Source organism: Tamandua tetradactyla, chromosome 8 (genome assembly GCF_023851605.1).
Source record: "Tamandua tetradactyla isolate mTamTet1 chromosome 8, mTamTet1.pri, whole genome shotgun sequence".
NCBI lineage: Eukaryota > Metazoa > Chordata > Mammalia > Pilosa > Myrmecophagidae > Tamandua > Tamandua tetradactyla.
The window spans coordinates 16,785,198-16,857,286 of record NC_135334.1 but is presented as its reverse complement, the minus strand read 5'-3'; the positions used below and the strand labels follow the sequence as shown (position 1 = coordinate 16,857,286).

The 72,089-nt window shown below is 36.8% G+C and overlaps 2 protein-coding genes and 1 pseudogene across 2 annotated transcripts; 2 read left to right on the top strand and 1 right to left on the bottom strand.

Moving 5' to 3' along the window:
* Window positions 1–16,135: 16,135 nt before the first annotated feature.
* LOC143643267 (olfactory receptor 8D4-like) lies at window positions 16,136–17,065 on the top strand. Its single transcript, XM_077112013.1, has one exon. It carries the CDS (start codon window positions 16,136–16,138, stop codon window positions 17,063–17,065), a length of 930 nt encoding a protein of 309 aa, XP_076968128.1.
* Window positions 17,066–32,648: 15,583 nt separating this feature from the next.
* LOC143645032 (selenide, water dikinase 2-like) lies at window positions 32,649–49,398 on the bottom strand (annotated as a pseudogene).
* Window positions 49,399–56,070: 6,672 nt separating this feature from the next.
* On the top strand, window positions 56,071–57,009 carry LOC143645031 (olfactory receptor 8D4-like). The gene has a single exon (XM_077114690.1). It carries the CDS (start codon window positions 56,071–56,073, stop codon window positions 57,007–57,009), a length of 939 nt encoding a protein of 312 aa, XP_076970805.1.
* The last annotated feature ends 15,080 nt before the right edge of the window (window positions 57,010–72,089 follow it).

Below are 72,089 nucleotides of genomic sequence, written 5' to 3'. Positions count from 1 at the left end.
CCTTTGGGATCAATTTGCTACTCTTTCTCTAGTTCTTCCAAGGGAACAATTAATTCCCCAATTTCTGCTCTTTCTTCTTTTTTTTTGATATAGGCATTTAAGGCTATAATTTTCCCTCTTAGCACTGCCTTTGATACATCCCATAAGTTTTGATATGTTGTGTTTTCATTTTCATTTGCCTTGAGATATTTACTAATTTTTCTTGCAATTTCTTCTTTAACCCACTGGCCGTTTAAGACTGTGTTGTTTAGCCCACATATATTTGTGAATTTTCTGGCCCTCTGCCTGTTATTGAGTTCCAAATTCATTCCTTTATGAGCTGAGAAAGTATTTTGTATGAGTTTGTTCTAGTTTGCTAGCTGCCGGAATGTAACACACCAGAGACAGATTGGCAGATAATAAAAGGGGATTTATTTTGTTGGTTCTTCAGAGGAAAGGCAGCTAACTATCCACTGAGGTTCTTTCTTATGTGGAAGGCACAAGATGGTCTCTGCTGGTCTTCTCTCCAGGCCCCTGGGTTCCAACAACTTTCCCCGGGGTGACTTCTTTCTGCATCTCCAAAGGCCTGGGCTGAGCTGCAAGTGCTGAGATGAGGAATGCCAAGCTGCTAGGCTGTGCTACATTGCGTTCTCTCATTTAAGCACCAGCCAATTAAGTCAAACGTCACTCATTGCAGCAGACACACCTCTTAGCCAACTGCAGATGTAATTAGCAACAGATGAGGTTCATGTACCATTGGTTTGTGTCCGCAATAACAGAACTAGGTATGCTCACCTGGCCAAGTTTACCACTGAATCTAACTAACACAGAGTTCAATCTTTTTAAATTTATTGAGACTTGTTTTGCGACCCAGCATATGGTCTATCCTTGAGAATGATCCATGAGTACTTGAGAAAAAGGTGTACACTGCTGTTGTGGGGTGTAATGTTTTATAAATGTCTGTTAAGTCCAGTTCATTTATTGTATATTTCTAATTCTCTGTTTCTTTACTGATCCTCTGTCTAAATGTTTTATCCATTGATGAGTGCAGTGAATTGAAGTCTCCAACTACTATGGTAGAGGTGTCTATTTCTCTTTTCAGTGTTTGCCTCATATATTTTGAAGCACTCTTGCGCAATGCATAAATATTTATGATTGTTATGTCTTCTTGTTCACTTGTTACTTTTAATAATACATAGTGTCCTTCTTTGTCTCCTTTAACGGTTTTACTTTTAAAGTCTTATTTTTCAGATATTTGTATAGCTACTCCTGGTCTTTCCTGACTGTTGTTTGCATGAAATATTTTTTCCCAACCTTTCACTTTCAAACTATGTTTGTCCTTGGGTTGAAAATGAGTCTCCTGTGGACAGCATATAGATGGGTCCTGCTTTACAATCCATTCTGCCAGTCTGTGTCTTTTGATTGGGGAGTTTAATCTATTAACATTTAGTGTCATTACTGTAAGGGCAGTACTTTTTTCTACCATTTTGCCTTTTGGATTTTATGTCATATCTATTTTTTCTTCTTTTTATCTTTACTGATAATCTTCGTTTCTACACTCTTCTCCACACCTCTCTTTCCTGTCTTTTCCTATCTGTCTCTATTGCTCCCTTTAGTATTTCTTGTAGAGGCTGTCTCTTGGTCATAAATTCTCAGTGATTTTTTTTGTCTGAAAATGTTTTAATTTCGCCCTCATTTTTGAAGGAAAATTTTGCCGTATATAGAATACTTGGTTGGCAGTTTTTCTCTTTTAGAATCTTAAATATATCATACCACTATCTTCTTGCCTCCATGGTTTCTGCTGAGAAATCTATGCATAGACTTATTGGATGTCCCTTGTATGTGATGGATTGCTTTGCTCTTGCTGCTTTCAAAATTCTCTCTTTCTCTTTGACATCTGACCTTCTGACTAGTAAATATCTTAGAGTATGTCTATTTGGATCTATTCTGTTTTGGGTATGCTGCACTTCTTGAATCTGTGATTTTAAGTCTTTCATAAGAGTTGGAAATTTTTCAGTGATAATTTCTTGCATTAGTTTTTCTCCTCTTTTTCACTTCTATTCTCCTTCTGCGACCCCCACAGAATGTATATTTGTATACTTCATGCTGTCATTCAATTCCTTGAGTTTTCCTGAATAGCAGGAAAACTATTCCTGCTCATAGTTTTCCATTCCTTTCCCTATATTTTATTATGTGTGTAGGATTTCAGATTTCCAGTCCTTTAGTTCACTAATCCATTCTTCTGCCTCTTCAAATCTAACATTTTAGGTTTCCATTGCTTTTTTTTTTCATCTCTTCTACTGTGCCTTTCATTCCTGTAAATTCTGTGATCTGTTTTTTCAGACTTTCAATTTTTTCTTTTTGTTCTCCCATTGCCTTCTTTATATATTCCCTAAGCTCATTGATTTGATTTTTCATCAAATTTCCCATGCCTATTCAGACATCCTGAATTAGTGTTTCAACTTCTGAATCTCATTTAAATTGTTGGTTTGTTCCTTTGACTGGCCATATCTTCTATTTTCCTAGTATGATTTGTTTTTTTTTGCTGGCATCTAGGCATTTGATTTCCTTAATTAGTTTATTCTGGAGATTGTTTTTACCTTTCCTAGGATTTTCTTGGTGGGTGGCTTTGTTCTCTATGTGTTCTTTAACATTCAGTTTATCTTATTGTAGATCTCTAGCATAGGTTTTGTTTAAGGAATCAGAATTTTTCAGCTTGTATTTTTCTGTTCCTTGTCCTGCCCACATGGAGCTTTTTTTTTTCTTTAGGAGTGTCTACTTATGTATTAGAGACCCCAGTGAGATTTTCCCAGATCAGACTGGCCTCCTCTCAGGAGTAAAGAGCAATCTGCATCATTTTTCCCTGAGGGTGAGACCCAGAAGTTTGAAAGACTTTCCTTTGAAGCCTTTAGACTCCTTTTTTCGTATCCTGCTCAGTCTGTGGTTCTTGTCTGCCCTTGGTTTCCTACCAGTCTAAAGTGATGTGTTGTATTTAACTTCAGGAGATTCTCCCTGCTGGGGGCGTGGTTGAGACAGAGGAGAAGTTGTAGGCTGACTTTAATGCCTCCAGTTTTCCAGTCCCTGGAGTCTGACTTCCTTGAGGGAGGGGTTCCATCTGAGCTGGGCCCCACTCTTCTCCTGGGGAAGGCATAGCCTCCAGGGAATTAACTCTTTTCACCTGACCAGCTTTTTTTTCTCACTGACAAGCTTAATTCCACCCTTGCCTGGGGCAAGTGAAGCCTGAGAAGGCTTGCAGTTCTATCTGATGAATTGTTAAGTAGTAGAAACAAAGCAAAAAAGCCCCATCCTTTTCAGAATAAGACCCCTGTTCCTCAGGTTGTTAATCAAGAGCTTAAGTTGGTAAATTGTCCTATGTGTCTTCAGGTTCTATGTGCCCCCTCATTTTTTTAGGGTCCATCCCTTTTCAAGTAGTTTGTACTTGTACGCACATGCACATGCCCTGATACCTATTTTCTTGAGTTAAAAAAATCAGATTAGGTGTTGAATTGTTTCAAATGACTTTTCAAATCACTATGGAGATGCACATATAATTTTTCACCTTAGACCTATTAATATGATGAGTTATACTAGTGAGTTTCCTAATATCTTTTAATTCTTGCCTTTCTGGAATAATGCTCCCATGAATATAACCTCTTATTCTTGAATATACTTGGATTTTGGTTTATTAGAATTTTTGCATTTGAAACAAAAGCATGATAGGTTTTTTTGGGGTCAACCATAGAAGATTTAAAATCAATGTAAAATTAATTTCAATGGAGGGATGGAAGTTTTCAGTTTCTATGCTCATTTTCTTGACAAAATCCTTTGGGTCTGTTGCTTTTGTGAGTGGTAACTCACTGGCAGCTTTTCATATTTATTTAAAGGAAATTGTTTAAATGATCTCTATGGTGTCAGGAACAATAATATTTCCCTTTAAAAGCATCTATTTCCTGTAGATTTTCAGAATTTTCTGCCCGAAGTTGTACAAAGTATTCTCTTGTGATAGAAAAAAATTTCCATTGCATTCATGGTTATTTTCCCATGGTTATATTTTTTATCTTTCCTACTTTCTCCTTTTTTCTTGATTAGGATAGCCAGTAATTTTTCCATTTCTGGATATTTTTCCCAAATCATTAGTTGAAAAAATTACTCATAAGCCTGTTTGTTTTTCATTCCTCTTGCTCTTTCAATTTACATTGTAGTTAATTCTTTAGGTGGGTCTTTAAACTCATGTATTTTATTCCTTTATTTATTGATATAAGTACATTTTTTACTATATATCTTTATATATGTGATGGATTCTAATATATTTTTTCAATATTTTCATTTTCCAGAAGTCCTGCAATTTTAGTTTGTTTCATCTTTGACCAAATAAATATTTAAATGTATTTTTTTTTAAGTTTCCAGTTTTTTAAGGGCCTTTGCTATTAATTTTTGGTTTTCTTTCATTTTTTTAACTGTTTGAATTGTATCTACCTTTGATTGTTAATTTCACCCTTTGACTTGGTAGCTTATGGTTCCAGTTTTTGGTCAAGCCAGCGCTGGCCTGATTATTACTGTGAGGGTATTTCATTGATGAAGTTGTATCATACAACCTGTTGATTGTATCTATGGCTGACTGCATCTACAATCAATAAAGGAGATTGCCGTTATTAATGAGGGGGGTCTCCTTATCCAATCAGTTGGCATCTTAATGCCAGAACTGAGGATTTCAGAAGTCAGAAGGAAGAATTTCCTTCTTTGCTTTAGCCAGCCACCTACTCCTGGGGGATTAAATTTCACCTTCATCAGGGTTTCCAATTTGTGGCCTGATGTACAAAATTTGGATTTTGCCAATCCTTGCAGTTGCTTGAGTCATTTCCTGTAGTAAGTTTCTTATTATTTATACACATACGCACACACACATATATTCTGTTGGTTCTTTTTCTTTTTTTTATTAATTAAAAAAAAATTACAAGAAAGAAACACAAACATTCCCAACACATACACTCAGCAATTCACAATATCATCACATAGTTGCATATTCATCATCATGATCATTTCCCAGAACATTTGCATCAAGTCAGAAAAAGAAATAAAAAGACAACAGAAAAATAAAACAAAAACAGAAAAAAAGAGTTTACATACCATACCCCTTACCCCTCCCTTTCATTGATCACTAGCATTTCAAACTAAATTTATTTTAACATTTGTTCTAGAGAATCGTGACTAATACATTATCCTTTGGATTTTTCTGAGATTTTCTTTTGGTTTGATAAACTGTCATTCCATACATGCTTGAAAAGGTAGTATTCTTTGTCACTGGGATTCAAGTTCTATATTATCCTATGATATATATCTTATTTGATTAGGTTGTTTCAGTATTCTGTATCTTAAATTTTTTCTATCCACTTATCTCATAAACAGAAAATTGTTAATATCAGTACATGGTTCTCTTTTTCTTTGTATGTCCTGTAATGTCTGTTATATGAAAATTACTACTATGCTGATTAGTATACAGATATTTGTAAAGGTTTCATATATTTTTTGAATTATTAGAGTACTTCATTTATATGTATATTTTTGCTAGACTCCTTGATGCTCCTGCTAAGCTTCTTGATGGTATATGTTTACATATTCAATTGTGTTCTCAGTGCCTGAAATACTTTTCACACATTAGATATGATTTGTTGAGTAGATGAACTTCTACTGCTGTAAAACAGATACCTTACCATCCATTCTTTCCCTGTCCCCAAAATGCAATAAGTGGGTACACTTGTGAGTTCATTGAAGCACTTCATCAAACATCTGACATATGGTGTTAGAAACGTGGAAAGGAGGGCTTACTTGCTTATATTCCTCATTCGCCCTTCCCCAGAAATATGGTCTAGTATTTAAATAGTAGTTAGAGCTATTTTTGTTTTTCCAAGTCTGATTTCTCCTCTCTTCAGTTATTTCCACAAATGCATTCTTTATTTTAGCTGCTTCATCTTCTTCCCTCCCTCTTAGTCCCATTTCCTGCCCTGTGTTTTAGTTCTCATGAAGATTGAGAAACTTGGCTCTTCTTCACAGGCTTTTGCTCTAGAAGGAAGCCATTTCACCCATTGATGAAAAAATCACCTCTAACCACAGGCTTGCTTATAATGAGCTTAAAGTGAGCAGAGATCTTAAAAAATGTAAATATTTTTAGACTCTACTGGCTTAGAAACTGATAAAAATAATAAAATTTCTCTATTGAGGAAAGACAAAGGGAGATACAAATTGTGAGAAAATGAAAGGAGTAAAACTATTACTAAAAGGAAAAGAACAAACAAAAATCCCAAGGAGAAGAACAGAAAACATCAAAGAAAAATTAGAAAAATAATATGCAAATTATACTCTCCTACTATAGCATATTACCTTCCAGGTTCTCTTTGCATACAACCATTTTCTATATAGTTGCAATCAAAATGTTGGTTCTATATATAGTTCTGTTTTTGTACTAATAGCAAAAACATTTTGAAACAGAATTTAAATTTTAATAATTTTATGAACACATAATAGTCCATTGTATTGCTATACAGAATTGTGTGATAACAATTCCCTATAATATTTAGGTTGTTTCCATTGGTCATGCTGCCACCATCTTTAGAAATGGAATGAGTCAGAGGAGTTGAATTGTTCCCACGCCGATTCCTTCATGCCCTCCAAACACCCAATAAACACTATTAATGGCAGCAAACATATAGGAAGACTTTGTTTTAAAAGCATACGTCTCTGTATATTTTCTTATTTGACCTTCAAAAAAATCCTTGAAGTTTATATAAAATGTCTGTTAGTATTATCTCTTTTTTCATAAGGAAACATTGGTTTAGAGAAGTGAGATAAGTTGCCCAAACACCACACAGCCAGTATTTAGCAGAAATGGATCTTGCCCGCTCTCCCTCAGAATGTCTGCTCTGGATATTTACCATTAGTAGGATCTACAAGAGAATGGACAACATGAATCCTGAATCATGTCAGCCCCATGATATATAATCAACAGATCCAGGGATAATTTTCAAAACTGGAACTCACTTGGGACTGTGTACATATGCACAAATATTTTCTAACCTAAGAGTATCTTGGAAAGCAAAACAGTGATATTGTAGCACTAATCACTACAGGATTCATTACAAATAATTATACATAATCCCATCTGGGGAAAATAAAACTTTTTCTAAACTCTGGAGATCATAAGTGAGAATGAAATACTCATTACCAAATCAGTATCTATGTCACTTAAAAACATGATTAAGTACCTCTGTGATTCAAACAATAATTTCAACAATAAGAAAGCCTAAGAAATTGCAATAAACATCTATGACTCTCTCTCTCAGGGTGGGAATTTCATGGGCAAGTTGGACAGGTTTCGGGACACTTGCTACCTTTTACTTTGAAGTGAAAGAATGGAGTCTAACTTCCTCTACTCCTCGAGAAGTGTTCTCCAGCGTGGGGTTCAGAGGTCCTGTTCTGGAAGTCCTCAGTATCCCAGGCTTGGGTGGGCTGATTCCTGCCTGCGGGACATGTACCCAGGACATGTATTCCTGTAGGTAAAGCAGCTATTCCTGATGCTGACTGAAGGGAAAGTCACAAAGGGGCAATATGGATCTTGGGGTTACATATATAAATGCTGGAAGTCCCCCTTCTGCATGCTGGGACTTAGTGAAAGTGCTGACTGCGTGGAGTTTATGGGCAGACAGTATTGATAGTGTATGTTTATTATGGTATGTTTATGTTTCCACTCAGTGTTTTTTCATGCCGCTTGTCTTCCCTATTCCTCAAGCTGCTTCTCTGAGGTGTGGGCGGGGCCTTCAGGACAGGATTCCCTGGTGGACACATTGGAGTGATGGTATTTTGCTCTCCTGTAGCCTACTGTTTCTCCGCCGTGTAAGAAACCCTGGAATGCTTGTTGATATTATGAATTCCTGTCTCCAACTCCAGATCTATAGTTTCAGAATTTGTAGGCAGGGTGGGGGGTGGGAGGGGGCGGGAAGGAGTGTATTTTTATCATGTGCTGTGAATGCTTTTTTAAGCAAACTAACATTTAAGAATCTATTCCAGTGATAGCGCTGTTAGTTTGGCACTTAAGGATGTTGGGACATGTTAATCTTTGGAGATGTTTCTTAACCTCTTAGGTTCTTTTCGTAGTTCTCAGATTCTTTAAGACGGAGTACACAAAACTATCTAGGGAATCTCTCTTCTGAGACTTGTCTTCATGAACCACCTGTATATCTGCAAAATTTTGAGTTCATTGCATTATTTTTAGTAAAAGTCAGTGATAAAAAGATGAGCAGTATCTTTAGTTACCTGCACTAGCTTTGTTATTGGTTAGAGTCTTTATCCCCCATCTATTTTTGCTGTCAAAATTTAGTGATGTGTGCTAAGTCACCTAAAGGGCACAAAATTTTTCTTTACCTCTGTAAAGACAAGCAGCCATTTTCTGCCTATGCTGCTTTTGGGGAATAGGGTGTGGGTTATGGTGTGATTCATTCTTGACTTTGAGTCTTGGATCTGTCACTTATTGTGTGTTTTTTAGCAAATAATTTAATCAGTCTGAGCCCCGATGTTCTCACTACTAAAATCGAATGAAATATTTTCCTCAGTTGAATTTACTGTTACCGAAATAATGTTTATAAAATTACTAATCAGTATCCAACAAATACGGATTCATGTTACCTTTTCTTTCCCTCTGCGTTCCATATTCTTGACCACTGGAGGGTACGCTTGCGGGTGCCCGTATGTGTGTGTGCCTGGGTGTGGCCGTGGGGATGTGGGCAGGTCAGATCTACCTGGATATGCCAGACCATCGATGGGGGCCATTTTCAAGATTCTATTTTCTTCAAGACCAAGGATGTCTGACAGATTCAAATAGAGAGAAAGCAGGGTCTTGGCTTGATGAGCTTGACCCAGTAAGACGAAACTAGTACCAATTCTAAACGAGGTATGATTTGCATCCCTTTTAAATCCTCATGGCACCTGGGAAACCGAAAACAAAAAGTTAATTTTGGTAGAAATCTCTGTATGACATCGAGCACCTTAGCGTTTCTTGGGTAAACATCCAGCAACGTAGGAGACGGAAGAATGCATGTAAGCGAGGTGTCTTCACTCCACTGAGCTCAGCGTTAGTAGGGCTGTGCAGCACCGTGCGGCAGTGTCTGGTGCAGCCAAAGCTGACAGTCGTGGAGGTCCGTGTGGGAAAGACACTGTGTGTGGAGTAATACCCCCTACTGAGTGCGAGGCTGTTTTCCCACTGATGATGATGATGGTGGTGCTTTTGGTGATAGAGGGATTGGAGGTGGCGCGTGGGTGCTGAGATCATTCCCAAACCTAAATGCCATAGCTGAAAGCCTTAGAAGCCCCTCGCTGAAGAATTAAATCATAAAAATAATAATAATAACCACCTTTCTTCCACTCCTGACTTAATACTAGCTTACCTGATTTTATAATTTTCTTATTCCTGACCAAAGAATTCTCTCTACTCTGTGGTAGCACCAAGAAGTTGGTGTCTGGGTGGTGAAAAGGGGAAGAGGAAGAAGAGAAGTTGCACCTTGCCCAAATCATTGTTTCTTCTCTGAATACATATATCTCTGTATGCTGAATGACTTCTTGATCTTATTCCTTGAGAAAAATTTTCCTAGAGGAAGCAAGGGAGAAAACAAAATATGGTGTCAGTAAAATTTTGTGTAATTTTATCCATGAAGCCAGATCAGAGCTGCTTTTCATATCACTGATCTCACTTGATCCCAAACTTCAAATCCTGTGTCTTTCTTTTTCAAGATACAGAGAACTCTTAGGGTTCATAGACCTTGCTGTAGGATGCATGTGCCCAATTGCATTTTTTTTAGTTGATTATACCATGCCAGGGGTGATAAATAAATAATATAATTATTGTATGGGGATGAGGATCAGGGACTTGCTAAGACCCTCATAGAAAGGATTTGTTATTTTTAGAAGGATTACTCAAAGCCAGATGCCATGTTAAGAGTTACGTACAGGGCCTCAGCCCACCTTTAATTCAACAATAATGATAGACCACAGTAAGTTACCTAGTTATCACATTCCACATGAGGGGAACTCCTGGCATAAGTATAAAGACAGTGCTTTAGCTAAATCAACTTTGACTTATCCACATTAACAATGAAGAGTAATACAGATACTCTAACATTTCTCTTTGCCTTCAAAATGCATTTGTTTTTGGAATCAGATGCCCCTTGTATGATATTGGTGTAGTAGCATATGACAAATAACTTTTAGTTCCAAAAAAAGCTACTTTCTTGGTAAGGCAGTGATACACACACGTATCATATGTATACATATATGTAAAATACATACATATGTATGTGTATGATCATATTGTGATCATATATGATCATAATAAAATGGCCTGAGATTTATTTTACTAAACAATATCACAATAATAATTCATAGACTGGTAATGGGTATGCTGCTTATAAAATTTTTGTGTTTAAAATATTTGACTCCAATATACCTCAAAGCAGAACTTGTTAGGACAAGTATAAGTAGCATTGTTGATATTCATCTAACAATTCATTTAAATTTAAGGATAAACAAGAATATTGTACCATAAACTCTTGAAATATCATAATCTTCATCATTCATGATGGGTTTGTTTTTGTAAAGGATTGATCTTTTTGTGATTTCGTAGTTATAAAAATATCCCTCCTCCTTAAGTTTGCCTAGTTTCATCTGTTTGTCAGTTCATGAGTTTCTAGACGAGAAAGAACAATGTATTCTGATTGAAATGGATATCTGATGGGAATGAGGGATACTGAAAGGAATAAGTTGGATTCTTTGCCAGGCATTGTCCCAAGGCCCCAGGAGCACACTGATAAATGATAAATGCCCCCTTCCCTCCACAAACTCCAAATAGCCAGGAAGACCAGCACATTGGCACGTATGGTAGAGAAGTGCTAAAGTGGAGGTCAGTACAAAAGGAAAAAAGGAAGTGTGCATAAAGAGCTAAAGGAGTATGGATGATGCTAAAATCACTTTTATCCAAGAAAATAAATGCTTAATTAGCCTTTGCTCTACCTTCGGACGTTCAGGGTCCTTAACATAGTAGACACTTACTAACTGATTCCAAAATAATATGAACTGATATCATAATTTTCCCTGAACTGAGATTTGAACTCATCTGTCCATTCCTGGAAACTGGGAGAATTCAAGTGCAAGTCTTGTCTTAAGGGTGTCTCAAATAGCTCATCCAAAGTCATAGACGCCTTCTACGGGATATCCCAGAGAGCCTTTACTACGAATGCAGGGCTGCGCTCAGAGTCATCTGTGATGTAGTTTGCTTCCATAGTGATTGGAAACTAGAAAAATTGATCTACTGCCTTTACCAAGAAATTCTTGTCATGCCTAAATCTCTACACACATTCCTTATGTTATCTACTTCTTAATTCCTTCATTTATGCCCTTATCTATATCTTAAATATCCCTGCATATATCCTCTCTGCTTAAGTGAATTTTCCCCACCTTTGAGGGCACAATTTAAGTCTATTCTCCCATAAAAATTGCCTGAATCACGGTAGACATTAGCCACCTGTCCATCTCTGAGCTCAGTCAGTACCAACTGCTGATTCCATGAAGCACTGTCTGTGCTATTTTACTCAGCCAGTACTTTACCAGGGTGGACAGTACATCTGTCCGCTAGACTGTGAGATTCTCAAGGGACTAATTTTATATCCCTTTTGTCTCATCTATGGTGATGCCCAAAATATATTTATTAAATAAATAAAAAGATTCTATCATTTATCACTTACACTATATAACTGGAAATCTGGCTACGTATATATTTTAAAATAGTTTCTGTGATAAGACAGTATTCTTTTCCTCATCCATTCCAAACTAGTAACTCTGTAGTTCTGAATATATTCCCAGTGTGGAACTATTCCAAATTCATTTTTCTGGAAACATGACCTCATTACATGACTAGGTTTCCTTATGTGCAGAAGATTATGACAGGCCAGGGACAGTTCTTTCAAAATCTATAGGCTGTTAAGCCTCAGAGGTGGGAAACCCTTGGGGACTACTGGTCTTTATAATACTATATTCCTAAGTAAGTGAACTGATTCATTCAAGCCTGGTTCCTGTTAGCTATGGTTGTTTAGACACTTAAAGAAGAAGGTGTAACTAATACATCTTACTCCCAAACTGAAGACGATAGGAAAAAGAAGAAGAGAGTCTCACCTAGAGACTTTAGGAGGGAGGGAGGTGAGTTGCAGAGCTATGACGTTCCTATTGTATGGTTACTAAAACATGTTCTAAAATCAACTCCTGACCATCCACAGGACCTCTAGAGTTCCTGTGTATTTGCAGGGCTGCCAAGTCACAGGAATAGAGGTACAGAGGGCATGGCCATGCATCATAGACCCTCACCTTATCTAAGCCCCCGGGGCAATCTGGCAATTAACAATCAACAGCTTTCTAAATAGGAATTATGTATTTATGAAATATATTTCTATAGACCTGTAACTGTGCAAAGTGTGTTCACCCATGCTAACTAAATTATTTTCATTTAATTTGCACAAAAGTCTCTTTTAGTGTTTATAATTATTATTCTACAAATGAAAACATGATCTCTGTGGTAGGTCAAATGTTGCACTAAAATGTTAGAGCTGGGGTTGAAGCTAAATCTTATGATTGACAGTCCACTTTCTGCCATCACATCTGCTATTGATATATAAAAACTAAGTGAGAATTAGGAAATTCTAGAATATATATATGTTCTAGAGTTGTGCTGTCAACTTCCATAGCCACTAGCCACCTATGACTTCTGAGCATTTGAAAGGTAACTAGTCTGATTTGGCATGTTAGTATAAAATGTATTTTTGATTTCAAAAATTTGCATTAAAAAGCATGAAAAATATCTTCTTACATTTTTTTTATGTCCATTACCTTTTGAAATGATATTTTGGCTTTTTAAGAATACTCTATGGTCTGTTGAAATATTTCAAACATTTTCTTATACTTTTGAATTGTGAAAAATGCAATTGAGCTTTCAGGTCTGTCAGAGTAGTTAACTATTTTGGATATTGCTCAGATATACAATACAAAATTTTATCTTTAACTGAGTGGAACTTTGCCCCTGAAAACTTGGAAGTAGTGCAACTAATTTATAGATGGTTAAAAAAAATAAAACCTGGCTATCATTGTTCATTTTTCTGTGGATAAACACTAAATTTGTAGAGCATTTCTTTATACAAACACAAACCCTTAATGCAATGTACTGTAATAAGTTACTTGAGATGCACTTCCCTGAGTTCACACAAAGGTGACAAGATACTGATATATAAAATTGTGCGGTTCTTGACCTTCATCTGAGGGGTCTTTCTTGAAGAGATGTTTTCAGGGATTGACTCTGTGTGATCATGAATGTGTCCTGACCCAAGAAGCAGAGGAGGGGTCAGAGGAGAAAACAAGAAAGAAAAAAATCATTAGTTTTAGGAGAGAATATTGTAAATTATTAGGTTATTAACCTAGAACTCAAATTTCGAATACCATGCACCGAAATCACATGGGGATCGTGTTGAAATGCTGATTCTGACCCAGTAGATCTGGAAAAGGACCTGAGATTGTGCATTTCAACACGCTCCCAGGTGATGCTGCTGCTGTTCCATGGTCCACGCTTTGAGTTGCCAAGACCTAAAGTACAGAGATGGTTTGGGACTAGGAAATGCAGGAAAGAGCAACCTAACTGGCTTGACTAGAGGGTATAAGGATGAAGGACACTGGGATAAAACAAGGAACATGTGCAGGATGGAAGGCATTTTATTTTGGTAGGAATTAAGGGAAACATGGAAGCATGCTGAAAGTGGTCAGAGTATTTGTGACACTCAGGCTAGAAAACAGCCCATGCAGAGCCCAGGACTCTGTATAATCTCTAAATAAATGTGAGATTAAAGGCAAAACAAAACCAAACCCAGTATATAGATGTTCTTAATCATTCCTTTAATATTTCTGTCTATGTGGTCGCTATGGCTAGAGCATACATGATATCAGGTGATGGATGAAAGAAGACTCCATGGTATTACAGGAACAGGCAAAGGGCCTTTGGATATTTTCTCTTTTGTACATGATTCCCATTTCCATCCCTCAGAGTAGGAGAAAACAGCAGATGTGAGGCATGTGTGTATATTATGTCTTTGGTGACCTGCTCTGCAGCATGAAGCTCCTTTGTTTTGAATTGAAAGAGGAACCTGGGGCATTAGGAAGAAGTACCTGCATCTTTGGGAACTCACATGGCCAAGGGAAGTGTGCTTGGCCTACGATAGCAATGACAGATGGGAACCAAGAAGTCACAACAGCTTCCTGAATAGCCTGGGAGAAACGGAGATCCTGGATTGAGATGGAAAAAATGCTCAGATGTCTGAGCAGGGCTCTGTATAATCTGTGGGCAAATGTAAGATTCTAGAGAGGGCTCTGTGCCCAGCCCAACACTAAAAGGGAAATGGTTGGATACTTCAGAGATAAGTCCTTAGTTGAACTCGGGACAGACAACCCCAAGACCTGTGTCATCTTTGCCTCTGAACTGAGGTGACGAGTGACTGGAAGCAGGAAGGGCTGTGTGGGTTGCCGACACTGTCAAAAGTGGCCTTACTAGTGTTAGGCTGCCTTGAGTTCCCCTATGAAGGACCCTGAGTACCTCAGGCTAGTGATGCAGGTTTAGAGGAGAGCAAGAGACCCAGAAGACAGAGCCAGTGTGGGAGGTCTGCTATTCTGCCATTAGCCAACTTCACTGAAGTGTAAGAACAGGCTTCCCACATGGAAATCAACTGCTGGTTAGATTAAAAATAGAACAAACACAAAAACAAACACTAATTTCGTAAATTGTGCTCTGAGCCACATGCTACTACAATGTAATTGAAAAAAAAAAAAAAAAGAAAGGAAAGAGAGAAAAGAAAGAACGATGATTACTGTCATCAAATAAATTTGGGAAATATTTGTAGGAGCCAAGTGTTAAAACAAGACCTGCAGAATTTGTTGGAAGCAGCTGGCCTCAGGATGGCGGCAGTAAACTGTGGAGATTGTTATGTAGAGCAGTCTGGGAGGAAGAGAATGTTTGTTTACCCCAAATGGTTATTTTAAGTACGAAGGAAGAACACTGAAAGATAAGAACTTTGCTCCCTCAGGAAATGCATGCATGCCTATTGTCATCCTGTGGTATATAACCAGGATCTGGTTAAGAATAAAATTGTCTGAAGTCTGTCTGAAGTAAACTCAAGCTTCAGACCCCCCGAGCCTGTCTGTGTCTTTCTTTCTCTCCTTCTTCCTTTCTTTCTTTCTCATCATTCCTTAATATCCTTTGAGCTCTGTTTCAATAGGAAGCAACAAATATTGTATGTTATACAATATTCTGGGAGATACTGAGATATCCTTCTGTTAAGAAAGATGTTTGTCTTTATGTAACTTAGTATTTCTGTAAGTCCTAGGGTCTAAGCTACTTAATACCTATAAACATCTATAAATATCCCCCTGGAATTAATTCTTTTCTCATCACCCTTGGAAAACTTGACACAGGAAATTGTAATTTACCTTGCCAACAAACAACTTTTCTGTAGAAAATCCTGGAGGCAGAATTATTCCTAGGAAAGTCTGTCATTAGCAGAGTATTTTTAGGACTCCTGCCCATTCTTTTTTTTTTTTTTTAAAGGAAAGACAGAGAGAAGGAAGGAAGGAAGGAAGAAAGGGAAACATTTTTAAACATTTTCTTGTTTTTATTGTATTCTGTTTCTCCGTTTTTGTTACATGGGCTGGGGCCGGGAATCGAACCGAGGTCCTCCGGCATAGCAGGCAAGCACTTTGCCCGCTGAGCCACCGCGGCCCGCCTCCTGCCCATTCTTTATGCATCTCTTCAACCAATTTACTTTAGCAAAACCTCCTGATGGTCTTTAGCATTGGTAGTATAGGTAGATGCCTACAAAGTTTTGTCTGGATTTTTACTTTTTGTAGGAGTCAAAGTTCCTGTACATCAAAGGAGGTGCAGCCTTAGTACCAAGGGGTTAAATGATGCCTGGTTCAGTGTTTCCAGAGCTGGAAAAACTTGAGCCAGGGACTTTCACACAAGCTGGAAATCTGCCTATCTAATTTGCTTCTTTCCTTCTCATCTCCACAGATTTCTTACAGGAGAACAGGTATGAGAAATCATTCCACAGTGACCGAGTTTGTTCTCTCAGGATTAACTGACCAAGCAGAGCTTCAGCTGCCTCTTTTCTGCCTCTTCTTGGGGATATACATGGTCACAATGGTGGGAAACCTTGGCATGATCTCAATAATTGGGTTGAATGCTCAACTTCACACCCCCATGTACTTTTTCCTCAGTTGTTTGTCTTTTATAGATGTTTGTTATTCTTCGGTCATCACCCCCAAATTGCTGGCAGGGCTTTTATACAGAGGTAAAATGATCTCCTATTCTGGATGCATGACTCAGCTGTTTTTTTTCTCTATTTTTATCATTTCTGAATTCTACACATTGGCAGTAATGGCCTATGATCGCTACGTTGCCATCTGCAACCCTCTCCTCTACAACGTCATCATGTCCCCTCGGGTCTGCTCTCTGCTGGTGGCTGCAGTCTTCTCAGTTGGTTTTATTGATGCCATGATTCATGGAGGTTGTATCTTAAGGCTGTCCTTCTGTGGAACAAACATCATTAGACACTATTTCTGTGACATCATTCCCCTTATTAAACTCTCCTGTTCTAGCACTTACATTGATGAGCTTTTGATTTTAGTCATTGGTGGATTTAACATGGTAACTACCAGCCTGACCATCGTCATCTCGTATGCTTTTATCCTTTCCAGCATCTTCCGCGTCAACTCTAAAGAGGGCAGGTCCAAGGCATTTAGCACCTGCAGCTCCCACCTGACAGCTGTTCTTATATTTTATGGCTCTCTCATGTTCATGTATCTCAAACCCACTTCCAGCAGTTCAGTCACCCAGGAGAAGGTGTCCTCAGTTATTTACACCACCGTGATTCCCATGCTGAATCCCCTGATATATAGTCTGCGGAACAGGGAAGTACAAAATGCACTGAGGAAACTCTTAAGAAGAAGAATATCTTCATAATGAAGATACTCTTTATTAAAATTATGTACTCATAATCATCCTTCATGTATTCTTAGTCATTTATTTGCATGTATTTTTTTTATACCTGGCCTCTTTAATCTGATGTGAATTGTGCATGTTTATTCAGATTTTTAATATAGTCAAACATAATAAGATTAATAAAATGTAAAACAAAAATGAAAGTGAAAAGTAGGCAAATGTGAATTTTATGCTTAATATCATTACTGAAATTGAACATCATTACCTATAATTATCATGAGCATTCAAATAATTACTTTTGTATTTTCTACCACCATCCAAAAATTGGGTGTTACTATTAATTTCCTGAATCCAGGCCAAAAGGAAAGATACACTGTTTTGGCATATGAGATAAAAAATCTTACCAAATTTTCTTGGACAGTCTTTTCTTTTTTATTTATCTCCCTCAAAAATCATTTCTCACATGGAAACTTGCATAGAAAATATTGAGCTGTATGATGGAGATCATAACAACAGTTTTGCAATATGAGGAAGAATTCTTTCTCATTATTTTTTGTAAAGGTCTTATTAATGGCCAGTGTTATATTACAAATGGAATTCAACAAAGGAGATTCAGCAATGGCCTAAGCTAATATGGTCCCAGAGTTTGGCTATGGGAGATCTGAGAATAAGACTTAAATTATCTAGATGAGGAGATGACGTTTAAGCCATGTTATTTAAATATCACTTTTTTTAAAGCTGGGCCAGTAGATATGCAGTATTATACAGCTTTCTATTTGCTTCATGAATTGGCATTTTTTTCTCTGTGCTGTAAACTAAATGTCTCTTTTCCTTCATATTATATATTTTGAACTAAAATAATGAAAAATTTTATGGTTTTCAAGAGTGAATTTTCATATGAACAAGAAAGAAATGCATGGGAGTGTGATATGTTAATTAATTCATATATTTATCATGCATATTATGTTCTTGGTATTGGAATATTAAGGTGAATATGATAGATAAGGTCTCTGCTTTTTGGGTGGTGGTACAAAATATAAAAGTAATTATTTGAATGCACATGATAATTGTAGGTAAAGATGAGTGCTTTGAAGAAACACAAATGAGGTAAATGATTGTCAGTTAAGGACTAGTCTCAATCAAGAGTAGGGACATTTGAGATGAGATGTGAGGGAAGATAACAATTACTGAAAATCAAAAGGGCAAAGCCTAGTACAGAGATAGTAAGGCTGGAACAAACTTGGTAGTTTTCAGGAAATGGAGAAGGCAATATGGCTGAAGAATGGTGAAAGAAAGGAAAAGTGTACCAAAGAAAGTTAGACAGACAGACAAATGTTACTTCATGTGAAGAGTTATGAATTTTATCCTAAGTACACAGAGAAGCCATTGATGTGACTCAAGATGCAGAATGACATAATCTGTTTTGCATTTAAAAAATCTCTGGCAATTGATGAATATAAATGGATAAGGTACATGCATTTGTGGGGAATTAGATGGGGAAAAGAGGGAGAAATGGCCAAAGTGGAAGCAGGAAGAAAAATTGGGAGACTATGGAAATTATCTTGGCAAAAAATGGTAGTGACATTACTAGAGTAATGGCCATGGAGACGGAAGAAATTTTTTTATTAAAGATGCATTTTAGGTTTCAAATCAACAGGACTTGCTGTTGAATTGTATGTATGATGGCTGAGGTTGGATATAATTTTAATAACATTAAAATAAAAATAAAGATCAAGAAATAAGGAAAATATAAATAATAAAAATGAGTTAAGATTGGTTAAAAGAAAAAAAAAACAGAAATAAATAGCTTCAAAAGCCTAAAGAGGGTGGGCAATGGTGGTTCAGTGGTAGAGTTCTCACCTGCTGTGCTGGAGACCCGGGTTCAATTCCCAGTGCCTGCCCATGTAAAAAAAAAAATGCCTAAATAGTTGCCAGGTTTGAGGTTCATATTTGTCTGTTTCCAAGCAGCCCAAATAAAACAAATGAAAATATGATAATAAAGTGAGGTATATAATTTTCATTTTTAGAAAAAAGGAACCCAACCAATTATTTATAAGAAGAAAGCTTTTATTATTAAATTCTGAAATACAAACAAGCACCCTTACCATCTTTTGAGATTAAAATGAATTTATATAGAAATTTAAACAGGGTTATAAAAGATACTAGTAGGAAGAATTTTTGTAAAAAGGAGGAAAGGGGTTCATTTTTCCTATAAATCTTCATCTTTGGTTTGTTCTGCCTCATAACACGCCTCACTCAGGTAATTGATGAGATCAGTATGAGAAGTAGTAAGAAAACCCATGGACCTCACCACCATGACTTTAAGTCCCACTGTCCCTAGGCAGTCTACATTTTATAACTACATTTCAGTCTTTCATATACTTATTTTTTTTATTATAGCCACAGCTTTTTAGTTATAGTAGGAGAACTTGGGAGGAATGGGGCTACATTAGCTTGATTAAGCTGGAATTCTCAATTATATTTCAAAGAAATTACTTGTACATTTTCTTTGAGATAGGTTTATGGAAAAGTTTCCAACTATGACTCAACATTTAGATACAATATTAAAAAAGATCGTAAATTTCCCCATAAAAAATTAAAAAAATCTTGCATTGCAAGAATATCATGAACATATTCAAAAGACTGACAAACTGGGAGAAAATACATGGTATTTATATTCCAGATGAAGGAGTAATGACACACATATATATTTAACTGTGCTGGTTTGAAATTGTTCTGTACCCTAGTAAAGCCACATTCCTTTAATCCTGATTCAATATTGTAGGGTAGAAACTTTGTATTATTTCCATGCAGACATGACACATCTAATTATAGGTGTGGCCTTTTGATTAGATGGAATGTGACTCCGCCCATTTAAGGTGGGCTTGATGAGTTTACTCAAGTCCTTTAAAAGGGGAGATATTTTGAAGAAAACACATTTGCTCCAGAAGTGACAGGGACATAGATGCAGGCATTTTGAGATGTTTGGAGTGCTGACAGAGAGAGCAGATGACTAAACGTGGACATCTGGAGATACAGAGCCCATCAGACATTGCCAAGTGCCTTCCCATGAGATGCTGAGCAAGTCAGAACCCAGACTTGGACATTATTATGACCTTAGAACTGTAACCCGTAATTTAATAAATTCCGTTTTTAAAAGCCACTCTATTTTTGGTATATTGCATTCTGGCAGCATTTAACAAACTAAAACAATAGTGAACTCTTAAAATTTGAGGAACAGTTTAAAACCTGATAGAAAAATGAGAAATATATGAACAACCAATTAATAAAGAAAAGATGTGGAAAATGTTTATTGATATTCAATCTCACTCATAGTAAGAGAAATGCAAAATGATACTACACTGAAATAATATTACATATCAGATTGGAACAAGTTAAAATGTGTAACCACACAGTCCATTAGTGAGGTGGTGAGGAAATTGCTCTTCAGAATGCAGATTGGTGTAATTATTATGGAGTGAAGTTTGGTAACATCTATCAAAAGTATGTATGAATTTATATTTTGATTCAGCATTCCCAGCACAAGGCATTTACACTGAAGATGCATCTTGAACAATATGAAATTATACAATGTTATTCATTGCAGGATTATTTGCAACTGAAATATTTAAAGTAACCTACATGCCTCTACATGGGAGAGTGGTATGAATAAACTACAGTACAGGTACATGATGGAGTGACAGATAGATGTGAAAAAGGACAAAGAAAATTTCTGTGATGTGATTTCTCAGATGGAGTGATTTCTAGGATATATTGTTAAGTGAAAAAAGCAACATGTAAGAGAGTATCTACAATATTCTTCCTTTGATATGAAAAGGAAGGGGAAATAAAATATGTATGTGATCTGTTTATCTGAACAAAAGGAAACTTAGGAAGAGAGTATAAGATTGGTTATGTTCTGGATGTGAATATGAATCGGATAGAAGAGATATAAGAAATGGATTGAGGGAGTGACAATAATCTGCATATACATATTTACACAGTTCTGATTTTGAAAACATCCTAAGAGTTCACAGATCCAGAAAAGGAAAATAAGTTCAGTCAATAAAATTGGGGGAAAGGCTAAATTCAATACAATTACAAATGAAAGAAGAAAACCATATTTCGTGGACAATGAAAAGAAAACAACATTAAATCAAGGAAACTTTGAAGATAGCACTTGGATCCTATGCTCTCAAGTTAAAGACAAAAATATCTCTACGCAAATATTAACTCTAAATATTAACTCTAATAAGCAAAGGAAACACAGCAATCGGCTTTGAAATACAAAGACTGGGTCAATGTTAGCAGTTGCTTCCAAGCTGTTTTCAGCGTCTATTAAAGTTAGCTTGCAAGGATTGCTATGGGAAATTAACAGTGTTCTCATCAATGAGTCTTTTGATAAAAAAGAAGATGGGTCCAGGAGCAAATGCTTTAAAAGTAAAACCAGTTCAGAGTTGCTCAGGACACAAGTTTTCAGTGTATGAGTTAAATGATTCCCAGTTAGCAGTCTATGTCCATGCTACAAAAGAAGCATTGTACTACACATTTTTTCCTTCCTCAGGCCAAGCTGGTTAAGTATTAGATCATGAGGATATCTTTGTGACACCAAGTTTCCAAATGCTCAGTAAAGGCTGAGGAAGATGATTTTCAAATGAAGATCTTCATACCCATCTTAACGGTGAGAGATGTAATGCTTTCCCCACCAAGACTGGGAACAAGTCATAATTGTTCACTCTAACCACTTGTATTCAACATTAGATAGAACTCCCTCGGTAGTACAATAGCACAAGGAAAAGAAGCAAGAAGTGTAGATCATAAATGAAGAAATGAAACCGCCTTTATTCACAGATCAAATATTTGTTTATATAAAAGATCCTAAGGAATCTATACAAAGTCCTTTAAAAAGCTAGTAGAACTAATTAAATTAAGCAAGGTCATTAAAAATTTTAATGAAAAAATCAATTGTACTTCTATATTCTATTAATGGACACTTTGAAAATACAATTTTTAAAGATCTCCAATTACTAGGGTAGCAAAAACATGAAATATTTAGGGATATGTTTAATAAAATATGTATAAAACCTATACTACAAAATTTCAAAACTACAAAAATTACTGAGATAAATTAAAGAATAATTAAATGTATGGAGATTTATATCCTGTTCAATGATTGGGAAGGTCAATATTATATTGTTGGTGGTCCAATCCAATTCAAGGCAATGCCAATGAAATGTCCAGTAGACATGGGTATTACAGAAATACATAAGATTTAGAATTGTTAAAACAATTTGAAAAAGAAAAACAAAGGTGCAAGAATTTCATAATCTACTTTCATGATTTACTAGACAGCTATGAAAATGTGGTATTGGCAAAAGATATAAATACATCTCAAGGATTAATAGCAAGTTCAGAAATAGATCCATGCAAAAGGAAAAAAGAAAAAAACAACCAAACTAGTGATTTACAACAAAGCTGCCGAAGAATTTCGTGGGAAACTATAGTCTTGTCCAAAATTGTGCTGGAGAAACTGAATATCTCTATGAAACAGAAAAGAGCACTGGCTATTATCTCAAATGCTTCACACAATTTAACTCTCATAGATCTTAGACCTAAAATAAAACTGTAGAAGTAAACATTGGAGAAAATCTTCAAACTTGGGACAGTAGAAGATTTTTTAGGCAGGCCACAAACTGCAAATAACTAAATTTAAAAAATTGTAAATTGGGCTTCCTCAAAAAATTACCTTTGTTTTGTGAAAGGCACTAAGAAAATAAAAAGGCAATACCTCAAAAAGGAAAGATTACTCATAATGCATATATCTGAGAAAGAACTGTAATATAGAATATATAAAGAAATGAGACAAGTAAAAATAAAACAAAGTCTAATTAAAAATAGATAAAGGATTTGAATAGACACTGCACAAAAATGATAAAGCAATGGCCAATAAGCACATGAAAAGTTACAGGATATCACTAGTCATCATTTTAAACTTAAAACGTAAGTTTAAACCACAATGTGGTCCCAATGCACATCCATTGTAAACACTGATAACAACAAGGCGAGTCAGAATGTGGAGCAACTGGAAATCATCATTACTGAAGGGAATGTAAAATGGCACTGCCAATTTGTAAAACATTTTTGCAGTTTCATATTATAGGACACAACATTTGATCCTGCTATTTCATTCCTAGGAATTTACCCAAGTGAAGTAAAAGTATGTCCATATAACTTTTAGTCAACATGTTCATAATAGCCCCAAAGTGTAAACAATTCAAATGGGCCTCAATGTGTAAAAAGTAAACAAATTATGATATATTCACATAAGGGAATACAGATAGATCTACTGAAGTACATGTTTGCTACATGGACAAAGCTCAAAATCATTATACTAGACAAAAGAAGCTATATATATATGTAATATTTAATATATGACTCAATTTATATGAAACTAAAAAAAACAAATCTTATCTGTAGTAACAGAAAGCAGGAGAGTGGCTTCATAGAGTCACAAGTGGAAATAATTTGGGAAGAGGCACAAAGGAACCTTTTGGGATGATGAAAATATCCTCCCTCTTGATTGTGGTGGTAGTTACGTGAGTATACACAGTTTTAAACAAGTAAACAGACAAACCCATTGATTGGTACACATCAAGTTGATGTACCTTTTGGTGTGAATTAATTTCAGTAAACTAATGAGAAAAAGACAAGTGTCTGACTTCAGGGAGGATGTAAAATGTGACAAGTCAACATTCTTGCTGTAACAATAAAAAAGGATAAATGACAAATTCCATATTATTAACAACATTACAGACTGTAATATAATAAAAATCTCATTGTTTTAGTTTGCAATTCCTTAATGACTTATGATGTTGAAGATCTTTCATATGCTTATTTTCCATTTGTATATCTTCTTTGGAGAAATGTCTGTTCAGATCTTTTGTCCATCGTGTAATTGAGTTTTGGTTTTCTTATTGTTGAGTTTTAAATATTCTTTGTATGTTTTGGGTACAAGTCCTAAATCAGATGTGTGGTTTGCAATAAGATACCACTAAACACAGTATAAAGTGGCTAAAATCTAAAATATCAACAACACTGAATGCTGGCAAGGATGTGGGGCAACAGGATCTTCCACTCATTGTTGATGAGAATGCAAAACAGTACAGCTGCTGTGGAAGACAGTTTGGCAGTTTCTTACAAAGCTATAGGCTTACCATAGGATCCAGGAACCCCAATCCTACTGTTCTAGTTTGCTAGCTGCTGGAATGCAACACACCAGAGACGGACTGGCTTTCAATACAAGAGGATTTATTAAGTTGACGTATAGTTCTTCAGAGGAAAGGCAGCTAACTTTCAACTAAGCTTCTTTCCTATGTGGGAAGGCACAGGACGATATCTGCTGGCCCTCTCTCCAGGCCTCTGGGTTCCAACAACTTTCCCTGGGGTGATTCCTTTTGGCATCTCCAAAGGCCTGAGCTGAGCTGCAAGTGCTGAGATGAGGTATGCCAAGCTGCTTGGGCTGTGCTACATTGAGTCTCTCATTTAAGCACCAGCCAATTAAATCAAACATCATTCATTGCAGCAGGCACGCCTCCTAGCCGACTGCAGATGTAGTCAACAACAGATGATGTTCACATGCTATTGGCTCATGTCCACAGCAATAGTACTAAGTACCTTCACCTATCCAAGTTGATATCCTTTGATTCTTATCTTTTGGAGTGTTTTTATCAGAAAAGGATGCTGAATTTTGTCAAATGCTTTACAGCATCAATTGAGATGATCATGTGATTTTCCCTTTTGATTTGTTAATGTGCTGTATTAATTGATTTTCTTGTGTTGAACCATTCTTGCATTTCTGCTATAAACCCCATTTGGTCATGTTGTATAATTCTTTTAACATGTTGTTGGATTCAATTTGCTAATATTTTATTGAGAATCTTTGCATTTATGTTCATTAGGGAGATTGGTCTGTAGTTTTCCTTTCTTATAGCATCTTTAACCAGTTTTTGGTATTAAAATGATATTAGCTTCATAAAATGAGTTAGGTAGAGTTCTTTTTTCTTCAATTTTTTGGAAAAGTTTGAGCAGGGTTGGTGTGTGTTCTTTCTGGAATGTTTGATAAAATTCCACTGTGAAGCCATTTGGCCCTGGGCTTTTTTTTGTAGGAAGATTTTTGATGACTGATTGAATCTCTTTACTTGTGATTGGCTTGTTGAGATCTTTTATTTCTTCCTCAGTCAGTGTAGCTTGTTTGTGTGTCTCCAGGAATTTGTCTGTTTCATCTACACTGTCTAATTTCTTGGTGTATAGTTGTTCATAGCATCCTCTTATGGTTTCTTTTATTTCTTCAGGGTCTGTTGTAACATGCCTATTTTCATTTCTGATTTTGTTTATTTGCATTCTCTCTCTTTTTTTCTTTCCCAGTCTTGCCAATGGCCCATCAATTTTATTGATTTTCTCAAAGAACTAGTTTTTGGTTTTATTGATTCTTTCTACTGTTCTTTTGTTCTCCCTTCATTTACCTTTGCTTTAGTCTTTGTTATTTCTCTTCTCCTGTTTGCTTTGGGGTTAGTTTGCTTTCTTTCTCAAGTTCATCCAGGTATGCTGTTAAGTCCTCATTTTCTACTCTTTTTTGTTTTTTAATATAGGCATTTAGGGCAATAAATTTCTCTCTCAGCACAACTTTTGCCACATCCCATCAGTTCTGACAAGTCATATGCTCATTTTCATTCATCTCCAGACAGCTACTGACTTCTCTTTCAATTTTTTTCTTCAATCCACTGGTTGTTTAAGAGTGTGTCTTTTAATCTCCATATATTTGTGAATGTACACATTCTTTGGTGGTTATTGAGATCCAGCTTCATCCCATTATGATCAGAGAAAGTGCTTTGAATAATTTCAGTGTTTTTAAATTTAGAAAGACCTGTTTTGTGCTCCAGCATATGATCTATCCTGGAGAATTTTTCCATGACCACTAGAGAAGAATGTATAACCTTGTTCTTTGGGGTGCAATGACTTATATATGTCTTTTAGGTTTAATTCATTTATCAAGTTATTTAATATCTCTATTTCTTTGTTGATCTTCTGTCTAGTTGTTCTATTTATAGAGGAGAGTGGTGTACTGAAGTCTCCTACTATCATTGTTGAAAGATCTATCATTCCCTTCAGTTTTGCAATGTCTGTCTCATGTACTTTGGAGCTCCTTGATTGGGATCATAAATATTTTTGATTGTTATACATTCTTAGTGAATTGACCCTGTGATTAGTATATAGTGTCCTTCTTTGTCTCTTATGATGTCTTTACATTTAAAGTGTATTTTCTCTGATGTTAGCTAGCTACTCCTGCTTTCTTTTGGTTACAACTTACATGGAAAATGGTTTTCCATTCTTTCACTTTCAATCTATTTGTATCCTTGTATCTAAGATGAGTCTCTCATAAGCAGCATATAGCTGGGTTATGTTTCTTAATCCCTTCTGCCTATCTGCATCTCTTATTTGGTAAGTTTAATACATTAACATTCAAAATTATCACTGAAAAGGCGTTTCTTGATTCCATCATCTCATCTTTTTATTTTTTTTTTGTCAGATCTATATATTCTTTTCCTTCTTTCTCTTTGTATTATTTAAATTACCCTTAGTGGTACTCTTCAATTCTGTGCCCTTCTCCAGACCTCCCTCTCCTATCTTCTTTTTCAGCTGGCATAACCCCTTTTAGTATTTCTTGTAGGTGTGGTCTCTTGTTGACAAATTCTTTCAGGACTCCTTTGTCTGTGAAAATTTTAATCTCCCCTTCAATTTTGAAGGACAATTTGGCTGGGTATAGAATTCTTGGCTGGAAGTTCTTCTCCTTCAGGATCTTGAATATATTATACCAATGCCTTCTAGCCTACAGGGTGCTAGTTGAATAGTTTGAACTCACTGTTATTTGGTTTCCCTTGTATGTAGTAGATTGTTTTTCTCTTGCTGCTTTCAGGATTTTCTGCTTCTGTTCAACATTTGACAGACTTCTCTTCAACATGTGCCTTGGGAAAGGCCTTTTTGGATTTATTCTGTTTGGAGTTCATTGGGCTTCTTTGACTTGTATATTTATGTCTTTTATGAGGGTTGGGAAGTTTTCCCCCATTATATCCTCAACTACTATTCCTAGCCCTTTCTCCACTCTTCTCCTTCCAGGACACCAATGATTCTTATATTTGCACACTTTGTTTTGTCTACCATTTCCATGAAATCCAATTCGATTGTTTTTTAATCTTTTCTGCCATTTGCTGTTTTGAGTCTTCAAAGTCATTTGTTGTTATCTATATCCATTTTTTCTTCTGTCTCTTCCAATCTGGTGTTGTGTACCTCTAGAATATTTTTTATTTGGTCAACTTAATCTTTAATCTCTGTGATTTCCACTATTTTTCTATTTATTCTTTCAAATTCCTCTTTATGCTCTTCTACTGTTTTCTTCATCTCCTTTATGTCATTTGCTATCTCACTTATTTTATTATCTAGAGTTGTATGAACATTTTGATCAGTTGTTCCAATGTCTGTGTCTCCTCTGGAATTTTAATTTAGTCATTAGGCAGGGCTATATCTGTCTGCATTGTGATATGCTTAGTGATCTTTTACTGTCTTTGTGGCATGTAAATATTTTTATTAATTTGCTTTGGGAGTTGATTTCTTTCAGTAGTTTAAGGCCTTGTCTTTGTGAGATGGTTGTATAGCAGGGAGCAGGGCACAGGGTGGAGCATTTAGTATGGTGATTTGTTTCAGGGCAGGTATGGGCACGGTTTGGGGATGTTATGCTGATGCTTGTGAATGTGGGTGGCCAGTGGCCAGGGGGGATGTAACTGTGTGGGTACTCTGGTCTGGGGGGCATAACTCTGGTGTGCACTGGTCTTAGGCATGGGGCCCTTTGTATGCATACATAGAGCTGTGGCAGCAGGTCAGCATTATGCCTTGATGGGTTGGAGGCATATGTTACCTGGTTGGTCAGGTTGGCACTTTCTCAGAGCTGGGAAGTGAGGCTGAGAGCTTTGTGCACATGCGGTTCTAGGACTGCTGTAAAGGGCATTTCCCCAAGCTGATGATGTGACTGGGGGCCTGTGCACATGCGTGGGTGTGGGAATGCCATAAACAGATGCGCTATGCTCAGGGAGGGCTGGGTGAGGCTGTGTGACACTATGGGTGGGGGGGTGGGGCCCGGGGGACGGGGGTTGCCTAGGTATGGAGGTTAGGGCCTGCAGCTTTTATGTGCTGGCAACAGCCTGGAGGGAGAAGTCCTTCCATTCTCTTAAGCAATGAAGGCTCCCAATTTAATGAGCCAAAGACTTACCCCCTCAGGGATGTTAGTGCTAAAAGCAAAACTAATAGCCCTCACCTAAGCTCTAAAACTAGGAAAGGGAAAAAAGCTGTGCCTTTTTACATGTGTCCTGCATGCTCACATGGCAGTGTAGAAAAAGTGAAGCTTTCTCCCAATTAAACATCAAGAAATACTCAATTTCTTAAATATCGTGCTCTTACCAACAATAAACAACATTAATTCATTGCATTGGCCATGAACATAATACTAACATTTCTCAAGGGAATAACTGGACCAACATGCAGCCAAAGATGCAGCCCAATCAATCAAACCCCTTCTAAGCCTCATTTCTGCACCCCTTAACTTAGCATATGGGTCCTCTAATCCTCCAGGTAAGCAGGAACAAGCTGCCCAGCTAAGATACACTCTTGGGCCAGAAAAACAGTCATTCCCTACCCCCTTCCCTAATCTCTCTAGGCTAACACCTCTCCTAGGCCCACTCATTTCTATTCTCCCCTTGCTAGTAATTGGCCCTTGCATTTTTAAACTTCTCACCACATTTATTTTATCCAGACTAAACATCTTTCACACCAAACCAATGCTGATGTGAAAATTTTCTGCTGTTCCAACAGCCCCTCTGGACTTCTCCCCTCTCAACCTAAATGAGATTGCTAGAGAGTTTTACACCCCATCAGGCAGGGCCTACACCCCTGACATGCCAGAAGCAACTACAGAAGACAGATCTTTATCCCTCAGTGCCCCTTATTAAGGGGTGAGAACTCTCTCAGGGGGAATTTGAGGCAGGCCAAAAAGGGAGAGGGGGAAGGAAAAAAAACCATGAAGGAGCCTTTGACCCAGGATGGTTAATCAAGATCACCAGGTCCTGTGTCTGGCACAGACACCCTGTCCAGGGGCTACTCACTTATGGGAAACACCCAGTGGCTGGCGACCCTTCTAAAATTAAATTACCTCCACCTGAGTGGTCGTCTATGAAGAAGGGTAAAACCAATGAACCCACCCAAATGCACTATCTACCACCAGGCACCACCCTGGGGAGAGGGGAGAGTAAAAGAAAGAGCCCTGAACAAGGAAGGGGGATGGGAAATAAATAAAGCTAATATATAAAAGCAAATGACCCCACATTGCCTATTGTCTCCCGCCTCCTCACCTGTCTTTGAGAGAGTGTCTGCATGTCCTTTTACATGTGTATCTAACAAATTTTCTGCCTATGTACTCTAAAAAAAATGAAGGAGAGTTTAAAATATTACAGATAAACAGACACTGTAAGAGTTTGTGAATAAGACCTACTTGTTCTACAAGAATTACTAATGGGTGTGCTACAGGCAGATGGGAAAAGACTGGAGAGGGAGGTTTGGAGATAAGAATAGATTGGGCAATGTTGCAGTAAAATCAAATTCACAGAAGGTTGACAATGGCCACTGATTTTGGCAGATAGAATGCCATTGGTATTTTGGCCACAACATTTTCAGTAGACTGATGGGAAAAGTGGAAGTGGAAATAGACATTTTTGTTTGTTTTAGAATGGGTAATCAGACCGAATAAATAACAAGGAAAAAATAAAAGAACAATTGTAGATTCAATGAAAGTGTGCAATTTTGAAAAGTAGACAGTAATATAAATGACCCTGCAAGTATCCATCACCAGCTTCAATGATCATCCCCTGAATCCTGAAGCAAATTTCAGGCATCACTTCATCATTAAATATACGTTTGTGTTATTAGAAGATGAGAATGGATTTTTTGCTATAGATTTATTCTCTAGATTATGAGACAGCTATAGTTTTCTTTTGGCCTTCTCAAGATTTTTATCCATTAGAAAATATTATCATAAATATTTTATTTGAATACTTTCAGATTTTATCTTTTTGTTTTATTTTCCTATTTTATTTCATTATTGATTTTGTTCCCAAATATCTTAAGATAGTTTTAAATTTTTATTTGATAGGCTAGGATTTAATTTAATGCTAGGATACATTTTTACTGCACACTGAGTATTCTATGGCTTGTAAATTTTGGTATGACATTTCCCTTCATTTTATTTCTTGTCAGAGAGTTTTTTTTTCTTTATCATCACATAGTTATATATTCATCACCACAATCACCTCTCAGAACATTTGCATTAATCCAGAAAAAAAATAAAAAGAAAAAAGAAAAAAATTCTTACATACCATACCCTTCCCCCCTGCCCCTCACCGATCACCAGCATTTCAATCTACTAAATTTATTTTAACATTTGTTTCCACCTATTATTTATTTATTTTTAATCCATATGTTTTACTCCTCTGCTGATAAGATAGATAAAAGGAGCATCAGACACAAGGTTTTCACAATCACACAGTCACACTGCAAAAGCTATATCATTATACAATCATCTTCAAGAAACATGGCTACTGGAACACAGCTCTACATTTTCAGGCAGTTCTCTCCAGCCTCTCCATTACACCTTAACTAAAAAGGTTATATCTATATAATGTGTAAGAATAACCTCCAGGATAACCTCTCAAGTCTTTTTGGAATCTCTCAGCCATTGACATTTTATTTTGTCTCATTTCACCCTTCCCCCTTTTGGTCGAGAAGATTTTCTTCATCCCTTGATGCTGAGTCCCAGTTCATTCTAGGATTTCTGCCCCACGATGCCAAGAAGGTCTACACCCCTGGGAGTCGTGTCCTACATAGAGAGGGGGGAGGACAGCGAGTTTGATTCTCATGTTGGCTGAGAGAGAGAGAGGCCACATTTGAGCAACAAAAGAGGTTCTCTGAGGTGACTCTTAAGCCTAATTTTAAGTAGGCTTAGTCTATCTTTGCAGGGTTAAGTTTCATAGGAACAAACCCCAAGATTGAGGTCTCAGCCTAATGCTCTGGTTATCCTCACTGTTTGTGAGAATATCAGGAATTCTCCACTTGGGGAAGTTGAATTTTTCTCCCTTTATTTCTTGCTAGAGAATTTTAATGTTAATTTTAATGTCACCATTGATTCAAGTATTACTTAAGATGGATTTTCTTAACTCCAAACAGCCAAGGATTTTAGGTCACCATTTTTTTTCCTTTGTTAAAAAATAAATTATCATATGGGCAGGCCATGGTGGCTCAGCAGGCAGAGTTCTCGCCTGCCATGCTGGAGACCTGGATTAGATTTCTGGTGCATGCCCATGCAAAAAAAAAAAAATAATAATAATAATAATAAAACTGAATTATCATAGAAATATAACCCCAAACAATTTACTTTTTGGATTTCCCAAGGTTTTCTTTGTGTCAACTGCATGATTAATATTTTTAATATTTCATGGACAAATTACATTTCTTGTGCAAATAATGTAATTATTCAAAATAGAGCTAAACAAGGTAGTTTGTTCATTGATTTGCTCAGTTCCTCTATGTTGTTACTTGTGCTAGAATATATCTGGTTTGGGGGAAAGTGTGTTGACATCACTCTCTCATGGGTGTAGTTTAAATAGGTGTTCTCTTTCTTTTCTTCTTATAGGTTATATAATGTGTATATGTAAATATCTTAATTTTGGATGTCCATTGTATATACTGATCTCCTACTGAATTGTTCTATTGCTTATTCTCTTATTGCAAATTATTTGGCCATTCTCCTGAGGTTTCAAGTTATGTTAATTTTTTTCTTGCTAGAAATGAGTGTTTATTGAATAAATCACCAGGAATTAGCACAAGATTCAACATCTTAATGACCACCAAAGTCTGGATTCTGGAGCTCACTCTGCCTCTTCTGATCCTTAATGGAGTTTAGAGGGGGAAACATCATTAACAGAGATCAGGACAGATGGCTGCAGGTCCTTCTTTCCCAGTTATTAGACAAGCTCAATTCTTACCCAAAGTAGGAAAGAGCCAATACTTGAGAAAAATCTAATAAAGAATTTGACATTGCATTATAAGATCTCTCTTAACAATCGGTTCAAATGCTTTTGGTTTTGCAATTTTCTTAATGCCTATGTATAATTTACTTTTAATAATCTCATTCCCTATGCAGAAATTAACCCAGTGCAAAGAAAAGCCCTTCATCTTGCTCTTGGAAAGAGAAAACAAGGAGGTCACTCTGCTCCACCCAAAAGATGAACAAACCTCCACCCAAAGTAAGAACATTACTTCTTATCTCTGAATGTGCACAAAGGCAGCTTTTGATAGGCTGATTCAAATCACCTAGAAATGGCAGCTAGAACACTAGGCAGGTGGCCTTTTTTTTTGGGAAATTCTTTCTTTTTAAACACAACTCTTGAAATCCATCCATGATTGTGTATGAACGCTCTGAAGTCCAAACAACTTCTGCCATTCTATCTCATGAACTGGGCTCAGAGGAGGCATTGGAATCATCAGCAGCAGGAGCAGCAGCATTGGCCCCTCGAGGTAAGATTTCAATAACTCGAATCTTGTCAATGATTCAGGTGTCTGGTTTCCCTCTTCCATAATGCCCTCGATCCATGCTTGGTGAACCTCTCCATACTTGGAAGATTTGATTTCAGGACAAAAATGAACTGCCTGTCCTCGGCACACAATTTAGTAATCCCCTAGAGGTTTCTGCTGAGGATCCTTGCAGGAGCCTAAAGCAACCATTGGCCTGGCTGATGGCCACCCTCTTGGCAATAAATCCCGATTATGAACCACAAAGGACACCTCCTTTCTTTGTTGTTGCGTGAGGTTCTGTGAGTGTTCTAGAATCTCTAAATCTGTAATCCCTGAGGCAGCATGGGCATTAAACGTGTGCATTAACCAGGCAGCAGTTCTGTTTAGGGAAGCTTCTTCCTCTTCTGTGGAGACCATTTTGAGCTTATTCCATCTGTGAGGGTCATGAGGCCACTGGTGGGCATTAACAGTAGCTTGGTTCCTATGGGTTTGGTCAACACCATCACATCCCCAACCACAGCACCATCAGGCATGATGAGCTCATTTGGCTGATGATCTGTTACCGGTTAGAAAACATGGTCCTAAATAGTTAGGCCCGCCTGATCCTGCAATGAACAGAGAACCAACCTTTATTTTAGTGAGATGTGAGTTTATTGAAGATGCATCATCTAGGAACTGGTGGAAAAACTTTCCAAGACCAGTTCATAATGGGAAAGGGTGATTTGGGCTATTATAACCCCAAACAGATAAAGAAATGGCAAAGGTCCAGAAGAAAGTAGAAAAAAAATTTTAAAAAACAGTAAAACTAAGTAAAAGTCACAGAATTCATTAAAATTGAATAATGGTTCCTTGCTTCACTTTGTTTGGCTAGCATATCTGGTTATCTGGTAGACCCTTCTTTCTTGTTGACTATTCAGGCCTTCGAAATTGTCCTTTAAGGGGAAGAAGGTGCTGATACTAGTTTTATCTTGCAAGCAGAATAAGGGAGGACAGAGATTATTGAAACAGACTAACAGCAAACTATTTTAACAAGGGCATTTTATGCTGAAAATAATTCAAGGCTGCTTAAGTGAAATGATTATACCAACTTTTTTTAGCTACTGAAGACAATACTAAGTATTTTTTCAGTTAAAGGATTATATTGAGTATTTTTCATCTATTTATTAAAGTTATCCTGACAATCTCCCCAACAATAATCCAAGGGTTCTCTGCCATCTGTCCACTGGTCAGTACAGTGGCCCCTTCCTCAGCAGCACTTGGAAAGCCTCTGATCACGAGGTATGTCGTGTTTTCCCTTGCCTCCTCACTCACACTGTGGCTGACACTGAGTAATGTCAACATGTTATAACATTCAGTCATGCCCATGGGTAGAGGTCACTCAGCACATTGGCACAAGCTATGAGACCCATCATGTAGGGATTTTCCACCAAGGAGTAAACGAAATCTATGGTCTGCATCAACGACAGACCCCCATGCCTCAGACGTATGATGCCAATGCCCAGGCCTGGGAAGTGGGGCTGATCCCGCCCTTGGGTACCCCCAGCCGCCTTCTCAAGGCCTCCCACTAGGCCCCCAGCCAGCGGGCACCGCCCCTTGGGCCGCATCAGTCCTGCCAAGAGTTTGAGCAGCGTCTTTCGGGCACCTTGCAGCCTCAGCCCTCCATGCAGAGAAGCCCGTCAGCAGCGAGCTGGGGCTCGAACGCCCGGTAGTTCGAGAAGCCCAGTTCGGAGGACCCTTCCGTGGCCGCTGCCTTCGTGCCAGATCAACTCCCACAGTCCGAGGAGCCCCTGGCCCTTCTCTCATATGTTCCTAATATAGATGTAGTTTTACTTCTTTCTAATTCTTATGCATCTAATCGGTTCTATTTGATTCTTTGATTTGGCAGAAGTCTGCATTACAAAATTAAATGGTAGTGCCAGTAAGTTTCTTTGCTCTGTTCCTCACTTTATTGGAGTTTTCCCTTATAAAAATCTTGTCAAGTACTTGTTGATGCCTATTTTCTTGAATTTAAATAAAATCAGATTATGGGTTGAGTTCTTCCAGATGACTTTTTCTGATCACTATTTATGCAAATGAACATTTAAGTTTTCTCTTTAGATCTATTAATATGAGGAATCATATTACTGGGTTTCCTATTATCTTGTAATTTTTGCATTTGGGGGAATAAAGCTCCTGTGCATATAACATATTATTCTTGAATGTACAATTGGATTTTGGTTTAGTAGAATTTTTGCATTGATAGGTATAAGTGAGATAGTTTTTTAGGGGGCACTCAGTAGATTTAAAATCGATGTTAAATTCATTTCAATGAGGGGAAGTGGAAGTTCTCTTTCAGTTTCTATGCTTATTTTCTTGGCAAAATCCTCTGGTCTGTTGCTTTTGTGAGTGGTAATTCACTGTCAGCTTTTCATATTTTTTTTTATGGGAAATTGCTTATTATATGATCACAATTGGTATCAGGTATAATAATATTTTTGTTTAAAAGTACTTTTTTACTCTAGATTTACAGAATTCTGCCCAAAGTTGTGCAAAGTATTCTCTTGTGATGGAGAAAATTTCCAGTGCATTACTGGTTATTTTCCTTTGGTTATATATTTTGTATATCTTTTCTACTTTGTCCTTTATTTTTTCTTGATTAAGTTTGGCTATTTTGTGGATATTCTTCCCAAAGCATTAGTTAAAAAAAACACAAAAAAACTCAAACTTATTCATAAGCCTGTTTGCTATTTAATTCCTTTGCTCTTAAATTTATATTTCAGTTAATTTTTTGGGTTGGATCTTTAGGCTAATATATTTTATTCCTTTATGTATTCATAGAAGTATTATTTTTCTGTTTCTATGAACTTTTTTATTCTGTATATAGGTCATTTGTACAAAATATGAAGTCTACATTTTTATTACTTTTTACCATGAAACATAGATAGAAGGTATGAACAATATTAAAAGGAAGCCATACTAAAGCCATGCTAAGAAGACACTTGGAATAGTGACATTTCTGATGTACAGATACAGTTTGGAAAATATGAAGATGCCAACAGAGAACTTTATGAAGAAAAATAGTCACCAACTTACTAGTATATTTTCAATGTAATACTTTTGAAATCAGTTTGGTACAGAATAAACAGTGTATTTATATAACATCTATATAAATCGAACAATTAGCACAGGGAATTCAAGTACTAACTAGGGAAACTTTAATAGGCCAAAATATTAAGTAAAAATTCCTTGCCAGAATTCTTGTCTGCCATGCTGGAGATCTGGGTTCCCCCCGTGCCTGCCCATGGGAAAAAAAAATACCTTGCCAAAGAAAATTAGTTTCTCTCAACTTTTGTGTGTGTGTGTGTGAATGTTATTTTCAATAAAGAGCAGAATTAAAACCTAGACAAAAAGATGTTCTTACACAGTTGAACTTCACACAATCAACCAAACATTGGTATTTTGCTTTCTTCCCTAGGGCAAAAAGAGATTCTTTCTAGAAACTTCTCTCATAAACATACTGAACATCCAAAATCAAAGTTATTTGAGAATCTATCAGCTAAAGATGGAAATTCAAGCAATGGTGTATCAAAATACAGAAGATGCTGCTTTATACAATAAAAAACACCCTTTTTCTCTCAAAAGGAGAAGGCATCTGAAATTATATGACATCTTAAATTACAGATGTCATAACGGAAAAAGGGATAATACTTGTCAAGTTTCTCAGAAAGTGTTTCTTCTCACAGAATGGACTCTTCCATTTGAAGATGGGGCAATCTTTTAATTTAGTACTTGCTCTAAACACAATAAATCCCCCCCCCCCCAAAGTGATTTTCCTCGGAGGCACAAGGAAATAAGATTAGTCGGTGGATTTGAATGAAACCAACTGGCGGCACACAGTAGCTCAGTACAGTTATGTCTGCTTCTTACAGTTATTAATGGACACAGGAGACCTAGATAAAAAGAAAGATCTTAAAAGAAACTGCATCTTATCTTTTACCCACGGAGACATTTAACATTATATAATCTCACACCCGAGACAAAAGAAACTAGAATCACTTGTTCTGAATAGCAGTGCGCATTTCAAACAGCTTTCAAGCAGGATAAGTCAAAATACTGGCCACCCTGAGAGAAAAAAAACAGACAAAGCACTAAATGTAAATATTTTCTCCTCGTGCATTTCCATCTAAAACAAAAAAGCTCAATACATACATGCAAATAAGTTTGTGAAATAGCAGCATTTGAAGACTGATGGAAACTCTGAAGAGGGTGAAGGGTCGTAGGCACCGGCCCACCACACACCACTGTCGGGTCTCGGGATCTGGGGCGTGGAAGGGCGTGGTTCCTACAGAACAGAACCGGGCGTACGCAGTGTATATCCAGCAAATACCATGAGCGTTCCCGTTGCAATGTATGTCCTATAGTGTCTGTTATATGAAAATTACTACTGCTTTGATTGGTACATGGATCTTTGTAAATGTTACACATTTTCTTTTTGAATTAGTGCCTTGTTGTCTCATTTATTTCTTGGCCTCATTCCACTCTGTTTGACACTAAGATTGTCACTGCTGCTTTCCTTTCATTTGCATTTAAATATATTGTTCATCGTTTTTACCTTTTCTGAAACTATATATTTTGAGTTGTGTTTTGCTTTGGAAACTAATCTGGATTTTTTAAATATGTGATTTAAGCACATGTACACAATTTGTTTAGATACAATATGTAATTTTATATTCATTTTACAAGGTATATGAATTTGTGTGATATTTTGATGTGTGTGCATAATAATTATTCCTTATTGCTCTTGTTTCCTGATTTTCTCTTGATTAAGTTTTGGTATTTAGGGAAATTTGTATTTTAAATTTAGGATTACCATTACACTATTTTATTTAATACTCTTAGTCTCCTTTTTCACTTCAGTGTTTATTAATTTTAAACTGCCAGCTTTGATAAACTTAGCTTGTAATTTCTTCTTCCCTTCTCCCCTACTTCTTCTATAGGTCTTTTTCATTAAATGTATTGTATTTTTAAATGCTTCTCTTTGTATTCTTAATTATTCATTAACTTTACTATTTTGTTAAAAAGGTTTTAAAGTTTCCTTTGTTTCCTATTACCTTTTTAGTAATCAATGAGCTTCAGTTTTGACTCTTTTTTTCTTATATTTAAATATTTTTTCTGATGTGAGAAAGTATACTGTACTTCTACTTTTCCATTCTAATTTTTTTTAGTTGTTGGCCCATGCTTAAATATATTAATTTTTTACAGTCTCTGTTTTTGCTGAAGCCCCTATCCCCATTCTGCAAAACACACAAGAAATATTTCATTGCATGAAATTTATCCTCTAGTGGATATTTTAGGAAGCAAGGAAAAGTACAGTACCCTGAGAGCTCACATACTTAATATAGTTTTGTAAATCCTGATGCTTAAACAATTGCTTAGCTAAATATAAAATCCTTAACACAACTTTTTCTTGAGTATCATTTCTATGTTCTCCTAGTCGATTGTTTTAAATGCAATTTCCATGAAGTTTGATGCCAACCTGTTTTTCTTTCCTTTGTAAGAGACTTGGTTTTTTGCCTGGAGGTGTAGGTGATTTTTTCCCTTTAGGCTTACATTCTAATAACTTAAAAAACAGGTCTTGGTGTTGAATGTTCTGTTTTAATTTAGACAGACGTATGATGCACCGTTTCATTATGTTGGATCAGGTGTTTTATTTTCCGATAGCTTCCAGTTTGAATATTTGTGTATTCCATTTACTTTGGTTTTCCTTTTCAGGGACTCAGTTATATTTATTAAATATTTTCTACCCTTCCTCTAGACCTATCATTTCCTCTCTAAACTGTTATCCCTTTTTCATAGGTTTTATTTCTTGGTCTTTATTACTTGTATCCTATTTTCCCTTTAAGGCATTTTTAATCTATATATTCCCTTTTTTGAATTTTATAATTTGGTTGTTATCCCTAGATGATTTTTATTTGATTTTTAACTTGACTTCTGTCAAAGGGGTAAAATTGTTAAAAAGAAATGAAAACAAAAAAATCCACAAGAGAAGAAAAGAAAACATCAGAGAAAAATAAGAAAAAATAATGTGCAAATTATACTCTGCTATCATAGCATATTTGAATATTACCTTCCAGGTCCTCTTTATTTGCAATCAAAATGTTTGTTCTACATGTAATCCTGTTTTTGTGCTAATAGCAAAGGCATTTAGAAAAGATTTAAAATGATACTTTTAATGAATGCATAATAGTCCATTGTATTGCTATACTGAAGTGTGTGACAACAGTTTTCTGAAACATTTAGGTTATTTAATCAATAATGCTGCTACCATCTTGAGGAATGGGTTGGTGTCAGAGAAGTTCCCACAGCTGATTTCCTCACTCCCTCAAAATACCCAAACAGACACAGCAAACATATATAAAGACCTTTATATTTTAAAAACTACTTCTGTGTTTATTTTCTTATTCTACCTTAAAAAATCCTTAAAATTTATATAGAACGACTGTTAGACTTACATCTCTCACTTCATAAGGAAACATTGGCTTAGAGAATTAAGGTGTCTCCTTTCAGTTTTGGGTGTATTGGAGTAGATAGTGAATGCCTGAGACTGTTGAATTGCAATTCAATAGCCTTGATTCTTGAGAATGATTGTATAAATATAGAGCTTTTATAGTGTGACCATGTGATTGTGAAAATTTTGTGATGACACTCCCTTTAACAAGTGTATGGACAGATGAGTAAGAAAATAAAGACAAAAAACAAATAATTGAAGGATAAGGGGTACGAGATATTTTGGGTTTTTCTCTTTACTTCTATTTTTATTTCCTTGGGGAAAGTAATGAAGATGTTTAAGAATCATCAATAAATGAAAGACATTCCATTTTCCTATATTGAAAGACTTAAGTTTTTTTAACTTTTTAAATTGTGAAATATATGCAAAGAAGCAATAAATCTCCAGTACATTTTTTTTTAAAAGAAAGAACTAAATAGATAAGATAGGCCATATTACTAAGCACCAGAATGGCTATAGTTTTAGTCTGATTCACAGGTGAATGACTGTATAGTAAAGAATTTGACTTCACCCAAGAGAAGTTCTGGCCTTTACCTTAGGCTTCTGGGAGGTAACCCCCTCTCTCCTGGACTGTTATGCCTGACAGGAGTGCCTTTGTTTGCCCGGATTATTCTGGATAGTCTAACAAGGTAATTTAGGGTGGGGAGCTGGGTCAAGAACTCAGGCAATCAATCAGTCAATCAATCATGACCACATAAAGGAGTCCCAATAAAACTCTGCACACTGAGGTTCAGCTGAGCTTTCCAGCTAACAATGTTCCATGCATACTGCCACATATCCTGATTCGACGGGGAGAAGACTATGGGGGTTTTGCACTTGGTACTTCTCTTGAACTCTGACTACACTTCTTACTTGGCTGATTTTAATCTGTATCCTTTCCCTGTAATAAACCAGAACCATGGATATAACAACAACAACAAAAAGAATCAATTGTGGCGATTGATAGGTTTCTCAACCTGGAGGGAGAAGAAACTAAAACTCTCTTAAAGGAGCTTTATTGTGAGACTATGGGCAGGTGGGCTAAAATGATGGCAATGGCACCGAGCAGGGGAAAGGGTACAGCTTTTATGGTATGGTGATGGGAAGTTGGCAGGTTTCCATTGGCTGGTTTAGAAGCGGGGTCTAAGTGGGAAGTTATCACAAGCTTGCAGCTGCTGGGCTGTACCTGTTGGAGGGCAGATATTGGATCAGTGGAGTTATAGCAGGAATGCAGCTGCTAGAGGGAGATGCCAGGACACTCGGGTGACTGTGTTGTGCGCTGGAGCAGGTTTGGTTTTGCGAGGGGCCTCCTGGAAGTTATAAGTGGAGTAAGCTTCGTGGAATGCTTGCTAAGAGTCAGTTACTTTAAGGGGGAGGTTTTAGCCTAACAGTGATGAATGCACAGCTATATGATGATACTGTGAACCACTGATTGTATACTTTGGATGATTGTACACTATGTGAATATATTTCAATAAAATTGCATACAAATTTTATATAGAATGTCTGTTAGTGTTATCTCTCTCTTTTTTAATAAGGAAACGTTGGCTTAGAGAAGCGCGATAACTTGCTCAAAGGCCACACAGCCAGTATTTAGCAGCAATGGATCTCAATGGATCTTCAGATGAGAAGCCCTCCCCACCCCAGAATGTCTGCTCTAGATGTTTAACCATCATATTAGTAGGATCAACAAGATAATGCACAGCATAAATCCCTAATCATGCCAGCATTACGGTAGACAGCCAAGGTAGATCTGGGGATAATTTTAAAAGCTGGAAACTACTTGAAACTGTGTACATATGTACAAATATTCTCCCACCTAACAGTATCTTGGTTAAACTATAATATTGTAGTATTAATGGTTGCAGAATTCACTTACAAATAATTGGACATAGTCCCATATAGGGCAATTAAAACTTTCTCTAAGCTCTGGAGACTATGAGTGAGAATGGCATGTTTACTATCAAAGTCATTATCTTCATCACTTAAAAGCATGATTATGTGCCTCTGTGATTTAAACAATAATGCCAGCAATTAGAAAGCCTAATAAATTGCAATAAACTTCTAAGATTCTCCCAGTGCTAGGAATTTCTTGGCAAGTTCTATAGGTTTGGGGACACTTGCTATCATTTCCTTTGAAGTGAAAGGATGGAATCTAACTTCCTCTACTTCTCAAGAAATATTCCTCAGCTGTGGGTTCACAGGCTCTGTTCTGGAAGTCCTCAGTATACCAGGCCTGGGTAGACTGATTCCTGCCTGTGGGACATGTATCCAGGACAACAGTATATCGTATTCCCTGTAGGTAAACAGCTATTCCTGACACCTCACTGAAGGGAAAGTTATAAAGGGGCAATATGGATCTTGGGGTCAGATATATAAATGCTGGAAGTCCCCTTCTGAGTGCTGGACCTTAGTGAAAGTGCTGACTGTGTGGAGTTTATGGGCAGATGGTACTGATAGTGTATGTATAATATGGTATGTTTATGCTTCCACTCTGTTTTTTTATGCCACTTGTTTTTCTATTCATCAAGCTGCTTCTTTGAGGTATGGGTGAGGACCTTTAGGACAGGATTCCCCAGTGTGCACATTGTGGTGATTGTATTTTTGCTACACTGTAGCCTAGTGTTTCTTGACCATGTAAGAAACACTTGAATACTTGTTGAGACTGTGAATTCCTTCTTCTAACTCCAGGTCTACAAAGTTAGAATTTTGGGGAGTGGAGCCCATTTTTATCAGGTGTCCTGAATGATTTTTTAAGCAAATTAACATTTAAGAATCTCTTCCAGAGATAGCTCTGATAGCTTGGCACCTAAAGATTTTGGGATATGTTGTGGGGCTTAGTCTTTGGAGATGTTTCTTAACCTCTTAAGTTCTTTCCACAGTTAACCGTTTTTATGAGATGGATTACAATGAAACCACTCATTCAGGAGTCCTAAACCTAGAGATTCTAAGACTTCTGGGGCTTCTCTTCATAAATCCCCTGAATATCTGAAAAATTTTGAGTTTGATGCATTTTTTGTTTTTTGGTAAAAGCCATTGGTAAAAAGAAGAGCATTCAATTTCTCTAGTTAAGTGCATTAGTTTTGAATTGGTTAGAGTATTTGTCCCCCATCTCTGTTTGCTGCCTGAATTAAATGATGTGGACTGAATTATCTAAAGGGCACAAATTTTTTTTTCCTTTCTTCTGCAAATACAAGCAACCATTTTTCTGCTTGCTTTGCTCTTGGGGAGTAGGGCATGGGCTATGTTGTGATTCACTCATGGATCTGAGTCTTGGTTTTCCTCTTACCAACTGTGTGGTTTTGAGCAAATAACTCAATCACTCAGAAGTGTAATATTCTCATCAGTAAAATATAACTAAATATTTATCTCACTGAGTTACTTTTACTGAGATAATGTTTATAATATGGTTGAATCAGTATCCAACAAAAGTAGATTCATTTTACCTTTTCTTTCCCTCTCTGTTCCATATTCTTGATCACTGAGACATATATTTGCACATGCCCATATGTGTGTGTGTGGCTGTGGGGAGGTGGACAGATCAGGTTTACCTGGATGTGGGAGCCAAAGGGTTAACAGAAAACCTGCAGAATTTATTGGGAGTGACTGGCTTCAAATTGGCCTTGAGGAGGTCTGCGGCAAACAGCAAGCTCCCAGCTGTGAGCCTTATCTGGGGGCAAAGGGGAGGAACAGGTATGAAGTTTGGAATGTTCCCTTTTTGCTACCCAGATATCCAGGAGGCTAGATTGAAAATAATCAGCAAAAAAGCTATGAGAAATGATATAAAATAAAGCAGCTGGAGCTCTTCGGGGCTGCAGTCAGCTTGTCTGTCTTCTGTGTGATTCATTCCGCAGGAAGTGTCCGCGTCTGTGTCTTTTATTTCGCAGGGGTTGCTGAAAGACTGCAACACCTGGACATGCCAGGTGAGCCATGGGAGCTATTTTCAAGATTCTATTTTCATCAAGACCAGGGATTCATGAAGGTTTGAAATGGAGAGAAAGCGGGACTTTGGTTTGATGGCCTTGACCCAGTGTATCACATAGGTGATATACAGGCGCAGAAGGCACAGATTTGATTAATAATTTGAACAATTTATTGATTATTTACAAAACTTTTCTTAGATTTTCTGATTAATTCAAAATGATTATATAAAACAATGCAGGCATTGACATAAACAAGTATAAGAAACAAGCAAGTATAAGACACTTTTAAACCTGGCCAGCAGACTGTAAAAGTGAACGCAGGAGACAGAGAAAGAGAAAGAGTCTCGCCAAACTGGGGAAAGTCTCTATATCTGACACTTCTGGCTGGGAAAGTCCCAGACTTAAGCCGATCAGAGTGCAGGTCGGTCCACAGGGTCCCAGGCAGTGTGTCCCCTCCTGAGTGAGATTCCAAAGCCTGCCTTGGCAAGGGCCAATATTTATATGGGCTATTCCAGGAGTTGGAGTGCCCTTGCGCAGTACTCAGGAGGGGCTAGTTCCGGTTACAGTCACATAATCTCCTTATTGATTAATGTATCACAAAGCATTCCAGAGGAGGGAGCCATTCTCCCCATGAAGGCATCATGATGTCTTCAGCTTATCTTTAACCAGGACATGGGCCCAAAGGTCCAATTAGCCATTTGTGTCTGTACTTTGTCAGAGATGATGTTGTTTAACTGTAACTTGAGGTGAAGACATCAGTGTCGAGGTGCAGTTGCCTGCCTGGGTTATGGTTCAGTTTCACTTCAACATTTATTTCCCTTACACCCAGTAAAAATAAACCATATCCATTCCATACTAGGTACGATTTGTTTCTGGGCCATCCTCTTTGAATCTTCATGGCACTGTGAGAACTGAAAGTAAAAAGTTCATTTTAGTAGAAATCTCTATATGACATTGAGCACTGTTAGCATTTTCTTGGGTAAACATCTATTAAAGTACTACACAGAAGAGCAAATGTAAGCGAGGTATCCTTGCTCCACTAAGCTCAGCTTTATTAAGGTTGTGCAGCACACTGCAGCAGTCTGGTGTAGCACAACCAAAGCCAGGGCTGCTCTCCGATGGCCATGGAGTCCGTGAGGGAAAGACAATGTGCATGGAGGAGCATGTCCTAGTGGGTGGGAGGCTGTTTTCATGCTCATGATGATGATGGTGCTTTTGGTAATAAAGGGATTGGGGGTGGTGCATGGGTGTTGAGGTTATTCCCAAACCTAAAACCTCAGAAGCCCTTTGCTGAAGAATTAAGTAATAATAATAATAATAATAATAACCACCTTTCTTCCAATCCTGGTTTTATACTAGCTCACCTGACTTTACAATGTTCTTATTCCTGACCAAAGAATTCTCTCTACTCTGTGGTAGTACCTAGAATTTTGGTCTCTGGATAGAGAGAAGGGAGAAGAGGATGGAGAGAAGTTGTACCTTGCTCAACTCATTCTCTTTTTTTCTCTGAACATAAACATCTCAATATGACTTAGTGACCTCTGCGTCTTATTCCATGAGAGAAACTTTCCTAGTGGAAGCAAGGGAGAATTATAGAATTTGGTGTCAGCAAAATTTCCTATAATTTTATTCCCAAAGCTAGATCAGAGTAGCTTTTCACATCACTGATCTCACTTCATCCCAAACTTCAAATCCTGTGTCTTTATATTTTATCATTATTTTTAACTTTTTTATTGTATAGTATCACATATATAGAAAGCAAAGAAATAAAAAAGCAATAGTTTTCAAAGTACTCTTCAACAAGTGGTTACAAGACAGATCCAAGAGTTTGTGATATGCTACCATGTGATCTCTCAGATTTTTCCTTCTAGCTGCTCCAAAATATAGGAGGCTAGAGGGTTTAAATATTTTTTTTCTCATCACAATTGGCTTTTCTTTCTTTCTTTTTTTTGTGAAAAATAACATATATCTAAAAAAGCTATAAATTTCAAAGTGCAGCACCACGATTAGCTGTAGAACATATTTCAGAGTTTGGCCTGGGTTATAATTTCACAATTTTAAGGTTTTATTTCTAACTGCTCTAAAAGTCTGAAGACTAAAAGAGATATCAATTTAATGATTCAGTATTCCTATTCATTTGTTAAATCTTATCTTCTCTATATAACTCCGCCATCACATTTGATCTTTCCATGCCTCTCTTTGGAGTTGTTCGGGCTATGGCAATTCTAAATTTTTGATATTGGAAGGGTCTGTTACTAATATGGGGTAGGGAGATGGAATTATCTGATGTTCTAGAGAGGCTGGGTTAGGTTTTAGGGTTTAACTGGGTCAGGGACCCATCTGGAGGTTGTAGGTTTCTGGAAAGTTACTCTAGTGCATGGAACCCTTGTGGAATCTTATATATTGTCCTAAGTGTTCTTTAGGATTGGCTGGAATGGTCCTGGTTGGGGGTTGTTTTAGTTTGTTAGCTGCCGGAATGTGACACACCAGAGATGGCTTGGCTTTTAATAAATGGGGATTTATTTCATTAGTTCTTCAGAGGAATGGCAGCTAACTTTCAACTGAGGTTCTTTCTTACACGAGAAAGCACAGGGTGATCTCTGCTGGCCTTCTCTCCAGGCCTCTGGGTTCTAACAACTTTCCTCGGGGTGAGCAGCTCAGCCCAGGCCTTTGGAGATGCAGAAAGAAATCACCCAGGAAAGTTGTTGGAATTTTGATTGGTACTTTATTGAATCTGTAGATCAATTTGGGGAGAATTGACATCTTAACTATATTCAGCCTCCCTAACCATGAACAGGGAATGTCTTTCCACCTATTTAGATCTCCTTTGATTTCTTTTAGCAATGTTATGTAGTTTTCTGTGTACAAGTCCTTTATGTCCCTAGTTAAGTTCATTCCTAAGTATTTGATTCTATTAGTTGCTATTTTGAATGGAATTTTTCCTTTAACTGACTCCTCAGCTAGGTCATTGCTTGTGTATAGAAGTGTTACTGATTATTGCACACTAATTTTATATCCTGCCACCTTTCTCAAGTAACTTTGCTGTAGATTTCTCAGCATCTTCCAAGCATAGTATCATATCATCTGCAAATAATGAGAGTTTTACTTCTTCCTTTCCAGTTTGGATGCCTTTTATTTCTTTGTCCTGCCTGATTGCTCTAGCTAAAACTTCTAACCATGATGTTGAATAATAGTGATGACAGTGGGCATCCTTGTTTTGTATTTGATCTTAGGGGGAAAGCTTTCAGTCTTTCTGCATTGAGAACAATGCTAGCTATTGATTTTTCATATTTTCCCTTTATCATATTGAGGTAGTTACCTTTGATTCCTATCTTTTGGAGTGTTTTTATCAGAAAAGGATGTTGAATTTTGTCAAATGCTTTTTCAGCATCAATCGAGATGATCATGTGATTTTTCCCTTTCGATTTGTTAATGTGCTGTATTACATTGATTGATTTTCTTGAGTTGAACCATTCTTGCATTCCTGGTATAAACCCCACTTGGCCATATTGTATAATTCTTTTAACGTGTTGTTGGATTCGATTTGCTAATATTTTGTTGAGAATTTTTGCATCTCTGTTCATTAGGGAGATTTGGCCTGTAGTTTTCTTTTCTTACAGCATCTTTACTGGTTTTTGATATTAAAATGATATTAGCTTCATAAAATGAGTTAGGTAGAGTTCCTTTTTCCTCAATTTTTTGGAAAAAATTCAGCAGGGTTGGTGTTAATTCTTTCTGGAGTGTTTGATAAAATTCCACTGTGAAGCCATTTGGCCCTGGGCTTTTCTTTGTAGGAAGATTTTTGATGACTGATTGAATCTCTTTACTTGTGTTTGGTTTGTTGAGATCTTTTATTTCTTCCTGACTCAGTCTAGCCTGTTTGTGTGTCTTCAGGAGTTTGTCCATTTCACCTAAGTTGTCTAGTTTGTTGTGTATAGTTGTTCATTGTATCCTCTGATGATTTCTTCTATTTCTTCAGGGTATGTGGTAGTGCACCCCTTCTCATTTCTGATTTTGTTTATTGCATCCTCTCTCTTTGTTTTCTTTGTCAGCCTTGTTAGTGGCCTATCAGTTTCATTTATTTTCTCAAAGAAACATGTTCTGATTTTATTGATTCTTTCTATTGTTCTTTTGCTCTTCCATTCATTTATCTCTACTTTAATTTTTGTTATTTCTCTTCTTCTATTTGCTTTGGGGTTAGTTTGCTGTTCTTTCTCAAGTTCCTCCAGGTGTGCTGTTAAGACCTCGATTTTTGCTCCTTCTTGTTTTATAATATAGGCATTTAGGGTAATAAATTTCACTCTCAGCACAGTCTTCTACTATTAGATGCTGAAACATGTATTACTCCCTTCAGTTTTGCCAATGTCTGTCTCATGTATTTTGGAGCTCTTTGATCGGGAGCATAAATATTTATGATTGTTGTATCTTCTTGGTGAATTGACCCTATAATTTGTATATAGTGTCCTTCTTTGTCTCATATAATGTCTTTACATTTAAAATCTATTTTGTCCTCTGTTAGTATAGCTACTCCTGATTTCTTTTGTTTATAACTTGCATGGAAAATATTTTTCCATCTTTTCACTTTCAATCTATTTGTATCCTTGTGTCTAAAATGAGTCTCTTGTAAGCAGCATATAGCTGGATTATGTTTCTTAACCCATTCTGCCACACTATATCTTTTAATTGGTAAGTTTTGTCCATTTACATCAAAGTTATTACTGAAAATGCATTTCTTGATTCCACCATCTTATCTTTTAAATTTTATTTTTCAGATCTATATATTCTTTTCCCTTTTTCTCTTTGTATTCTTTAAATTACCCTTAGTGGTACTCTTTAATTCTATGCCCTCTTTCAGACCTCCCTCTCCTGTCCTTTTTTTTTTTCTTTCCAGCCATCAGAACTCCTTTTAGTATTTCTTGTAGGGCTGGTCTCTTGTTGACAAATTCTTTCAGGACTTGTTTGTCTGTGAAAACTTTAATCTCTCCCTCAATTTTGATGGACAATTTAGCTGGGTACAGAATTCTTGGCTGGAAGTCTTTCTCTTTCAGGGTCTTCAATATATCATACCACTGCCTTCTTGTCTCCAGGGTGCTGGTTGAATAGTCTGAACTCAGTCTTATTTGATTTCACTTGTTTGTAGAAGATTTTTTCTCTCTTGGCACTTTCAGGATTTTCTGCCTCTCTTCAACATTTGACAGACTGATTATTATGTATATTGGGGAAGGCCTATTTGGATGTATTGTGTTGGAATTCATTGGGCTTCTTTGACTTGTGTATTTATCTCCTTTATGAGGGTTGGGACATTTTCCCCCACTACATCCTCAACTACTCTTCCTAGCCATTTACTCCTCCCTTCTTGTTCTGGGATAGGAATGATTCTTATATGTGTGTGCTTTATTTTGTTTATCATTTCCTTAAATTCTCATTCAGTTTTTCCATTTTTTTGCCATTTGCTGTTTTGAGTCTTCAAAGTAAGTTTTCCTGTCCTCTATATCCTTTATTCTTTCTTCTGTCTCTTCAAATCTGGTATTGTGTACCTCTAGTATGTTTTTTATTCGGTCAACAGAGTTTTTAATCTCTGTGATATCCACTACTTTTCTATTTATTCTTTCAAATTCATTTTTATGCTCTTCTCATATCTTCCTGATCTCCTTTATGTCATTTGTTATCCCAGTTATTTTATTAAGTAGAGTTGTATGAACATCTTTGATTAGTTGTTCCAATGTCTGTGTCTCCTCTGGTGTTTTAATTTGGTCATTAGGCAAGGCTATATCTATCTGCATTGTGATATGCTTAGTGATCTTCTGCTGTCTTTGTGGCATGTAAATATCTTGATTGATTTACTTTGGGAGTTGATTTCTTTCAGTAGTCTAAGGCCTTGTGTTTGTGGGGTGGTTGTACAGCAGGGAGCATGGCATGGGGTGGAGCTCTCAGTGTGGTGATTTGTTTCAGGGCAAGTATAGGTGCAGGTTGGGGATGTTACGCTGATGCTTGTGAACATGGGCCCCATGACCAGGGCGATGTAGCTATGTGGGTGCACCAGTCTGGGTGTGAAACCATGGTGTGCACTGGTGTAAGGCAGAGGGCCCTTGGGCACTTGCATAGAGCTGTGGCAGCAGGTCTGTGCTATGCCTTCTTGGATTGGGGGCAGATGTTACCTGGTTCCTAGTCCTGGAGTCCCATCTATACTCTCCCGTGGGCTCTGTGCTTCCACGCCAGGCCCCAGCTTTCTGCATCTCAGTTCCTTGGCCTCTGCAACCAGGACTGACACATGTGATGCAGAAGGCTCTCCCAGGTCATCTGCATTCTTGAATAGTCACCTCAGTCACCCTCCTGATCCTTCTGTAACTTTTCAGTGGTGCAGGGCTAATCCTGAGCTACTCTATTCGGCCATATTCCCGGAGTCTGTGTCTTCATCTTTATGGTACAGAAGAACTATTAAGAGGTCATATATCTTATCACAGGATGTATGTATCCAATTGCATCTTTTAGATGATTATACCATTACAGGGGTAGAAAATAAGTAATATAGTTATTGTGTGGGAATGAGTATCAGGGTTTTGGCTCGTTCCTCATAGAAAGGGCTTGTTATTTACAGATTTATTACTCAAAGTCAGATGCTATATTAAGAGTCATGTATAGAGCCTCAGCCCACCTTTAATTCAACAATAGTAATGATAGAACACAGTAAGCTACCTAGATTACCACATTCCACATGAGAGGAACTCCTCGCATAACTATAAAGACATTGCTTTAGCTAAATCAATTTTGACTTATCCATATGAACAAAAAACAATAACATAGATAATCTAAACTTTTTCCTTAGTCTTCAGAATGTATATGTTCATTTGGTTCATATGTTTTTAGAATCAGATGCCTCTGCCCCCATATATTTCTGTAGTAGTATATTACAAATAATTTTAATTCCAAAAGAAACTATTGCATGGTGAGGCACTGATATATATATCACACATATATTTTTCATATATGTACTATATATATTACATACATATATATATATACGATCATATTATAATCATATGTGATCATAGTAGGATGACCTGAGATTATTTTACTAAGCAATGTCACAATAATAATTCATAGACTGGAAATGGGTATGCAACCTATAATTAAACTTTTTTGTTTAAAATACTTGACTCAAAGCAACAACTGTTCTAGGGCAAGTTTAGGTAGAATAGATGATATCAACAATGTTCAATTTTGAGGGTAAGCAAGAATTCTGTACCATATATATCAACCCTTCTAATACTATAAACTTCAATATTCATGAATGGCTTATTTTGCCAAAGAATTGAACTTTTATGCTTTTGTAGTAAATGGAAACCCCTCCTCTATAAGTTAGCCTAATTTCATTTGTTTATCCACACATTGTTTTCTGGACAGGAGAGAACAAAGTACTCTTATGGAATTGGATGAATGATGGGGATGAGGGATGCTGAAAGGAATGAGTTGATTGTCAGACATTTTCCTTGGTCTCAGGGGCACATGACAAATGAGAAATGGCCCCTTCCCTTGACAGACTCCCAAATAGCAAGGAAGACTAGTGCATGTAATATGTGGTGAAGAATTGCTAAAGTGGTGGTCAGTACAAAGGAAAAAAAGAAGTATGCATAAAGAGCTAAAGGACTATGGGTGATACTCAAAACACTTTTGCCCAAGAACATGAATTGTTTTTGAGTAAGGACCATGTTTTAGTCACTTTTGACCTACCTCTAGAAATTACAAATCCTTATCATATTAGAAACTTGATAATTGATTGTCAAACAATCTGAAATGATGTCATAATTTTCCTGAACTGAGATCTGAGTTCATTTGTTTGCCCCTGAAAATTGGGAGGTTTCAAATGCATGTGCTATTTTAAAGGTGCCCCAAATAGCTGATCCAAAGGTCACCAGGCACAACCTGCCAGATACCATGGAGAGACATTACCAGGAATGAAGGACTGGTGTAAGAATCGTCTCTGATGCTATTTGCTTCCATAATCAGTAGAAACTAGAAAAATTGATATATGACCTGTCCTAGTTTGCTAGCTGCCAGGATGCAATATACCAGAAACAGAATGGCTTTTAAAAAGGGGAATTTAATAAGTTGCTAGTTTACAGTTCTAAGGCTGAGAAAATGTCCCAATTAAAGCAAGTCTACAGAAATGTCCAATCAAAGGCATCTATCCAGGGAAAGATACCTTGGTCCAGGAAGGCTGATGAAGTTCACAGTTTCTCTCTCAAGTGAGAAGGCACATGGCGAACACAGTCAGGGCTTCTCTCTCAGCTGGAAGGGCATGTGGCAAACTTGGCATCATCTGCTAACTTCCTCTCCTGGCTTCCGGTTTCATGAAGCTCCCTGGGAGGCGTTTTCCTTCTTCATCTCCAAAGGTCACTTGTGGACCCTCTGCTTCATGGTACTGCAGCATTCTCTGCTCTGTCTGAATCTCTCATTCTCCAAAATGTTTCCTCTTTTATAGGACTCCAGAAACTTATCAGGACCCACCCAAATGGGGGGAGACATGTCATCACCTAATCCAGTTTAACAACCACTCTTGATTAAATCACATCTCCAGGAAGATGATCTAATTATAGATTCAAACATACAGTATTGAATAAAGATTATTCTGCTTATATGAAATGGGATTTTGATTAAAACATGGCTTTTCTAGGGGGCATGCATCCCTTCAAACCAGCACACGACTTTTATCCAAGAAATACTTCAGTCATTCACAAAATTCTGCCCTTCATTTATGCCCTTATCTACATCTTGAATATCCCTGCATATATCCTCTCTGCTTCAGTGAATTCTCCCCACCTTTGAGGGCACAGCTCGAAATCTATCCTCCCATAATGACTGCCTGTATCACAATGCACAGTAGTGATCTGTTCATCTATGTGCTTAAACAGTAGCCAGTGCTGATTCTGTGGAGCACTGTGTGTGGTATTTCACGCATCCAGCAGTTTACAAGGGCAAGGCATGATGTGGGCTGTAGATCCACCCCACTATATTGTGAAGTTCTCAAGGGAATAATTTTGAATTTCATTTCTGCATGCCTAATCTATGGGAGATGCCCCAAATATATTTATTTAAAAAATTAAAAGAGTCTATCATTTACCAATTATAACATATAACTGGAAATCTGGTTACCTCTATATTTTAAAATACCTCCTGTGAGAAAGCAATAATCTTTCCCTCATCCATTCCAAACTTTTAACAGTGTAATACTGAATATATTCCCAGTGTGGAGCTATTCCAAATGCATTTTTCTGGAAATGACTTCATTGCGTGACTAGGTTTCCTTATGCACAAAACACTATGACAGGCCAGGGACAGTTCTTTACAAATCTACAGGCTGTTAAACCCCAGGAGATGAGAATCCATTGGGGACTACCGGTCTTTATAATTCTGTACCCCAAATGCAGGAACTGATTCATTCAAGCCTGGTTCCTGTTAGCTGTAGTTGTTTAGGTGCTTAACGAAGGAGGTATAATTAATCTTTACACCCGAAGTGACAAGTATAGGAAAAAGAAGGAGAGCTTCTCACCTAGAGACTTCAGGAGGGAAGGAGGTGAGTTACAGAGGTATGACGTTCCTATTGTATGGTTATTAAAACGTGTTCTAAAATCCAACTCCTGACCATCCACAAGAGCTCTAGAGTTCCTCTGTATTTTCAGAGCTACTGAGTCACAGGAATAGAGGTATAGAGGGCATGACAATGCATCTTAGACCCTCACCTCATCTAAGCACCCCTGGGTCAATCTGGGAATGAATAATCACCAGCTTTCTAAATAGGAGTTATATTTATAAACTATATTTCTATGGACCTATGCACTGCACAAAGTATGTTCACCCATATTATCTCATTTAATTTACACAATAATCCCTTGAAGTATTTATTATTATTATTTTACACATTAAAACACAAAACTCAGCAGCTCTATGATGAGTGAAATTGTACACTGTAAATGTGAGTGCAGGAGTTGAAATGAAATCTTATGACTCAGGGTCTGGTGCACCTTCTGCCACCCCTGTGCTATTGAGATCTGAGAATTAGGTCAGAATTGGGAAATATATATATATTTTAGATTTGTGTTTTCACTGCCCATAGCTACTAACCACATGTGGTTACTGAGCATTTGAAAAAGGGGCGAGTCTGATTTGAGATGTGATGTTAGTATAAACTCCAAATTTCAAAGATTGCATAAAAAAGAATGTAAAACATCTTCTTAAAATTCTCTATATACATTACCTGTTGAAATGATAATATTTCGTCTAATTTAAGAAAACTTTTTCTTTCTTTGAAATGTTTAAAAACACCTTAATGTACTTTGAATTGTTAAAAAGACGTGAGCGCTCAGTTCTGTCAGGGTAATTGATTATTTTGGATGGTTCTCAGACACGCAACATAAAATTATATCCCTATGTTAGTGGAGGTTTGCCAGTGAAAGCTGGGAAGTAGTGCAGGTACTGTTTAGTAAATGGTTAAAAAAAATTAGATCCTGGCTATTGTTGTTCATTTTTCTGTGCATTAAGACACATTTTTATAACATTTCCTTTTACAAACACAAAAGTTAATGCAATTTATTGTAATAAATTATTTGCTATGCATATGCTTGAGTTCACTCACAGATGGCAAGATACTGAGATATAAAATTGTACAATTCCTATCCTTCATCTGGGAAGGGCTTTCTTGAAAGATGTTTTCAGAGATTGGCTTCCGGTGCTCATGAATGAGGCCAGCCCATAGAAGCAGCAGAGAAAAGGTCAGACAAGGAAATAAGAAAGAAGAAAAATTGTTAGCTTTAGGAGAGAATAGCCTAAAATAGTGCCACTCAGACTTTAAATACTGTGCACCAAAATCACTTGGAGATCTTGTTGAAATGCCGATTCTGACCCAGTAGATCTGGAATAGGACCTGAGATTGTGCATTTCTAACATGCTCCCAGGTGATGCTGCTGGTCCATGGTCCACACTTTGAGTTGCCAAGGTCTAAAGCACAGAGGTGGTTTGGAACTAGGGAATGCAGGAAAGAGCAACTAACTGGCTTGACTAGAGGACATAAGGATGAGGGATGCTGGAACAAAACAAGGAACATTTGCAGGATGGAAGACATTTTTTTTTTTGACAAGAATTAAGGGAAATGTGGGAAAATTAGATACCAAAATAGGTGAGTCACTCAGGACATTAAATGCAAATCCATCCCCCCCTCCAGTATATAGATATTCTTGAACATTTCTATGATTTTTCTCTCACTGTGATCTCTCTATCTGTGTATATCAGATGATGGATGAAGGAAAAGGAAGACTCTAGGGTATTACAATAACAGTCAAACATCTTGGATACTTCTTCTTTTGCATATGAGTCCCCTGTCCCCATCCCTTAGGATGGCAGAAAAGAGCAGATACAAAAGGCATGTGTTGTGTGTTGTGTAAACTTTGGTGACTTTCTCCATGACATAAAGCTCCTTTGTCTTGAATTGAGAGAGGGATTTGGACAACAGGAAGAAGCACCTGCATCTTTGGAAATGCAAGTGGCCAAGTGAAATGTGCTTGGCCTAATATGGTAATGATAGATGGGGACCAAGGAGTCACAGCAGCTTCCTGAATAGCCAGGGAGAAATAGAGATCCTGGGTTGGCAGATTGAGAAAATATTAAACCATATGTCTGAGCAGGGCTCTCTGGACAAACTTGAGAATCTAGAGAGAGCTCTGTACCACGTCCAACACCAAAAGGGAAATGGTTAGATACTTTAGATATAAGGTCTTCGTTGATCTAAGGACAGGCAACCCCAAGACCTATGTCATCCTTGCCTCCCTCCTGAAGAGACGTGTGACTGGAAGGCAGGAATGTCTGTGTGGGTTGCTGGCACTGTCAAAAGTGGCCTTACTAGTGTTAGGCTACATTGAGTTTCCTAGTGAAGGACCCTGGGTGCTTCAGCCTAGAGAAGCAGGCTTAGCTAGAGAACAGCCAGGGACCCAGAAGACAGAGCCAGTTGTGGGAGGTATGCTATTTTGCCATTACCCAGCTTCACCGAAGTGTAAGAACAGGCTTCCCACATGGAAATCAACTTGTGGTTAGATTAGAAATAGATCACACACAGACATATACACATACAAAATAGTCCTAAAGTGTGCTCTGAACCACACTGCTAACTACAATGTGCCTTTTTTTAGAAAGAAAAGAAAAATAAAAATGATTACTGTCATCAAATAAGTTTGGGAAATATTGTAAATTATGTAATCTTCTAGGACATAGTCAGATATCCTTCTGTTAAGAAACCCACTTACCTTTATGCAATTCAGCATTTTTGTAAGTCCTAGGATCCTAAACTGCGTATTTAATGTAACACTACAAACATCCCCCTGGAATTAATGCTCTGATCACCGCCCGTGGGAAGCTTGGCACAGGAAATGACAATTTACCTTGGCAACACAGGTAAACATTTTGGTAGAAAATCCTGGAGGCAGAACCATTCCTAGGAAAATCTGTCATTTGCAGAGTATTTTCAGGGCCCTTGCCTCTTCTTTATACACCTCGTCAACTGATTTGCTTCAGCAAAACCTCCCCATGGTGTTTAGCATTGGTCTTGTCTCTAACTCTGGAGAGAAAGGTTTTGTCCTTTGATGAGGGAAATTGAGATATTAGAGTGGATGGGAAAGTGAATTTATGCTTTCTAAGTAGGTAGATGCTTACACTGTTTTATCTGGGTTCTTACTTTTTAGGAGAGTCAAAGTCCCTGTGCATCAAAGGAGGGGTAGGCTTAGTACCAAGGGGATAAGCGAAACCTGGTTCAGTGTTTTCAGTACTAGAAAAACCTGAGCCATGGGGAATTGCAGACAAGCTGTAAATATGCCTGCCTGATTTGATTGTTTCCTTCTCACATGCAGATTTCCTACAGGAGAATGAGTATGAGAAATCATTCCACAGTGACCGAGTTTGTTCTTTCAGGATTAACTGACCAACCACTGCTTCAGCTGCCTCTTTTCTGCCTCTTCTTAGGGATATACATGGTCACTGTGGCAGGAAACCTTGGCATGATCTCAATAATTGGGTTGAATGCTCAACTTCATACCCCCATGTATTTTTTCCTCAGTTGTTTGTCTTTTTTAGATGTCTGCTATTCTTCAATCATCACCCCAAAAATGCTAGCAGGATTTATATGCAGAGATAAAATGATCTCCTATTCTGGATGCATGACTCAGCTGTTTTTTTTCTGTATTTTTGCCATTTGTGAATGCTACATGTTGGCAGCAATGGCCTATGATCGCTATGTTGCCATTTGTAACCCTCTCCTCTACAACGTCATCATGTCCCCTCGAGTCTGCTCTCTGCTGGTGGCTGCAGCCTTCTCAGTAGGTTTTACTGATGCCATGATTCATGGAGGTTGTATCTTAAGGCTGTCTTTCTGTGGGACAAACATCATTAGACACTATTTCTGTGACCTTGTTCCCCTTATTAAACTCTCCTGTTCTAGCACTTATATTGATGAGCTTTTGCTTTTTGTCATTGGTGGTTTCAACACAGTGACCACCAGCCTGACCATCATCATCTCGTATGCTTTTATCCTTTCCAGCATCCTCCATGTCAACTCTAAAGAGGGCAGGTCCAAGGCATTTAGCACCTGCAGCTCCCACCTGACAGCTGTTCTTATATTTTATGGCTCTCTCATGTTCATATATCTCAAACCCACTTCCAGCAGTTCAGTCACCCAGGAGAAGGTGTCCTCAGTGCTTTACACCACCGTGATTCCCATGCTGAATCCCCTGATATATAGTCTGCAGAACAGGGAAGTACAAAATGCACTGAGGAAACTCTTAAGAAGAAAAATATTTTCACAATGAAGATACTCTTTATTAAGATTATGAACTCATAATCATTATTCATGTATTCATTATATTTATTTGCATTTATTTATTTATACCATGCCTTTTAAAAAGTAATTTAATACGTTCTGTGCGTGTATTCAGATTAATAAATATATTCATACATGTGCTGGTTGGAGCTCTTATATACTCCAAGAAATTGCATGTTTTTTCAATCCATCCCTGTGAGGGCAGACCTACTTTGGGTGGGACATTTAGTTTTCTTTGGGATGTAAACCCCGTATTTAAGGTGGGTCTTAATCCTTTACCCAAGCACTTTGTGAGAGATATCTGGAGAGAGCCATTGAGACCAGGGTAATAGATGTCGCCATGACTTTCCATGTGATGGAGGAAACCTGGATGGCAGCAGGCATTCTCAGAGCAGGTGTCTACCTCCTGATGCATAGGAAATGTTGAGCCATGTGATGGAGGTCATCACAACAATTTTACAATAAACGAGTAAAATTCTTTGTTACTGTTTTCTGTAAAGGGCTTATTAAATACCAATGTTATATTAAAAGTGGAATTCAATAAAGGCGATTCAACAATGCCACACGGTAATGTGGTCCTGGTGTTAGTCTTTTTTTCCTTGGGGCTATAAAATAAATGTCTTTATTTTCCTCCATATCATATGTGTTGAATTAAATATAAAGAAAATGTTTATGGTTTTCAAGAATGAATTCTAATATGAATGAGGAAGATACTGTATGGGAAGTATGAATTGTTAATTGATTTATATATTTAGTATATACTTATCATGCATACCATGTTCTCAGTACTGGAATATTAAGGTGAATATGATGGATAAGGTCTGCTTACTTTTGGGGGTGGTTACAGATAATTCAGAGGTAATTATACAAATGTGCATGATAATTATAAAGTAAGTGCTTTGAATAAACACAAAAGAGGTAAATGATTTTTAGAGGGTTAAGGAGTACTCTAAATAGAGTTCTTCTAAGACTGAACATTTGAGATAAGACATGAATGAAGACAACAGTTTTTCAAAACAAAAGGGGAATGGACAAGTACAGAGAGAACAAGTCTGTAACAAATTTAGCAGTATTCAAGAAATAGAGGATGGCTACAGCATATTGAAAGAGGAAAAGTGTGCCAAAGGAAGTTAGTTAGGCAACCAAATATCAGATCATGTAAACAGTATGAATTCTGTGCTAAGTACAAAGAGAAACCATTGTCATGTTTCAAGATGCATTTTAAAAATTTCTGGCTCTTGATTAAAATAAATGAATAGATGTGCATATATTTGTGGGCCATTGGGACAGGAAAGGAGGAATAACTGGCCAAAGTGGAAATAGGAAGAACAATTTGAAGGCAATGGAAATTATCTTGGAAAGAAATGGTACTGACTTTACCAGAGTAATGGAAATGGAGATGGAAGGAATTTTTTGATTATAGATGCATTTTGAAATTTAATTCAACAGAATTTGTTGTTGTATTGAATGTGTGATTGCTAAAGATGATATAATTTTAATAACATTGAATTAAAAATAAAGATATAGAAATAAGGAAAATATGAATAACAAAAGTGAGTCAAGATTAGTCAAAAGAAAATAGCAGAAATAAACAGCCATAAATGCCAAAATAGTTGCAGTGTTTGAGGTTCATATTTGTCTTTTCCCAAGCAGCCCAAATAAAACAAATGAAAATGTGCTAGTAAAGTGAGTTATACAATTTTCATTATTAGAAAGAAGGAAGCACACCAATTAGTCATACAAAGAAAGTTTTCATTATTAAAAGTCTAAAAAGCAAAACAAAACAAAACTCCCTCACCCTCTGTGCCCATTTGGAAAGATTATGTGCGCTAGAAAAGTCATATTTAATCCTGAGCCATCTCATGGAGGCAGCCATTTCTTTTAATCCCTATTTAGTGCTGCTGGTTAGAAACTTGATTAGATTATCTCCACAGAGATGTGACTCACCCAGTTGTGGGTATTAACCTCTGATTAGAGGGAGATGCGATTCCACCCGTTCCAGATGGATTTTGATTAGTTTATTGGAATCTTTAAAAGAGGAAGCATTTTGAAGAGAGCTATGAGAGAGAGTCAGGAGAACCACAAGAGACCACACAGCCAGAGACCTTTGGAGATGAAGAAGGAAAACTCCCCTGGGGGGCTTCATGAATGGAGAAGCCTGGAGAGAAAGCTAGCAGACTTTGCCATGCTCGCCATGTGCCTTTCCAGGTGAGAGAGAAACCCTGAATGTCATCTGCCTTCTTGAACCAAGCTATTTTTCCATGGATGCTTTAGATTGGACTTTTCTATAGGCTTGCTTTAATATGGATATTTTTCATGGCCTTAGAACTGTAAACTTGAAACTCATTAAATTCCCCATTTTAAAAGCCATTCTGTTTCTGGTATATTGCATTCTGGCAAATAGAACAAACTAGAACACCCTCTCAAAAGACAAAAACAAAAACAAACTTTTATGAACATTTAAATCGGGGTTACTAAAAAATATTTTTAGGTAGGGATTTTGGAAAAAGAAGAAAAGGGATTATTTTTCCCTATGAATCAGGGTTCATTCCTTCAGGGTTGTCTCTCCCCTGTGGAATACCTCTTTCAGGTAACTGACTAAATCCTTGCAGAATTAGTTAGAAAACCCACAGAATTCACAATCGTGATTTTCCTTAAATCCTGTTCAGGTTTGCTAGCTGCTGGAATGCAATATACCAGAAATGAAACAACTTTTAAAAAAGGGAATTTAATAAATTGTAAGTTTATAGTTCTAAGGCCTTGAAAATGTCCCAATTAAAGCAAGTCTATAAAAAAGTCCAATCTAAGGCATCAGAGAAAGATTCCTTAGTTCAAGAAGGCTGATGAAGTTCAGGGTTTCTTTCTCAACTAGAAAGGCACGTGGTAAACATGGCAATATGTTAGCTTTCTCTCCAGGCTTTTTCTTTCATGAAGCCCCCCGAGCGGCATTCTCCTTCATCTTTTGAGGGATTCCAGCGAGCTAATCAAGACCCAGTTGGAATGGGCAGAGCCACATCTCTGTGGAGATAATCTAATCGAGTTTCCAGCATACCCTACTGAATTGGGTTTTAAAAAAATGGTTGCTCCACATGATGGGATCAGGATTCAGACATGACTTTTCTAAGGTCCATAATCCTTTCACACCAGCACAAATCCCATGGTTCCTAGGCAGTTTGCCTTTATTTTTTTCCACATTTCAAAATATTCCTGTTACCTGTTTGTTGTATTATGACCAGAGTTTTTTAGTTATAAGAGGAAGATAGAAGAGGAATGGGGCTAATTTACCTTGATGAAAATGGAATTCTCAATTATATTTCAAAGAAACTACTTTTACTTTTTCTTTGAGATAAGTTTATGGAAAGGTTTCTAATTATGACTCCACATTTAGATGCACTATTTAAAAAGACTGATAAATTTGTCTATATAAAAATCTAAAAAATCTTTTTGCATTGCAAGAATATCATGAACATATTCAAAAGAGTGACAAGCTGGGAGAAATTATTTGACACTTATATTACAGATAAAGGGGTAATGTCCAATATATAGGAAACAAACTCAGAAAATTTGAGCAAAGCCTGATAGAAAAATAAGAAAATATATGAACAACCAATTAACAAAAAAATGTAAAATTTATTGGTATTCAATCTCACTCATAGTAAGAACTATGCAAGTTAAAACTATACTGACATACTATTACTCACCTATCAGATTGGAACAAGTTAAAATGTATAATCACACAGTTTATTGGTGAGTGGTGAATGCAAATTGGTATAATCCTTATGGAGAGAAGTTTGGCAACATCTACCAAAAGTATGTGTGAATTTACCTTTTGACTTAGCACTCTCAGTACAAGGAATTTACCTTGAAGATGAACCTTGAATAATGTTTTCATATTGAATAATATGAAAGTACACAATGTTATTCATTGCAGAATTATTTGCAACTAAAATATTGAAAATAACCTTCATGCCTCTACATGCAAGAGTGGTATGAATAAACTCTAGTACATCTACACAAGGAGGGTCAGGCAGCTATTTAAAAAAACAACAGAAAATTCTGTGATGTGATTTCTCATGTGGAGTGATTTCTAGGATATACTGTCAAGTGAGAATAAACAAAGTGTAAGAGAGTATCTACAACATTCTTCCCTTGGTGTAAAATGGAGAGGGAAATAAAATATGCATATGTTCTTTCTATCTGAGCAAAAAGAAACATAGGAAAAAGAGTGTAAGATTGTTATATACTGGGAGTGAATATGAACTAGATAGAAAGGATACAAGAAATGAGTGGGGGGATTGACAATAGTCTGCATATACATATTTATACAGTCCTGATTTTGAAAACACCCTAAGAGTTCATAGATCGAGAAAAAAAGAAAATAAGTGAAATCAATAAAGATGGGGGAAGGCTAAATTCAATACAATTGCAAATGAATGAAAAGAACCATATTTCATGGGCAATGAAATGGAAACAACACTAAACCAAGCACATTTCAAAGATAGTACTTGGATCCTATACTCTCAGGATAAAGCCAAAAATAACTCTAAGTAAATATTAACTCTAGGTTAATATTAACTAAAACAGAGAAATGGATTAGCAATTCTGAAACAACTTCCTGTACATTATTGGACTGAGTGAATAAGTAAATGCATTGTGGATATAGGGAATCAGGATTCTTTCGGAGAAGGGAGTTTCAAGTATGAAAAAGGGGTAGGGATACAATGGACAATATAAGAATGGATTAAAACTGAAGAAAAAAGTACAAACTAATGGTTTTAAATATATGTTAATATAGATGGCAATAAACTGTCTGGAACAACTGTTTGAGGGACTTAAGTGACCAAACACACATTGTGAATCAGTCTGAAACAGGTGAAATGTCTGTGATTCTTCATGGATCTGTACATTTCCCAAGCCACTGGCATGGCAGGCTATCTTGGGGTTGGTTTCCTTTAGGGAAAAAGAAACCCTGTCTACCAAGAGCTTGGAAGATAGCCCAACCAAGCTCCAATTACAGAATTAATTAACAAATTCGGACTGCTGAGTGCAAGTTTGGAGTACAGGTAAACCAGGGCAAACATAAAAGGAACCCAGAGTCTTCTCCCTGGTGGAGAAGGGTAGTGGCTGATAAAAAAAAAAAAAAGAAAGAAAAACAGAGTTTTTTTGAGTTGCATGAGTTCAACATACTGGAAAAGACCTGAGCATCAAGAAAAATGGGGTACATAGAGTCAGACAACAACTCTGTTTCTTGATTGGCAAACTGAGGTCTGGCTTTGAAAATGATTTTTTTCTTTCCATTTTTTGTTTTCTAACTTCCAAATAACCCATTAGAACTGCCAGCTTCTCATGCCACAGCACTGCCCTGGGTCAGAACAGAATTAATATATGTATGAGAGACAAAGGAACTAGTTAGGTGAAGAAGATAATTCCCTAAAGGGCATATCTTTAGGTAGCTTATACTGGGAGTGGGGGAGGGTGGCTCAGCCAGGCTCCAATAGTATTTTTATCCCAGTAGAGAGGAGGCAGGGCTGACAGAAAAATAAAAATAAAGACACAGAATTTTGGAGTCAGCTGAGCTCAGAGAACCAGAAAGGGGAACACAGAGAACCTGGTGCACACTCTGACTCTTGAGTGACAAAACTTGGAGGGTTGGGGACTGGCTCTGTGAAGGTCTTTTTCTCTCTCTTTTTTTTTTTTTTTTTTTTTTTTGCTCTCTTTTAAAAACTATTCTAAGTAGCTCATTAGAGAAGCCTCAGGCAATTTCAATTGAAAGCCTGTCCCAGGAAGGGCTGAGTTAGGACAGAACTGAGGGACAAAGTAATGAGTCAAGTGGGGAAGAAAATTCCTTAATGGGTGTATTTTTCCCAAGAAAAGGAGGGTGGGTCTCGCTCAAGTAGTGGCCCTCTTCATGGAATTCAGGCCCCAGAGACTGGAAAATAGAAACAGTTTAAGCTTGTCTTCTGCCTCAGCATCTGCTTCAACCACCCCCCTGGCAGGATATCTGCTGATAATTAAAGGCAGCACATCACTTAAAGCCAGTGGGGAGCTGCTGACAAGTGCCACCTGCTGGGCAGGATAGGAAAAGCACAGTATCAAGATGCTTCATAGGAAAGTCTGATAACCTGCTGGGTCTCACCCTCAGGGAAATTTGATACAGATTACATGCTCCTAGTGGGACTTGGGCTTGTCTGGTCAGGGAAAATCTGATTGTGGTTGATCATATATGGGAAGACTCTCCTCAAAGAACAGGTTCCCACGTAGGCAGGATAAGAAATGAGATAAAAGAGCAGAAAAATTCTGGATAGTTAAACAGAAGCTATGTTAGAGTTCTAGAATAAGTTGACCTGAATGCCAAAGAACAGAGAACGAAGCCAATCAGCAAGAAAACTCCAGGCAAAAGAGTGAAAATGACCTTCAGAATACAGAAATCAAGGAATTCAAGTGCCTGGACACCAGCAAAAATTATGAATCATACTAGAAAAATGAAAATATGGCCCAGTCAAAAGAAGAAATTAACATTTCAAATGGGATACAGAAGTGAAAACAACTAATTCAGCATGTTGAAACAAACATGCAAAATCACATCAAAAATCAAATTGATGAGTTGAAGGGAGATATTGCAAAAGGGATGAAGAATATTAAGAAGACACTGGGCGAGCATGAAGAATAATTCAAAAGTGTGGAAAAATAAATTGCAGAACTTATGGGAATGAAAGGCACAATGGAAGAAATGAAAAACACAACGGAGACCTACAACAGCAGATTTGAAGAGGCAAAAGAATGGATTAGTAAATACAGGACAGGACATTTGAAATCCTACACACAAAAGAAGAGATTGGGGAAAATAATGGAATAATATTAACAGAGCCTCAGGGAATTGAATAACAACATGAAGCACGTGACTATCCATGTTATGGATGTCCCAGAAAGAGAAGAGTAATGAACAGGGGCAGAAAGAATAATGGAGGAAATAATCACAGAAAATATCCCATCTTTTATGAAAGACATAAAATTATAGACCCAAGAAGCTCAGTGTACCCCAAACGGAATCCAAATAGACCTACTCCAAGATACTTACTAATCAGACTATCAAATATCAAAGACAAACAGAGAATTCTAAAAGCATCAAGAGAAAAACAATCTATTACATACAAGGGAAGCTCACTGACACTAAGTACAGATTTCCTAGCTGAAACCATGGAGGCAAGAAGGCAGTGTTGTGATATATTTAAGACACTGAAAAGCTACCAACCAAAAATTCTATATCAAGCAAAACTGTCCTTCAGAAATGAGGGATTCATTTCCCGGTGCCTACCCATGCAATTAATTAATTAATTAATTAACTAACTAAATAAAAAGGGAGAATTTAAAATATTATCATACAAACTGACACTGAGAGACTTTGTGAACAAGAGACTGGCTCTACAAGAAACACTACAGGGAACACTACAGGAAGATAGGAAAAGACAGAAGAAAGAAGTTTGGAGAAGAGTGCAGAAATGAAAACTATCAGGAAGGTAAAAAGAGAGAGAAAAAATAAGATATGACATATAAAATTCAAAGACAAAATGATAGAAGAAAGTACTGCCTTTACAGTAAAAACATTAACTGTTAGTGGTTTGAAGTACCTAATTAAAAGGCACAGACTGGCAGAATGGACTAATAAACAGGACCCAACTATTTGCTGTCTGCAAGAAACTCACTTAAGAGCCAAGGACAAAAATAGGTTGAAAGTTAAAGGCTGGAAAAAATATGTCACACAAATGACAATCAGAAAAGAGCATGAGTATCTATACTAATATCAGACAAATTAGATTTCAAACGTAAAATAATTTAAAGAGACAAAGAAGGACTCTATGTGTTCAAAAAGGGACAATTCATCAAGAAGATATAATAATCATAAATATTTATGCACTGAGTCAGAGTGCCCCAAAATATTAAGCAAACACTTATAACAATGAAGGGAGAAGAAGACACCTCCATAGTAGTAGTTGGAGAATTCAATACACCTCTCTGAACAATGGATAGAACATCTAGACAGATGTTTAATAAGGAAACAGAGATGTTGAATAGTGTGATAAATGAAGTAGACTTTACAGACATTTGCAGAATACTACACCCCACAGTAGCAGGATACACATTTTTCTCAAGTGCTCATGGATCATTCTCCAGGATAGATCACATGTTGGGTCACAAAGTAAGTCTCAATAAATTTAAGGAGTTTGAAATTATATGAAATACTTTCTTGGATCATAATAGAATGAAGCTGGAAATGAATAACAGGTGGAAGGATGGAAAATTTACAAATATGTGGAGGCTAAACAACACACTATTAAACAATCACTGTGTTAAGGAGGGAATTACAAGAGAAATCAGGAAATATCTTGAGGAAAATGAAAATGAAAACACAACATATCAAAACGTATGGGATGAAGCTAGGTGGTGCCGAGAGGGAAATTTATTGCCCTAAATGTTTACATTAAAAAAGAAGAAAGAACAAAAATTGAGGAATTAACTGCTCTTTTGGAGGAACTTGAGAAAGAACAGAAAGCTAACCCCAAAACTAACAGAAGGAAAGAAACAATAAAGATCAGAGCAGAAATAAATGAAATTGAGAACATGAAAGCAATAAAAAGATTCAACAAAACTAGAAGTTTGTTCTTTAAGAAAATCAGTAAAATCGATGGACCCTTAGCTAGGCTGAGAGAGAAAGAGAGAGAGAGAGAGAGAGAGAGAGAGGATGCAAATAAATTAGAAATGAAAGAGAGAACATAACTCCTGAACCCAAAGAAATAAAGGAGGTAATGAGAGGATATGATGAGCAACTATATGCTAAGAAACTAGGCAACATAGATGAAATGGACAACTTCCTAAAGAAGCATGAACAACCAACATCGACTCTGGAAGAAATAGATGACCTCAATAAACCAATCAAAAGTAAAGAGATTGAATCAGTCATCCAAAATCTCCCCAAAAAGAAAAGTCCAGAACCAGAAGTCTTCACAGATGATTTCCACCAAATATTCAAGAAAGAATTAATACCAATCCTGTTAAAAACTGTTCAAAACAAATGAAGAGGAGGGAAAGCTACCTATTTCATTCCATGAAACCAACATCATCAGAATACTTAAGCCAGAAAAGATACTTTAAGAAAATTACAGACCAATCTCTTTTAATGAATATAGATGCAAAAATCCTGAACAAAATACTCACAAATTGAATCCAGTAACACGTTAAAAGAATTATATACCACAACCAAGTGAGATTTATTCCAGGTATGCAAGGATAGTTCAACACAAGAAAATCAATTAAGGTACTACACCAAATCAATAAATTAAAGTGGAAAAAAACCTCATGATCATCTTGAATGATGCAGAATACTCACTTGACTATCGACATCCATTTTTGATGAAAACACTTCAAAGGATAAGAATAGAAAGGACTTCCTCAACATAATAAAGGAAATATGTGAAAAACTCACAGCTAACACCATATGCAATGGGAAAAGACTGAAACCTTTCCCACTAAGATCAGGAAGAAGACAAGAATGCCCACTGTCACCATTGTTACTCAACATTGTGCTGGAAGTTCTAGCTAGAGCAATTAAGCAAGAAAAGACATAAAATGCATAGAAATGGATATAAAATGCATGGAAATTGAAAAAGAAAAAGTAAAAGTTTCACTGCTTGCAGATGACAAGATATATATACAGAAAGTCCCAATAAATCTGTAGCAAAGCTATTAGTGCTAATAAAGGAATACAGCAAAGTGGCAGGGTACAATATCAACACACAAAAATCAATGGCATTTCTATACTAATAATGAGCAGTCTGCAGATGAAATCAAGAAAAAAATTCCCTTTACAATTGGAACACAAAAAATCAAATATTTAAGACTTATGCACAGAAAACTACAATAAATTGCTAAAAAGGAATAAAAGAAGACCTAAATAAGCAGAAGGACATACCATGCCTATAGAGTGGAAAACTAAATATAAATAAGACATTGTTCTAGTTTGCTAGCTGCTGGAATGCAACACACCAGAGACAGATTGGCTTTTAATAAAAGGGGATTTGTTTTGTTGGTTCTTCAGAGGAAAGGCAGCTAACTTTCCACTGAGGTTCTTTCTTACGTGGAAGGCACAGGATGGTCTCTGCTGGTCTTCTCTCCAGGCCCCTGGGTTCCAACAACTCTCCCCAGGGTGACTTCTTTCTGCATCTCCAAGGGCCTGGGCTGAGCTGCGAGTGCTGAGATGAGGAATGCCAAGCTGCTTGGCTGTGCTACATTGCGTTCTCTCATTTAAGCACCAGCCAATTAAGTCAAACGTCACTCATTGCAGCAGACACACCTCCTAGCCGACTGCAGATGTAATTAGCAACAGATGAGGTTCACGTACCATTGGCTTGTGTCCGCAGCAATAGAACTAGGTATGCTCACCTGGCCAAGTTGACAACTGAATCTAACTAACACACACATCAATTCAACCCAAACTGATTTATAGATTCAGTACAACACCAGTTAACATCCCAACAACTTACTTGTCCCATTCAATGATTGGTCAGTTCAATATTATTATATAACAGATCCAATCCAATTCAAGACAATACCAATTAAATGCCAAGTAGGCATGTAAAAGTTTCTAGGGTGATTCTAAAACAGAGAGAAAGAAGATCTAGAATTGTTAAAATATTTTGAAAAAGAAGAACAAAGTTGCTGGAATTTCACAATCTACCTTCATGGATTACTTGAAAATTATAGATATAAAAAAATGTAGTACTTGCAAAATATAGAAATATATTTCAATGATGCATAGTAACAAGTTCAAACATAGATCCATGCAAAAAAAAAAAAAAGATTTTCAACAAAACTACCCAGACAAATCATGAGAAAATACAGTCTTGTCCAAAATCATGCTGGATAAAATGGATATCTATATGGAATAGAAAGGAACACTGGCTCTTATCTCAAATGTTACACAAAATTTAATTTGAAATGGATCTTAGACCTAAACATAAATACTAATACTGTAGAAGTAAACACTGGAGAAAGTCTTCACAAACTTGGGATGGAGAAGATTTTTTAGGTAGGCCATAAGCCTTATAATTAAATTTTAAAAATTGATAAATTGGTTTTCATAAATTTCTTTTTCACTTTGAAAGACACTAAAGAAAATGAAAAAGCATGCCATCAACAAGGAAGGAATATTCCTAATATATATATCTGATAAAGAACTGGTATATAGAATATATAAAGAAGTCATACAAATATGTACTATGAAGATAAAGAGCCCAATTAGAAATGGACAAAATATTTGAATAGATACTTCATAAAAATTATAAAGCAATGATCAATAAGCAAATGAAACTATAGAATATTATTAGTCATCAGGGAAAATACAAGTTTAAACCAAATGTGATACCAACACACATCTACTGTAAACATTGACATGTTTTAGTGAAAATGTGGAGCAACTGGAAATCATCCACTATGGATGGGAATGTAAAATGGTACTGTCAATTTGGAAAACAGTTTTTTAGTTTCATATTATATTACACACCATTTGACCCTGCTATTTCATTCCTAGAGATTTGTTCAAGAGAAATGAAAACATGTCCAGACATCTTTTAGTAAAAATGTTCATGGACACTTTTTTCATAGTACTCCTGAGCTGTAAGCAATTCAAATGGAACTCAATGGGTAAAAAATAAACAAATGTTCATATAAGAGAAAAGAACTATGGAGACATTTGTTACATGGACAAAGCTCAAAATCATTGTGCTAAATGAAAGCAGTCATATATAAAATGTATTGTACAACTCAATTCATATAACTTTTCTAGTTATATGAAAGTAGAAAAGACAAATCTCATATTTAGTAACCAGAAAGCAGGATAGTGGTTGCATAAAGTCACAAGTGGAATAATTTGACTGGGAAGAGGCACAAAAGAACCTTTCGGAATGATAAAAACATCCTCCGTCTTGATTGTGGTGGTAGTTACGTGGGTATACACAGTTTTAAACAAGTAAGCAGACAAACCCATTGTTGGTACACATCAAATTGATGCAGGTTTTGATGTTAATTTGTTTTAATAAATGACTAAAAAAGACAAATGTCTGACTCTAAGGGGAATATAAAATGTTGTGACAAGTCAACATTCTTGCTATAACAATAAAATTGGACAAATTACAATTTCATATTATTAACAACAGTGGGAAGTTTAAAATAACAAAACTTTAATTGTTTTATTTTCTAATTCCTTAATGACATGATGTTGAAGATCTTTCATGTGCTTATTTGCCATTTGTGCATCTTCTTTGGAGGCATGTCTGTTCAGATCTTTTGACAACTCTGTAATTGGGTTTTTTGTTTTCTTATTGTGGAGTTTTAAATATTCTTTGGATATTTTGAATACAAGTCCTAAATAAGATATGTGATTTGCACTAAAAACAGATTAAAGTGTCTAAAATCCAAAACACCAATGACACCAAATGCTCGTGAGTATGTGGAGCAACAGGATCTCTCATTCTTTGCTGGTGAGAATGCAAAATAACACAGCCACTTTGGAAGACAGTTTGGCAATTTCTTACAAAGTTAAGCATAGGTTTACCATATGATCCAGCAACCTCACTATTAGTTATTTACCCAAGTGAGTTAAAAGCTATGTCTACATAAAAACCTACACATGCATAGTCATAGCAACTTTATTCATAATTGCCAAACATTGGAAGCAGCCGAGATATCCTTCAATAGGTGAATAATCCAGCTGTAGGGCATCCATACAATGGAGTATAATTTCATGATAAAAAGAAATGATCTCTGTCAAACAATAGGAACTTCAAAATTAATAGACCAAGCCCTTGTTCTCATGGCTTGCTCTTGTGAAGCTTACTTCTGTAGCAGAGAAGTTGTCTAACTATAATCATGCCTAAGAGTTACTTCCAGAAACTTCTTTCATTGTTCAGATGTGGCCTCTCTCTCTTTAAGCTCAACCCTGCAAGGAAAGTCATTGCCCTCCCTCGTATGGGGGACATGACATCCAGGGGTGTGAGTTTCCCTGACAACGTGGGACACGACTCCCAGGAATGAAACTGGCCTTGACACTGTGGGATTGACAACATTTTCTAGAGCAAAGGGGGGAAATAAATGTAACAAAATAAGGTATCAGTGGCTAAGAGAGTTCAAATAGAGTTGAGAGACTATTCTGGATTCAGCTAGATACTGCTAATTGCTATGGTTTGCCAAATTTCAACCAAAATAATTTCTGTTAACTCTAAAGAACACCTAGGACTGAATCTGAGATTCTACAAAAATTTCATGCACTAAGCTCACTTTTCAGAAACCTATAAGCTCCAGATGGTTTAGGCCAAATAAATACTAAAAGCCAGAGGGGCCAGGGTTTCCAAGAACATCAACCAATTCCATCCCCTTATCTTATATTGTTAACATCCTTTTCAACATGAAAAAGTTAGAATGGGCTTCCCCAAATAACCCTAAAGATCAGAAGAAGGACCAAATGAGGAAGAAGTGTTATAGAAGAGAAGATGGGCTTTAACAAATGAGTGTGACTGTTGAATCATTATATTGATATTTCTTTTAGTCTCCAGTGTCTTGGAGCAGATAGAAGGAAAAACCAGAAATTGTGGAACCCATACCAAACTTTGAAATCTGTCCCATGACTATTTGAAATTTATTGCTTTTTTGTATATATGTTATATTTCAGATAAAAAGAAATGAACTATCAAACCATGAGAAGACAGCAAGAAAAAAAATGCATATTACTAAGTGAAAGAAATGTTGGGAAATACTACGTTCTGTATGATGCCAACTATATGTCATTCTGGAATACATAAAGCCATAAAAGCAGTTACAAGATCAGTGTTTTTTCAGGTTTTCAGTGTGATGGGCAAGAAGGCTGAATAGGAGGTACACAGCGCATTTTTAGGACAGTAAAACTGTACTGTATGATACAGTAATGGTGCACACTGGGCTGAATAGTGTTCTCCAGAAATCGTGTCTACCCAGGACCTCAGAATGTGACCTTATTCAGAAATAGAGTCTTGAGTTAAGTTTGGGTGAGGTCATACCAGACTAGGGTGTACCCTCCATCCAATGCAAGTGTGTCCTCATAAGACAAGTGAAATTTGTATAGAGTCAGAGAGGAAAGGCAGGCATGTGGAGCTGGAGGCAGAGATTGGAGGCATGCTGCCACAAGCCAAGAAATGCCTGGAGCTGTCCAAAGGTGGAAGAGACAAGTAAGGTTCCTTCCCTATAAATTTCAGAGTGAGCACGGCCTGCCAACACCTCATTTCAGGTGCCTAGTCTCTGAAATCGTGAAAGATTTGTCATCCATTTTATGGTTATTTTTTATGGCAGCTATTGGAAACTGATACATGGTTAAAACCCATAGAACTATAGAGCATAACAAAAGAACTCTAACTATGGACTTATTCATAATAATGTATTAATATTGGTCCATCAATTGTAAAATATATAGCATACTAGTGCAAGATATCTATAAGAGGAAAAACTGCTTGTGGAGAAAGGGGATACATGGAAACTTAGTACTTACTGCCCAAAATTTCTATTAACCAGAAACTGCTCTAAAAAGTTGTTTATTGATTTTAAAAAACTCACACTCTAATAGATGTTACTAATTATATAACAGCAAAGATAACATTTTGTATGAACTGTAAGTTGCACCTAAATACTTAAAAATGCAAATATATGTTTATACAATTTGTCAAAGAAAGAATACAGATGAATGAACTGCTAACATGCAAAACTATAAAAATTAAAGAAGAAAAACAAAAATATCCCAAAGAAACCACAAAGAATAATAAATATAAATGCAGAACTTAATCACAATCAAAGAACTGACCAATATATCACAACTAAATTATTTAATGAATATATCAACAAAAAACTTTGATTAATAAAAATAAGATAACCCATAAACAACCAAGTGGAAATGGGAAATAGATTATGATAAAATTATAAGTTAAAATATAAAAATTAAAATTGTAAAAGAATAGTATCTATTACTCTATAATAACTTGAAAATCTTAAAGA

Bases quoted from the DNA above. Each gene is read 5' to 3' on its own strand.
- LOC143643267 (XM_077112013.1), top strand. From the start codon at position 16,136: ATGAGAAATCATTCCACAGTGACCGAGTTTGTTCTCTCAGGATTAACT.
- LOC143645031 (XM_077114690.1), top strand. From the start codon at position 56,071: ATGAGTATGAGAAATCATTCCACAGTGACCGAGTTTGTTCTTTCAGGA.